The sequence below is a fragment of the Alosa alosa genome, chromosome 7 (assembly GCF_017589495.1).
Source record: "Alosa alosa isolate M-15738 ecotype Scorff River chromosome 7, AALO_Geno_1.1, whole genome shotgun sequence".
In the NCBI taxonomy this organism is placed as follows: domain Eukaryota; kingdom Metazoa; phylum Chordata; class Actinopteri; order Clupeiformes; family Clupeidae; genus Alosa; species Alosa alosa.
Window position 1 is genome coordinate 35,512,330 of NC_063195.1, and position 67,064 is coordinate 35,579,393.

General features: G+C 43.6%; 8 protein-coding genes across 13 annotated transcripts in view; 1 reads left to right on the forward strand and 7 right to left on the reverse strand.

Moving 5' to 3' along the window:
• The window catches only part of LOC125298370 (transportin-2-like), an 11,702-nt gene extending 7,624 nt beyond the window's left edge, over nucleotides 1-4,078 (reverse strand). The window contains exons 1-10 of the mRNA XM_048249071.1: nucleotides 3,878-4,078; nucleotides 2,705-2,804; nucleotides 2,507-2,582; nucleotides 2,235-2,384; nucleotides 1,969-2,075; nucleotides 1,691-1,824; nucleotides 1,475-1,556; nucleotides 1,243-1,365; nucleotides 787-905; nucleotides 431-491 (exon numbers count right to left, since the gene is read on the reverse strand). Coding sequence (XP_048105028.1) covers nucleotides 431-491; nucleotides 787-905; nucleotides 1,243-1,365; nucleotides 1,475-1,556; nucleotides 1,691-1,824; nucleotides 1,969-2,075; nucleotides 2,235-2,384; nucleotides 2,507-2,582; nucleotides 2,705-2,803 — 951 coding nt within the window. The 5' untranslated portion in view covers nucleotide 2,804; nucleotides 3,878-4,078. The remainder of the gene's footprint in view (nucleotides 1-430; nucleotides 492-786; nucleotides 906-1,242; nucleotides 1,366-1,474; nucleotides 1,557-1,690; nucleotides 1,825-1,968; nucleotides 2,076-2,234; nucleotides 2,385-2,506; nucleotides 2,583-2,704; nucleotides 2,805-3,877) is intronic.
• Nucleotides 4,079-4,346: 268 nt separating this feature from the next.
• On the reverse strand, nucleotides 4,347-5,538 carry rln3b (relaxin 3b). The gene is made up of 3 exons (XM_048248601.1): nucleotides 5,441-5,538; nucleotides 5,121-5,320; nucleotides 4,347-4,865 (listed from the first exon to the last, which is right to left on the reverse strand). The coding sequence occupies exons 2-3, from the start codon at nucleotides 5,290-5,292 to the stop codon at nucleotides 4,573-4,575; spliced, it is 465 nt and encodes a 154-aa protein (XP_048104558.1). The 5' UTR covers nucleotides 5,293-5,320; nucleotides 5,441-5,538; the 3' UTR covers nucleotides 4,347-4,572.
• A 3,185-nt stretch (nucleotides 5,539-8,723) lies between these two features.
• On the forward strand, nucleotides 8,724-21,498 carry rfx1b (regulatory factor X, 1b (influences HLA class II expression)). 2 transcript variants are annotated; one of them, XM_048247392.1, is made up of 19 exons: nucleotides 8,724-8,845; nucleotides 10,722-11,085; nucleotides 13,237-13,343; nucleotides 14,703-15,059; nucleotides 15,163-15,257; nucleotides 15,470-15,566; nucleotides 15,652-15,852; nucleotides 15,986-16,167; nucleotides 17,138-17,257; nucleotides 17,392-17,510; nucleotides 17,599-17,717; nucleotides 18,094-18,206; nucleotides 18,342-18,493; nucleotides 18,625-18,722; nucleotides 19,098-19,247; nucleotides 19,726-19,934; nucleotides 20,566-20,719; nucleotides 20,916-20,961; nucleotides 21,081-21,498. In XM_048247392.1, the coding sequence occupies exons 2-19, from the start codon at nucleotides 10,746-10,748 to the stop codon at nucleotides 21,206-21,208; spliced, it is 2,787 nt and encodes a 928-aa protein (XP_048103349.1). In that variant the 5' UTR covers nucleotides 8,724-8,845; nucleotides 10,722-10,745; the 3' UTR covers nucleotides 21,209-21,498. The 2 variants fall into 2 exon arrangements, with proteins under 2 accessions (XP_048103349.1, XP_048103350.1); XM_048247393.1 differs by lacking the exon at nucleotides 14,703-15,059.
• A 1,767-nt stretch (nucleotides 21,499-23,265) lies between these two features.
• dcaf15 (DDB1 and CUL4 associated factor 15) lies at nucleotides 23,266-29,004 on the reverse strand. Its single transcript, XM_048247394.1, has 13 exons — nucleotides 28,858-29,004; nucleotides 28,179-28,276; nucleotides 27,958-28,090; nucleotides 27,611-27,717; nucleotides 27,340-27,479; nucleotides 26,947-27,105; nucleotides 26,262-26,822; nucleotides 25,914-26,017; nucleotides 25,439-25,561; nucleotides 25,250-25,332; nucleotides 24,925-25,029; nucleotides 24,713-24,828; nucleotides 23,266-23,948 (listed from the first exon to the last, which is right to left on the reverse strand). The coding sequence occupies exons 1-13, from the start codon at nucleotides 28,948-28,950 to the stop codon at nucleotides 23,893-23,895; spliced, it is 1,878 nt and encodes a 625-aa protein (XP_048103351.1). The 5' UTR covers nucleotides 28,951-29,004; the 3' UTR covers nucleotides 23,266-23,892.
• A 572-nt stretch (nucleotides 29,005-29,576) lies between these two features.
• On the reverse strand, nucleotides 29,577-33,534 carry sumf2 (sulfatase modifying factor 2). The gene is made up of 9 exons (XM_048247395.1): nucleotides 33,366-33,534; nucleotides 33,030-33,177; nucleotides 32,841-32,955; nucleotides 32,705-32,749; nucleotides 31,095-31,245; nucleotides 30,958-31,013; nucleotides 30,747-30,831; nucleotides 30,504-30,645; nucleotides 29,577-29,866 (listed from the first exon to the last, which is right to left on the reverse strand). Exons 1-9 carry the CDS (start codon nucleotides 33,418-33,420, stop codon nucleotides 29,767-29,769), a joined length of 897 nt encoding a protein of 298 aa, XP_048103352.1. The 5' UTR covers nucleotides 33,421-33,534; the 3' UTR covers nucleotides 29,577-29,766.
• Nucleotides 33,535-34,333: 799 nt separating this feature from the next.
• Nucleotides 34,334-40,053, reverse strand: cct6a (chaperonin containing TCP1, subunit 6A (zeta 1)). The gene is made up of 14 exons (XM_048248286.1): nucleotides 39,843-40,053; nucleotides 39,290-39,353; nucleotides 38,951-39,085; nucleotides 38,680-38,853; nucleotides 38,379-38,482; nucleotides 38,155-38,265; nucleotides 37,110-37,269; nucleotides 35,966-36,048; nucleotides 35,764-35,860; nucleotides 35,451-35,598; nucleotides 35,224-35,357; nucleotides 34,976-35,078; nucleotides 34,789-34,861; nucleotides 34,334-34,662 (listed from the first exon to the last, which is right to left on the reverse strand). The coding sequence occupies exons 1-14, from the start codon at nucleotides 39,977-39,979 to the stop codon at nucleotides 34,590-34,592; spliced, it is 1,596 nt and encodes a 531-aa protein (XP_048104243.1). The 5' UTR covers nucleotides 39,980-40,053; the 3' UTR covers nucleotides 34,334-34,589.
• Nucleotides 40,054-41,496: 1,443 nt separating this feature from the next.
• On the reverse strand, nucleotides 41,497-59,753 carry vps54 (VPS54 subunit of GARP complex). Of its 5 annotated transcripts, none has more exons than XM_048248658.1 (24): nucleotides 59,667-59,753; nucleotides 58,100-58,274; nucleotides 57,042-57,283; nucleotides 56,765-56,849; nucleotides 56,436-56,470; nucleotides 56,194-56,322; nucleotides 55,451-55,836; nucleotides 54,928-55,054; nucleotides 54,633-54,701; nucleotides 53,639-53,746; nucleotides 53,457-53,512; nucleotides 52,813-52,909; nucleotides 52,259-52,665; nucleotides 51,814-51,943; nucleotides 51,519-51,700; nucleotides 51,307-51,419; nucleotides 51,134-51,197; nucleotides 50,904-51,009; nucleotides 50,562-50,649; nucleotides 47,046-47,167; nucleotides 46,706-46,786; nucleotides 46,500-46,607; nucleotides 46,172-46,266; nucleotides 41,497-43,429 (listed from the first exon to the last, which is right to left on the reverse strand). In XM_048248658.1, exons 2-24 carry the CDS (start codon nucleotides 58,242-58,244, stop codon nucleotides 43,324-43,326), a joined length of 3,081 nt encoding a protein of 1,026 aa, XP_048104615.1. In that variant the 5' UTR covers nucleotides 58,245-58,274; nucleotides 59,667-59,753; the 3' UTR covers nucleotides 41,497-43,323. The 5 variants fall into 5 exon arrangements, with proteins under 5 accessions (XP_048104615.1, XP_048104614.1, XP_048104613.1 ...); XM_048248657.1 differs by having other exon boundaries at nucleotides 51,814-51,940; nucleotides 54,627-54,701; XM_048248656.1 differs by having other exon boundaries at nucleotides 54,627-54,701.
• Nucleotides 59,754-61,554: 1,801 nt separating this feature from the next.
• peli1a (pellino E3 ubiquitin protein ligase 1a) overlaps nucleotides 61,555-67,064 on the reverse strand; it is a 12,329-nt gene continuing 6,819 nt past the window's right edge. Inside the window, exons 3-7 of the mRNA XM_048249078.1 lie at nucleotides 67,043-67,064; nucleotides 66,451-66,552; nucleotides 65,922-66,131; nucleotides 65,383-65,571; nucleotides 61,555-62,234 (exon numbers count right to left, since the gene is read on the reverse strand). The exon at nucleotides 67,043-67,064 is cut by the window's right edge and continues 108 nt beyond it. Of these exons, the coding sequence (XP_048105035.1) occupies nucleotides 61,605-62,234; nucleotides 65,383-65,571; nucleotides 65,922-66,131; nucleotides 66,451-66,552; nucleotides 67,043-67,064 (1,153 nt within the window). The 3' untranslated portion in view covers nucleotides 61,555-61,604. The remainder of the gene's footprint in view (nucleotides 62,235-65,382; nucleotides 65,572-65,921; nucleotides 66,132-66,450; nucleotides 66,553-67,042) is intronic.

The window sequence follows — 67,064 nt, forward strand, 5'->3', positions numbered from 1 at the left end:
GTGTCTCTGTTAAAGAATTGCCAGTGCGGAATGAAGAAATACATTTTCAGCTCCCAACCAGTTAGTTACTGGCCGGTAAGATCCTCACTGATGACAGGCCTGTCTCAGGAGGACTTACGCAGGTTCCAGTCAGACAGCTGGTCGTCGCATCAAGCCCCTCATCTGGCCGATGTCCTCGCCCTCCCTTCCCCCCTCCCCCTGGGTTGCAGGGTGATGGGGCGCCCAGAATTTTGTGAAATGTTTTTATGTCCTGCTCTGTCCTGCATACCGGGCCTCCTCTCCCTCCACACGCCTCCTTTCCAAAGCACACATCACACACATGGTCAGCAGGACGGAAAACACAGCAGGCAGAGAAGCCATGTTGCAAGGGAGTGTTAGGACCCAGAGAGAGGAGCTAAGGGAGAGCGGGCACCTCTGGTCTTCAGCTCACCTTCAGAAGGATGATGTCGATCTCAGAATACTTCATTCCATTCACCAGGATAGGAATGAGTCTGTCAAGACAGACACATCGCATTAACAAGTTATTTAAACTGACACTTTGGGATCCTCCAGAGAAAAAAAAAAGCTGTGTCGGACTTTAGACAATTGAATAGGTTCATTTGAAATTGTTAATATTGAGAACAAGTATATTTCATCTCAGACAATAACGTATTCAGCTCATAAAAATAATTGATCTTCTCTTTAGAGCACGACAGTCATCTGATCTGATTGGCTGTTAAAGCTGAATTCACAGAGGTAAATGTGAAACAAGAGATAGACAAGGTGGTTGAGGTGTGGTCTACTCACTGGACAAGATGGCCTGACAACGCCTCCTTACAGATGGGCTGTTCAGCGAGAGTGAGCCAGAACTCACACGCTTCCAGAGCCACGTTCTCATCAGGGTCCTGCGTGCGCTGCAGCATGTACTGAGAGGAAGAGGATAGCCACACAGGTCAGATGACCACAGGGGAACATTTACGACTGGCCAGCTCACACTGGCCAGCGGCAAGCAGCAGTGGCAAGCGTAACGCAACGCTCAGACCATAATAAGTTCTATCTCCTTCCTAAGTAACACAAACGGTTTGCCTAAACTGACAATTAAGTACGCTGGCGTTGCACTTTGAACCAAGTTCAACGCTCAGCTTGTTCAACGCTAGCGCTGTTACCGTTCCGCTGCCGAACCATAGAGAACAATAGGAAACCTGCCGCTTGCCGCTGGCCAATGTAATCCCCGCCTAAGGCAGGTAGATGTGGGACTCTCACCTGGATGATGCTGTGCATGTGGGGGATGAGCCTGTCGATGCGGACCTCAAGCAGCATCACCAGCGCCCGGCACACGTTCTTCCTCACCTCAGAGTCTTCATCACCAGCCAGCGCAAAAAGACTCTACAGACACAGAGAACGATTAGCCGCCGAGACGGGCACTCAATCAGAAGCCAGGATGCTGCCGAGGGAGGGCGACAGCCCGAGAGCAGCCGTGAGACGGTGTTCTCACCTCGATGAAGGTGTCGATGTTGTCCATGAGAGCCTGGGCTCGGCTGATAATGAACTGATTAACACATGCGACGGCGTGAGATCTGAGGGGGGGAGAAGCACACAACTCATCATATCCATGTCCTGTGATGTACACAGTGTTCCTTACATTGGTTGTACAATGCAGAACAGTTGGCTTCTGCTCGTCATCAGCTCCATGCAGTGTTCTTGCACAAACCTGATCTTGGGGCTGTAGTGTTTAAAGAACTGCAAGAACTTTGGAATCATGATGTTGAGGGGCCGGTTGAGTGCATCACTGTCCAGCAGCTCAGAGGAGTCCTCACAGATCTTCTGCAGTGCACCGAAAGAGCCCTGCACCACATAGAGATAGTCAAAAACCAAACCACCGCGCCAGGTAGACAGCGATCACCTCACACACACACACACACACAGGAAAGAGAAGAAGCAGACTAGCAGAGCAGAAGTTATGAAGAGAGTTGAGGGCTGAGGGCTGACCTCACAGGTATTGTAGTCCTCAGAGTTGAGCAGGTTGCACAGCTGAGGCAGCAGCTCAGGCCATGTCTGCAGCTCCCCCTTGGAGGCGATGGTAGTGATCAGGATACCTACGAGATTCAAAACACTTATCAACACACAATTTCTCTCCTGTAACCAACTTAACAACAACAACTCAACAGAATGACTACAACTCAACAGAATGACTAAAATGTAATGAATTATGTGCAAGCATTAAAACATAACACAGCCGTTTCATCCACATTTACCAATAGTAGCTCGGATGAGTGGGGACGGATCACCAATGTTGTTCAGACACTCCCGCTTGATGAAATCTGCCACGGTAGGTGGAAAGTTCTGGTAGTGAGCCTTCACATTGTTCTTCAGGATAAGACCGCTGAGGGAACGAGTGGGCTCATCTGAACAGCAGGGAGAGTGGGAGTGAGTGAGTGAAGAAGCAACACTAATTTAACTGTCAAAGAGTACATATTTCTGCTGAGGTGACTTGTAAACAGAACACATTGAGACTTAAAGGGGTTACCTTCAGACTTCAGACTGGTAAGGACAAAGATCAGGTAATTGTTGAAGTCAGGATACTGGTTCAGCTGCTCAAGTTTCTGAGGACATGGTCAAGGAAGTCTGCTACAAACACTACAAACTGAACACTACACAGTGACACTCGCTTGGGACGCATTCAGATCACATCAGCGTGTACACTTGTTGCACTGTTAAAGGATACCTCTTGCACAGCCCTCTGTGTGGCTGTGTCTGGAGACTGAGAATCCTTCAGGAGCTGCAGCACCTGCTGCAATCCCTGTTCGTCTGGCTGCCACTCCATCCTGTGCACCAGCATGCACATGCACAAGAGGGGACATAGGAGCACACACACAGACCCACACACACAAAGCAAAGCACAAAAACGAAAGGGACGGATGAGTGAACTACACAAGGCCTCTACAAGAAATGAAAACTAATGAGATGCAACAGGCAAAACTATCAGGATGAATAAAACGACACACTAACTAATAACTACATTTGATAACGCTATCTGTGTATGGATGGGGGGGGGTATGATACTTTTGATGGATCTCAATCGTAACAGATTATAAGGCGTTGAGGTGACGTTGATTGCAAACTAACTTATGATTGAGAGGTCCTGGCACTCGTAAACCGCCGCGAAATGTCGTCAACTGAAATATTTGGGAAGGCTAACGTTATATTGCATCTCTGACTCCACATGTCGTCTCTGATCTCGCTAATCTGCAGTTCTGCAAATCCTGAGAGAGGATCGAAATTACCTAGTTAATTCGCAAGCATACTTGATATGTTGTGCACATAAGTAGGTTATTGGTAACACTGGCTAGTTAGCTAGCTTATTGTAGCTACCCGGCTATGTCTAAACCACTATCTAACGTTACACACTGCTTGCATGCAGGACTTGTATTCTATTCTACCTTACACAGAATGACAAACAGCGAATCAATGTGTACAACTGTATATGCAACTAATGTCACAGTGACTAGTTCGACGGAAATAAGACACGCACTAGGACGTAGATCAACCATCTAAGGTTAGGTAGTTTTCCAGCAGCTTTCTCATAAGCATGGACATCACGACACTCCCTGGCCTGACAAGGCCGACACGGCCCAGTTTTCGTTAGCTAACAACAATACACCCTGTCTGGTTATTATTGCCAAAAAGGATAAAAAGCAACGTCGAGTTAGTGACATAACTGTAAACATAAACGACAAGGACAAGAAGAAACATGAATGCATTTTGAATCATAGTCGTTTGCATGGCTGTCTATGTTTCAATCGTGACATCTTTCTCGCTTGGCTATTGCTAGCTGACTAGCGAGCTAGATAGCTAGCGCTAGTTGAGATGTTGAAAGTGCCGCCAAAGAGGCACTTACCTGATATCGCCGATTTGTCAAATCACTAAGATCTTTATCTTCGTACTAATGCGTTCCTCGTAAAATGTCTCCTGATTGTATAGATAATGTACTGATTTTCAGTGTTTCTGATCGCTTTGTCTTTGCTTGAAACCAGTGTTTATTTGTGACTTATTTAGTCACCGGTGGTTGTAGCTTCTATTCCGTAGGTATGACTGTGAGACAAGCAAGTGATCATCTATGGCCCTACCCGGCTTCCGTAAATCGCACCAATTCGAGATTGTCCAATAAATGATGGCTGTACTCTCACATGGGTAGCTTTGTGACAGGAGCTGTCAATAATGACCAGGAGATGGAGACAAAGTCCCCAAAATGGAACTTGTTGCTGGAGGGTAGGGTGTGACGAATTCTTTTGGCAGTAATATAAGAGACCGTTTTGGTTTTTTGGTTTTGTTTGTTTTTTTGTTTTCAATTAAACGCTTACAAATGATTATGTCAACATAAATTAAGTCTTTATTAATAAGTTAGAGACAAGTGTAATACAATACAGATTATTAGCATATTCATTGTAGAATTTCACAGAAGGTTCAGAGAAGTTGGTGACATTTCTGAGATAACACAGGCTTCTGATCTTGTAACAGTCTACAATACTTCATTGGGCTATTTTTGTGAGACAAAAGAAAAGGAAATGGTGAGAAAGGGCTGGAAGAATGTCATCAACAGAGTGAGCTGATCTCACTCTTGCTGCATCCCCATTTGCAACAAGCATTGGACAGCCCTACTACAACGTCCCGCCCTTTCCTATCTGAAGTGCGCAGAGCTTCCAGCACCTCTTCTGAGATGAGGGAGCGTGCCTGGCGATTGAACACCCCTCCATCCTCACTCTGGCCAGGCCAAGCCGGAGCCTCGGCCTCTAAGTGCTGTTTGTAAGCTCCAGTGGCTGGGTCAGAGATCCATCTGTCTGTGCTTTCAGTGTCATGAGAGGAGAGAGGCTCGTTTTCCAGCTCACCTGTTATTAAACAATTAGGGGGGGTGTAGAGTACAAGACAATAAGAGAGATATGAGAAAACGAGACAAAAAGCGAGATCCATCTCATTAATCTCATATATTAAATTAATCATATTAAGTTAAAAACTCATATTAAAACTCAAAACTCATATTAAAACTTATATTAAATAAGATCGTGTAGACATCAAGTTAAAAATGGGCTTTTTAGACAAAAAGGATACACACAATGTAATAGGTTACGCTGTGGATATCTTACCTGGCATGCCCAAAGATCGCTTCCAACGTGAGCCTCCACAGGTGAAGATGACTGCCCTGATGAACTCCCGACCACACAGTTTCACTCCGTAGATTGGGTGCCCCTCTGTGGCTTGGGAAGGGCCAACCAGTGCAATTAACAGACCAACAGCCAGAGCGGCAGCTTTCCACATGATGCTAGTAGAAGTGGACTTGAAAAACCTAAGAGAAAAAAGGGCAAAAGAAACTTAGTCTACATGTATCATGCAAAATCTGCTCCTCTTGAGATCTATGAGAGCAAGCTGAGGGCAGGCAGGAGGGATGCTGGGTCTTTCTTGGTACCTTGTTGATGTTCTGTTCTCTCAGGTAGGCAAAGATGTTATGATTTTCTTTGCAGCTCCTCAGTCCTTTTTATATAGAATTAGTATCATCAAGAGATGACCTATGCTAGCATCCACATCGGGATATAGTTTGTGGAGATAGAAAAGACCTTTACCATGGACAATGGCCAGGCTGAGGGATTTTGTAATTGGACATCATATCTGTGTGGAAGTGATGTCACAACCAGTGGTAACCTAATCAAATCATGAATGACCTTTCTTTCACCAAACCCACAACCCCTGTATGGTTCTACCTTGGCCTTGGTTTTCACACACTGTTGTCTAAATGTCAGTGAAACGCCACTGAGATTCAATGCATTGATACATCTATTAATTTCTTTGTCTTTGAGAGCCAAAAACAGTTCAGATGTCAAAATGTTAATTGTAGACGTCATTTCAAATGCTGTGAGAGGCTGCGTTCTGTTTAGTAACAATACCTGTCCACGTGGCTGACAAATATGGTGAGAGATGTCTAAATGTCAATGACCTTTGGGACATTTGATCTCTTTTATGTCTGTGGAAAACACTAATTCAAATTGGAGTCAGCACCTTAAATATGTAGTCCCTGATTTGGTTGCTGTACAAAATGTTGCTGCTCAACAGCCTATCAAATTACATCCTTCACTTCTGTGCTCCTGAAGTATTGACTGGGGGATTGTTTATGGCTCGGCTAGAGCTAGTGCTAATGTCTGTTACGGGACTGTGGACTGTGTTGTTTATATCTAAAGCACAGCTACAAGACCATGGGGCCAATTAGCTGATGTGACAAAATGTGTATGAGAGTAGAAATGTAGATTATACCTTTAAAGTCACAGTGTAGGGGAAAGAAGCTGTGTCACAGGGAGCAATACGACAAGATAAGAAACTTTTGTGGTGTGGATGGACCTGTCACCTTATTGAAAACAGCAACAGAATCTTGATTAGAGGGATGGGACATATAGCTATCGGAATATCATATTACCAGGTTGTAACATGTCATAGCCTATTTGATTTACCAGTCACTTTGACTTCCTATGCTGGTGCTTATCCAATGTACTGGGAAAAGCTGTGAAATAATAAACCCACAGGGAGAAAATGGCAGACAGTGCAGTTGGTTGTGAGCTACTTACTTACTTATACGGAAAGAATTCACAGCGCTTCACTTTTTCCACATTTCGTTACCTTATTCCAAAATGGATTCAATTCATTTTTTCCTCAAAATTCTACACACAATACCCCATAATGACAACATGAAAAAAAGTTTATTTTTTAAAATGTTTATTTATTTGCAAATGTATTAAAAACTAGATATACAAAATATGACCGCTGCCCAGTCCTGCACATTCTCTCCGCAAAAATAAAACACGCTTGTCAATTTGTCTCCATCTCCATCCCCTACTTTTGTGTATGCAAATGAGTGTGTGCATAGTGTGTGTGTGCTTCTGTGTGTGTGTGTGTGTGTGTGTGTGTGTGTGTCTGTGTGTGTGTGTGTGTGTGTGTTGCTTGTGAGTGTGTCTGTGTGTGTGTGTGTGTGTGGGGGGGGTAATGGGATGTGTGTGTCTGTGTGTGTGTGTGTGTGTGTGTCTGTGTTTATCTGTGTGTGTGTGTGTGTGTGTGCGTGTGGCTGCTTGCTGCATGTGTGTATGTTTTTATATGTGTGTGTGTGTGTGTGTGTGTGTGTGTGTGTGTGTGCATGCATGTGTGCGTGCGTGTGTGTGTGCGTGCGTGTGAGTGTGCACATGCCTGTGTGTGGGTGCATGAGGGTATATGTGTGCTTTGTGTGTGTAGCTGATATGGCCCCTCATGAACTGAATTCCACAAAACTTGGCATGCATTCAGAGGGTGTCATACTGATCCTACACTTCAAATTCTATGCAGTTTTGAACCTGTTAGCCAAAGATATCTGTGATTACAATGCCTTGTTTTTGCCTTTTCATTTTTAACTAGGTGGCGCTATACCTCAAATGAGTGGATATGTGTTGCCATGGCCCCTGGAGACCAACATACAAAAATAATTTGGTCATCCTAGGCCCTATGGCTCTCGAGATATTCACAGAAAACTGTGTCCGGCCATCTACAGGCCAGTTAGTGTACAGTCACTAAATTTACACATAAATTAATTTATTGTATGGATCACTGTGCCTTTTACTAAGGAGTGGCTCCCGTCTGGCCACTCTACCATACAGGCCTGATTGGTGGAGTTCTGCAGCAATGGTCATCCTTCTGGAAGGTTCTCTCTCCACAGAGGAACTGTCAGAGTGACCATCAAATTATTGGTTACCTCCCCAACTAAAGCCCTTCTCCCCCGATCACTCAGTTTAGAGAGACGGCCAGCTCTGAGTCCTGGTGGTTCCAAACTTCTTCAATTTACAGATGATGGAGGCCACTGTGCTCATTGGGACCTTTAAAGCAGCAGAATTTTTTTCTGTACCCTTCCCCAGATCTGTGCCTCGAGAAAATCCTGTCTTGGCGGTCAAACAATTCCTTCGACTTCATGTTTGTTTTGCAGTCTGACATGCATTGTTAACTGTGGGACCTTATACAGGTGTATGCCTTTCCAAATAGATAGATAGATAGATAGAGATAGATAGATACTTTATCGATCCCCAAGGGGAAAATCATGTCTGATCAACTGAATTTACCACAGGTGGACTCCAATTAAGCTGTAGAAACATATCAAGGATGATCAGTGGAAACAGAATGAACCCGAGCTCAATTTTGAGCTGAAGTGATTTTGTTGTTGTTGTTTTTTTTAAATAAATTTGCAAAAAATGTCAAACAAACTTTTTTTAAGTTGTCATTATGGGGTATTATGTGTATAATTTTGAGGGGGCTAGGCTACTCATGAGAGTATTTTTTCCATGAATGTCTCACAGCTCAAAGTAGCCTAGGCCTACACACAAAAGTAAAATGGTGGGCCTACCTATTTAAAGCACTGGTAACCTGTTAAAATGAATCAGGCTGGACTATGTCGTGTTGAATTGTGTAATGTTGATGCTTAATGATATTCAGGCGTTAACAATGTGACTGACAGGAGGGATGTCCAGTTGTTATATAGATGGGGAGGTGTTTCTATTGCGTATACCTGAAGGTGGTGATAGACAGAAGTGGAGAACGACTAGGACTAAAGGATACTTACCGACAAACAAATAGTCCAATAGACATAGGAGGCATTTTAGTAATGTCATAAGTCTGGCCAATAAGATTGGACAAGAGGGAGGGCCTAAGACAGGGTGGGTAGCAACAGTTGCCCGGGTGAGGACGAGGCGCCATAGTCACGGTAGTCCTGGCGACAAGAACCCAGCAACGAGAATCAACAACAACAACCTGAACCATTAAGAGGGAAAAACTCAACGACAAACTAAGAAAATTCCTTTGGAAACAAGAGGTGAACCTAACAACTTTGACGATCCTTAATTATACGTGTTCTAAGGGAAATGATAAAGATAGTTGATAATTTGTCCGCCTGAATCTGTTTATTGCAAAACCGAGGCGGAGCACTGCAAGAGCCCTAGTGCTATGCCTCACTAGGAGACTGGTTAGCCGCTAGCCGCTTTCCAAACGCAGGCGGTTGTTATGACGATGTCAAATCCGCGATCGTGGTACAAAATGGCGGGTGTTGTAATATGAGAGTGTTGTACTTTTACCTCGTAATTTGTTTTTCCTTCGTTCTGAGTGTTGCAATATAACAAGCCTAAAGTCGTTAATGTTAGCCAAGTTGAGTCTTTCAGAAATGTAAACTGGGAGTTTCGGTAACATGTACTGTGGTGAATACAGACAAGTGACTCATTTCAGTCCTGGCAGTTTTTTTTTATGTAGCTAGCAAACGTTAGTGCGTTTTTAATAAGATAGTTCGATGGTTAATTAGTAGCATGTGTTCTTATCCTAGTACACTGAAGTGTCGTTGCTGTCGATTCGATACTTTAGAACATTTCAAAAACTTTTCTCACAGACAAGTGAAAATCGTTGTGGGGCCATATGTTTGCCACATCGTCCGTCAGGGCTGTCACACTAGGGAGTGATATGGGTGGATTTTCTGAAGGGGTGGGGCGCCTGGATCTATTGGGCGTGATTGGCACCCCTTGTGTCCAATTGAAATGTAAGATTAGAAGTAAATGCCCAATACGGATAGAATAATTTGCTCTCAATGTCTTTTCCGCGTGAAAAGCTCATGTTCGCGAGGTCAGAGAAGTGGGAGGATATCGTGTTAGTTACGTTAGTGAGGTTTATTCTTTTTTTCTGGCAGGTACAAAGGGTCACGTTACTGTGCAGATTAACCTAACTCGAGATATCTCATACGATAGTGTAAATTTGGTCCTTAGTATTCGACTGCGATACATTATATCAAAATGATAACTGTTTTAAGTGTTATAATGTTTTTGTAACTAAGTTACACGATTCCAAATAAACTGACACACTACTGTCTAACCCACATTTATTCTGTGTCGCGTCTTATACGCAACTGTGTGTAAATAAACGACATGTTTCTAGCATGCTGTTCACAGTTGGCAGTTAAAAGGCGTGCCCTCTTCCTGGTATTCTTTATGTTCTACTTGTAGCACCCCGTGTCTTCCTTCCTCGTGTGAAACTGATTGTCACACGCGGAACCTGCCTCGTATGTCATTTCTGAATACAGCTACCAGTGGCTCTGTTGAGTGGCTAACTGTTGCTACCAGTTGCTGTAGAACATTGTTATTGTCGTGAGTTTAACTGACATTTGTAACCGATAGAAAAAGGGTAGGTATTAGATAGATAGATAGATAGATAGATACTTTATTTGAACCAGTCAGCCAATGTAGGCTACCTTATCTAACTTCTAGGTACACTAGACTAGAGGTACACCCACACCACATACACACATATTACCAAATGACATTTATTTTGTTGTGTTTGTAATGACATTTATTATGTTGTGCATTTATTAAGAAGTGTTGTGTAGCAAGTATCCTACGATGTCATATCAAATGCAAAATATGAGTCTTTATAATCAGAGAGAAATAAAATGAGTAAGTCTGCTTTGGGACTCGTAAGTACAAAATGTTGGACATAAGATGTTCACACTGTAGCACTGCACATACTGTATAACGAAAATCATGTCATAAAGGGAGTATATTACATTGTAATATATTACATGGGACACCAGGTCAACTACCAGTGATTCAGCCAATACCAAATATTCTCCCTACAAGACCCTTTTACAGTGTCCCAAGACTTCAGCACAATCATTGACATAACATAGTTTTGTTTTGTGTCATTTGCACTAGTGTGGGGCTTCGACTACTGTCACCATGGCGACTCCAGCCTATGTGGAGGACCTCCAGCAGCAGCCCTCTCAAACGCAGGGCGGCAGCGTCAACGTGGCCACAGCCTCACCTGCCACACCACAGTTCCTGTCAGAGGTTCAGGCGTCTCCGGGCTCTACCGCACAAGTGTCTGTGCCCACTCCTCAGACGGTTCAGGCCACACCCATAATCTCTTCAAATGCTACCCAGAAGTCAGCCATTTTGGCCACCACCACACAAGTTAGCACCTCACAGACACAGTACGTGACGGCAGAGCTTCAGAGCCCGGGCATTCAGACCAGTAATGGCCAGAGCACGCCACAGTACATTGTGGTGACTGTAACTGGTGAGCCCCTCTACCCACATGCACAACACTTCAGGGTGAGGTTGAGATGCCAGCACTGAAGCACAATCTGTTTATTGTCAAACAAGAACTATACACTTTTAACAATATGTTTTAATTATAAACAATACATATAGGTGATTTCATCAGGCACTTCAGTGTCTCATCACATATTTATTATTAGGTCATCCTATTTTATACTGTTGCATACCCATGTTAAAGTTTGTATCAGCGATTTCAGGCTCAAAAAAGGCCCAAACAGAAAACATAAATGATCACATTCATCTAATCTTTCCTAACGATCCGATAGCTGTCTGCCCCATAAGCAGGCCGTTAAAAAAAAATGTCTCTCTGTAGGCAGCCTAGGCTCCGAGATCTGTACACAAAAACAATTGCTACCAACAAGGGTTGGCCACCCACTCAAAGGCAAAATAAAGTGTTTCAACCAATAACCGACGAGATGCGCGATTACAAGAGGTTTTAATTGCACGGAAGGGAGGGGGAGGGAGTAGCGAGCTAGCTCTCTGTTTTGTTTGAACATCAACAGAAGTGACGTATCCCCGCTATCGCTGATACAACCTTTAATTATACAAGTATTAAGTAACTTGACTGGTATCCAACACAATTCCAACCCACACTCATCACAGGACTTAAAGAAGTTTATCATTCACTCTGGTCATGCACTTTAGTTTACTGAGTACTGATCATTCACATGTGTGTGTGATAGATGTTTGCAGTACAGTATTAGATGTTTGCAGTACAGTATTAGAGTACAGTATTGTGCTTTGTTCTGTCAGATTGTGCATATGACATACCCTTTTACTGTGTCATTTCATTGACATACCCTTTCACTGTGTCATTTTATTGATGTCTTTTAGATGTTTTTTTTTCATAACAAAATGTATTCTTATTAATGAGAACATTGGTAAATTAACAAATGATCTTAAGTGTGTGTGTGTGTGTGTGTGTGTGTGTGTGTGTGTGTGTGTAAATATGTGTGTTAGATTGTTACTGCATGTATATTTTGGGGTGTTCTATTAGTAGCCAAGACCCTGTCAGGTGTTGTTCATATCATGTTGCCTGGTAAGGGTGTAGGCACATGCACAGTCACACACAGTGGTCAAACACACACACACACACACACACACACAGACCCACTCCCACACACATTAGTTTGTTGGAACCTGTTCAAGTCCTTGGCCTCTAGCTCTGTATTGCATGACTACGGATATCCTGCCTAATCAGTGACTACAAGGCCTGATATTCTGTCCCTGTAACAGAGTTAAGCCACAGCTAACTGAGTTACTCTGACGTGGCTTTGTCTGGATAATAGAAACAAAATAGCTGCTCTACAGTGCTTGAGTCTTTGAAATCGTGTAGAGTGGACAAAGAGCATGCACAGTATGCTGAGATCCAAAGTAGGTGGCTGAGGAAGAGAGGAGAGAACTGAAGGAATTGTTTTGCAGAAAGACTTTTGACTTTGAAGTTTCCTTTATTATCAGTCTAAAAGAAATCAACTAGCAGAGGGACAAACTTAGGACGAGGGAAAAGTGCACAGGATGTCACAATCAAGAGAAGGTTGTGAAAATCGTGTCTTGTTCTCTTATGCTTAATACATACAATTCATCTCTCTCTCTCTTTTTCTTTCTCTCTCTCTCTCTCTCTCTCTCTCTCATTCTGTCTCTCTCTGCTTGCTTGGCCCTTTCTCCATCTGATACCCATGTTTACCAAAAGAGGGGATCTTTTCCCCATCTGCTGAGATTAGTTGTCCAAGGCTACCCTCCTGCCTGCATAATATAAGAGTTGACCAAGGAGAGTGAAAGAGACGAGCATCCTTTTGGTTTGCCTTCATCTCTCCATGTCTCTAGCCCTTAGCCCTTGTACTGGCTCTGTTAACTGAGCCATGTTCTACAGTAACTGCTTTTACCGTCTGGAAGGGGTGTATCGTAAGTACTCAAACTGAAAAGCAGTGAGAACGTCACTGATTTTTTTTTGTTTCAATGTCTACCGACTCAGGTTCACCTGTGTGTTTAGCAGTAGCAGATGTTGTTGTAAACCTGTTGACAGTAGAAGAGAAATGTAAACGCATTTGAAGTGTTGCTGGTGCTCATCTTCTTTTTCTTTTCTTTTTTGTCTCTATCTGTAAATCTCTAGAGGGCTCCCTTCACTCAAACGACTCGGTGTCAGACTCCAGTCCCCCTCCCTCTGTGGTGCAGACCAGTGTGCCCACCCAGGTAGTGCAGCAGGTGCAGACGGCCCAGGTAAGAGCAGACACACACACACACACACATCTGCTTCACAGTACAGTCCAGATTCAAGCAATGTTCTAAGCAATTGAGCTGTTCAGTTGTAGGCATTGCTACACAAAAATGCACTAGATTGTCATACATTTTGTCATCAATGTGTTTATGTTGCCTAAAGAGGTCAATATTGTAGTAGCATTATATATGCTAGCATATGTTGATTGTGATGCTAGCCACACACCTAAACACACAGCCACACAGATGTACACACACACAAACAGGATTAATACTCAAGTCAGCTCTATTGAAGGCTCATGATTAAGGCGATTATGTATTTTAGACCAGTAGTTCTAGTATTTAGACCAGTATTGAGGTAGTAAGGTTAAGTTCAGAAAAACATGTGGCTTGTAAGTTCACTTTAGATTGATAGATAGATAGACAGATTACTTTATTCATTCCCAAAGGGAAAATATGGTGTTACAGCAACAATTAATAATAATAATAATATATAGCACACATATACACAATTCAAAAATAGATAAATAGAATGCAGGATATGAAGTCTCTGTGCAATTGTATGTAAACTGTGCATTGTCTCCCAGAGTATGATTCTCCTCTCCCGGCACATAGGCAGGGGAGTCATTGTGAGCTGTTATAGCAATGGGCAGGAATGGCTTGCTATAACGCTCCTCATTACAGCCAAATTGAGGCATTCTCCAGCTGAAAACACTCTGTTGTCTGATCAGTATTTCATGCAGCAGATGTGAGGTGATGTCCATAATGCTAAGCAGTTTTTGCAACATCCTTCTCTCAACAACCAACTTTAGGGGCTCCAGTGAACTTCCAAGCACAGAGCCAGCTCTTTTAATCAGCTTGTTCAGTTGAGGCATCATTTGTTTCATCAGTGTTTTAATGCACCTTAGTCACTCTAAATGTGTGCTTAACCATCTACTCTGTAATAATACATGACCTGACATGTATTTACTAAATAGATTTCTGAAATGTGCAAGAGCATGTCCACTACTTCCAGTAGGCTAGACTTCAAAACACGCAAACCAAAATCATCACCACAGTGGGTTTCTGTGCCATCAACAGCACCACTACAGTCCTCTCATTTGGTCTTCTCCCAAATATCCACTCAATTAGTCACCAAACACAATGTCACCAAAAGAAGTGACAAGCAAGTTGGACAGGACTAAAACCATCACCAGGAAACATCATACAGAAGGATGATTTGCATGACCTCTCATTGTGTGTCCTTGTTTTCTTGTCATTCTAATTTTGTGCAAACAAGTTGGCATGCTCTGTACATAACCTGTGCCAAATGGGTAAAACCAGTCATGGAAGTTGTGAGTGTGACGTGTGGTATGTGTGTAGTTGCAGGTGCAGGCTAGCGCTCTGCAGCAGAGTGGTGAGCTAGTGACAGGCAGAGAGAGGCACTCAGGCAGATGGAGCAGAGAGGAAGCAGGGACAGCAAAGAGAGCATGGACGCCGAGCGGGCAGGCGCAGCAGTGGCTGGCCGCAGCGGCAGGCGACTGGGCTTTCCATTCGGCCGCTGACCCCTCTCGTTTCCCGCCCTTCGTGCCCGTCCCCGTGTCGCTCTCGTACCCCGTGTCCTTCCCCGTGTCCGGCTCGGTGCTGGCCATGGAGGGCTGGGAAGCAGAGCGGCCGGTCGCCGTGCAGACTCAGACTCTGCCCCCGGTGCTGCTGTGCGAGAGCGCCACGGCCCTCAGAGTAGGTCCCAGCACAGGAGCAGAGGGAGGGGGACCGCACACAATGAGCATGGTGTTAATACGTGTGTGTGTGTGCGTGTGCGTGCGGCGTGCGTGTGTGACAGGTGCAGCAGCAGATCCAGCAGGGCTCAGTGCCGCATGTGTACTCCAGTCAGGTGCAGTATGTGGAGGGCAGAGAGGCCAACTACAGCGGCACCATGTGAGTCTCTTCTCTCTTCTTCTCTCCCTCCCTCATCCTGCTTCTGCCCGTGTCTCTCCATGCACAATACAGCAACACATGCAACTGAATGAACGGGTGGTGCTTTGACAAAACTGTCAAATAGTCTTTAAAAAGACTCTCTCTCTCTCTCTCTCTCTCTCTCTCTCTCTCTCTCTCTCTCTCTCTCTCTCTCTCTCTCTTTCTCTGCTCAGACGTTCAGGGAGTTACCCATACTCAGAGAGCTCTCTGTACTCCCAGAGCACACCCACTGGCTCCTACTATGAGACGACGCCCTCCACGGGCTCTCAGGTGAGGCCTGTTCCTTCTCACACCTCTTTATTTCCACACAGCTACAAGGCAGTGGGTGGCTTCATCCTATTTCCTTTTTGGGCAGATCGTGACCAATAGCAGCAGTGGGGCGGGCTCTGGCGTCACCGTAGTAACCGCTGGGAGCGCGGGCAGCTCAGGTGGGGCAGGAGCCGAAGGCACCGGAGGAGGATCAGGAAGTTACGTCATCCAGGGCGGCTACATGCTGGGGGGAGGGAGCAACAGCAACCAGGGCTACACGCACACCACCCGCGCCTCCCCAGCCACCGTGAGTGCACACACACACTCCACACTCCTGCAGCACAAGAGACCTGCATAGAGGATACTGCCATTACATGGGCTTCTCTCTCTGGTATGTGGGATGCCTCTCCATGTGTGTGTGCGTGTGTGTTGTTGCTCAGGTGGAGTGGCTGCTGGATAACTACGAGACGGCTGAGGGGGTGAGTCTGCCGCGCTGCACGCTCTACTGCCACTACCTGCTGCACTGCCAGGAGGCCAAGCTAGAGCCCGTCAACGCCGCCTCCTTTGGCAAACTCATCAGATCTGTGTTCATGGGCCTGAGGACACGGCGCCTAGGCACACGGTACACACACACACACACACATTTGCATATATATATACGTACACACATACTTATACATGCACGCACACACACACATACATTTACATTTACACATGCCTTAACAAGCACATGACTTAGTATTACCTAGTGAATGTCAGGCCTTTTGTTTGGTGTGAATACCTAGTCAAAGCATTTTTTATTTTTGGAAGTTAATTTTTGTAACTAATTATCTCTGTAATCCTTCTGAAATGCCAGTGGGTGTGTTTAGAGGCCATGATGAAGCAGCCATATCCCCATATGCCCCACATGGAGTGATGGCCTGACTTTCACTTTCACCTCAGTAGAGATCGAGACATAGACAACAGCTGCAATTATATCATGACAGCATTGCTAATGCATCTTGCATAATGTGATGATTCTTATCACGTAATCCTCATCTATGAATCCTATCTGAATCCCTTTGGATTTCTCAGTGTTGTTCTCATATGCCCCCAGGAAGTGATGCAGAGGTACCATGAGTAGATTTCAGCCTTACTGCTTTTAACCAGCTTTCTACCTTACTGCTTATAATACAAGTCTCTAGCTTTTTGATTCTATCTGAATCGATTGATCAGTGGTTATTTGAATATAATGGATTATGTTATTGGATCGCCTATATGTCTGTGGGGCTCCATTTGCTCAGATTGTCATTTAGCGCATATGCAATATTACTTTAGTCTTTTTTGGGTTTGATAATATGGATTGGACAACAGCAACTGAAATGTCAAATTCTCTATGAATATGCAATAATAGTTCTTTTGTTCAGTCAACACATGCACACCCTTTCAACAAATACGGTTATTTGACACAAATCAGAGTCACATCCATTAACCCTTAAAGGAGTACCGGGAATGTTGGGAAATTAACGTTCTAAAGAATATCTGGGTTCAGTGTTAAACTTAAGAGTGGTGTCCACATGCATCATATATATATATATTGTGTGTTATTTCAGAGGGAACTCAAAGTACCACTATTATGGGCTGCGGATCAAGGCTGGCTCCCCTCTGCTCCGCCTGATAGAAGATCAGCAGCACCTGGCCATGCGGCAGCAGCCCTTTACCCACAAACAAAGGTGAGCGGAGGAGAGGGCTCAGAATGTATCAGTGTGTGTTTGTGTCTTTGCAACGCATTTAAGCATGGTGTTGACCTCTACCGAGCTATGACTGGCTGGTCCACTAACGCTGACATGAGGCGTTTCTTGTGCAGGATAAAGCCGGTGCAGAAGGTGGAGGGGATGACCAATGGGATGTCTCTGGGTGGCCAGCAGCAGGGTGGTGGTCTGTCCGACATCAGTGCCCAGGTGCAGCAGTACCAGCAGTTTCTGGGTGAGAAACACACACTCAACACCGGCAGAAGAAAACACACGCTCACATTCAGGGACGTCAGGCTTTAACCCGTCATCTCCTTTAACAGATGCCACCCGGACGCTCCCAGAGTTCCCCGTCGTTGAGCTGCAGGCCAAAGTGCTGGCCAATGGGATCTCTGTGGAGAACATCGCAGCCTATCAGCAGCTGTACCGTGAGCACTGCGAGGTGAGTTGTGCAGGAAGCCCCTCTTCCTCCTCAGAAAGCCTCTGAGGTTAGAGGTTAGAGGTTAGAGGTGCACTGACACAACGGCTGGAAAACAAGAGCCCATCTGCTGTGCAGTAAACCCAACGTATCAGAGCAAAGCTCATGATGTTAAGGACAATGAGAGTGCTCCAAGCAAGCCCTCTAGTGTTGAGAGGGAGCGTCTGGACTATTTCCAATTGTTCATGGGCAGCGCTGAGGAGGCATAGTTTCAGATGGATGTAGATAGTGTGGACAGACTTGTTTATGAATGCTAATGTGAGCTGATGATGTGGACACAAGCTGGTCATGGCTCTGGGCTGAAGTAGTGTGTGCTGATGTTTGCTGTGTTCCTGTGCAGGCCATCCTGGATGTGATGGTGAACCTGCAGTTCCCCCTGGTGGAGACTCTGTGGAAGAGCTTCTGGAGGTTCAACGAGAGCCAGACCAGTGAGCCCAGCGATGCAGCCAGTGTGTGAGTACCGCCACTCATGACAATCCTCCAGATCAGCTGAGGAGGGATCTTGCAGTACGGTTTCTGAATGTAACTGTGTGTGTGTGTGTGTGTGTGTGTGTGTTTGTGCATGTGTATGTGTGTGTGTGTGTGTAGTAATGAGGAGTCTGAGAAGCGTCTGCCTAAGTCAGCCCTGGTGCTGCTGTGTAAATATGAGCCGGTGCTGAACTGGAGCCGAGACTGTGACAACATCCTGTACCAGAGTCTGGTGGAGGTGCTAATCCCCGATGTGCTGCGGCCCATCCCCAGTGAGTCTGACCACGCCGGGCTCCTCACACACAAATGAGATTTTACACCTAGAATGACCCTTATGTCCACCCAGGCTGTGTCCAGTAAGTGTGTTGATGTGGTTAGGCTAACTCCTCATCTCTCCTCTCAGGTGCCTTAACTCAAGCCATCCGTAACTTTGGCAAAAGTGTGGAGAGCTGGCTGACCAGTGCCATGATGAACATCCCAGAGGAAATGGTCCGCATCAAGGTCCGACACTCATGAACTCTCTCAACTTTCTGTAACACATTTGAGGGCTTTGTTTGCAGGGTTCCCATGGAATTTCTGGAATATCATGGGATTTTGGAAAGTCTATTCCAGACATGGAAAGTCAGGGAATTTTATAATTTTTGGGACAAAGTCATGGAATATCAGGGAAATTTGTTTGTTTAAAATTTACTTACCAAAATACATTAATACAAATATTTCCACCCAGAATTGGAGCATATCTGGTTATTAGCTTTACTGCTTGCTTGAGTAGCACAACTTTGTTTATTCAATGCCCATTCATTCATCTCCCGCTCTAAAACAGTAAAAGATTCTTGAACACTATGCATATGAAGTGACCGCTCATTGTGCCTCCAGGTGACTTGTGTAGGCGCGTTCGCCCAGACGCTGCGCAGGTACACCTCCCTCAACCACCTGGCCCAGGCGGCTCGCGCCGTCCTGCAGAACACCACGCAGATCAGCCAGATGCTCTCCGACCTCAACCGGGTGGACTTCGCTAACGTGCAGGTAGTTTCCGCAACCTACACACACTTGCTTTTCCTCTTTTTGTCTGATCTTTCATTTCACATCTTTTTTTTTTTGGAGGGGTGGGGGTTGGCTTAAGATTCAGATAGGACAGTGAAGAGTGACAGAAAGCGAGTGAGAGAGAGAGAGAGAGATGGGGTGGGATGGGGAGATGACCATGGGTCAGATTTGTACTCGAGTCCCCATGGGTGCTTGGACCTGAAAGTGGTATGGATGCTGCAACCGCTTGCACCACAGCTGACCAACAGTGTGTGTGTGCGTGTGTCTGTGTGTGTGTGTGTGTGTGTGTGTGTGTGTGGGCGTGTGTATGTGTGTGTGTGTGTGTGTGTGCGTGTGTGTGTGTGTGTGTGTGTGTGTGTGTGTGTGTGTGTATGTATGTGTGTGTCTGTGTGTGTGTGTGTGTGTGTGTATGTGTGTATGTGCGTGTGTGTGTGCGTGTGTGTGTGTGTGTGTCTCTCAGGAGCAGGCCTCGTGGGTGTGCCGCTGTGAGGACGGCGTGGTGCAGCGGCTGGAGCAGGACTTCAAGCTCACGCTGCAGCAGCAGAACTCACTGGAACAGTGGGCTGCCTGGCTGGACGGCGTGGTCTCCCAGGTCCTAAAGCCCTACCAGTCCAGCCCCGCCTTTCCTAAAGCTGCCAAGCAGTTCCTGCTGAAGTGGTCTTTCTACAGGTGAGTTGTTTTGTGAGTGCATGTGTCATCCTCATTGTTCATGGTGCAGTGCTCGTTAACAGTTAACATTTTACAACAGTGTAGCAGTTAACGTTTTACAACAATTACAAGCACAATTACAAGTTTTTTTATGATCTTAAAATATCTGGTGTTTGTATAAAACATGTCTGAGATAAAGAGTCACACACAGCTTGAAATCTGTGGCCTGTTCTGTCGACTGCTTGGTTGTAGCTGTGGTTATCTTCTCATCAGCTGTAGACTGTCGGTGTTTTTCCCAGTACAGCGTTTGGGCAGCCGCGGCCTACTGGTTAGCACTTCGGACTTGTAACTGGAGGGTTGCCGGTTCGATCCCCGACCAGTAGGCACGGCTGAAGTGCCCTTGAGCAAGGCACCTAACCCCTCACTGCTCCCCGAGCGCCGCTGTTGATGCAGGCAGCTCACTGTGCCGGGATTAGTGTGTGCTTCACCTCACTGTGTGTACACTGTGTGCTGTGTGTGTTTCACTAATTCACGGATTGGGATAAATGCAGAGACCAAATTTCCCTCACGGGATCAAAAGAGTATATATACTTATACTTATACTTCAAACCGTCTAAGTCTGTTTCCTTCTCATGTCTTCCTCTTCTCTCAGCTCCATGGTGATCCGAGACCTCACCCTGCGCAGCGCAGCGAGCTTTGGCTCATTCCACCTGATCCGCCTGCTGTACGATGAGTACATGTACTATCTGATCGAGCACAGGGTGGCCCAGGCCAAGGGAGAGACCCCTATCGCTGTCATGGGAGAGGTACCTCTCACACCTACCACACTCACGTCAGCTCCACCTCCACATACTCTCCAAAGTCCTGAAGCCTATAGCTCCAAAGTATCAGATTATAGGATTATAGGAGCAGCAAATGAGCAGCTGGTAAAAGTGTGTGTTGAGGGTGTTGATGGCCAGGCGCACAGACTGCATACTGATGACTTCTCTCTCCCGTCCACAGTTTTCAACTCTGAGCCGCAGTCTTAGCACACTGGACCCAGATAAAGGTAGACGGGACATCTGTCCATTTCTCAGTTCTGTCTCGTCCTTATGTGCCCTGCAGGTGATGTGTTGTGTTGCATTGTGCACTGCCCTCATGGTGTGTGTGTGTGTGTTTGGACTACAGAGGAAGAGGAGGAGGAGGAAGATGAGAGTGATGAAGAGTGTCAGGAGCTCACTTCTCACCATGCTGACACGAGTCTGGCTCTTGAGCCGCCTGCCAAACTGGCCCGCACCGATTCCAGTGTGCTCTGATAAACACACACACACACTGAGACAAACCGTTGGACACATTCACCCAGTCATCCACAACTACCAGGGATGCCTGGTGAACTCCCAGCCCTGGCAGGTTTGTGTCTCCATAAGCAGTCAACCTCACTGTGCATACAAGTGTGCGTGTAATGGAACGCTTGTTCATTTGCCTCTATCATCTTCGTTCTATCTGCTCATCTGCAATGACCTCTTACTATGCCTAATTTTCTCACCCCAAAACATCCATACCCTGCCTGCACCTATGCCTTTTAAATGTTGTGTGCCATACTGCCCCCATCCTATGCGTTCTTTGCACATTTGTTATTTATTTTTCAGAACAGTTAGATAGAGGATATGGATGTTTGGAAGGTGTGTGTGTGTATAATGAGCTGGTGGGGCAGAGCACCACTGTAAGGATGAGAATGTGCTTATGTGTAGCACATAGAAAAGAGAGAACGAGGAGAGTGAGTGAGTGAGTGAGTGAGTGAGTGAGTGAGTGACCAGTAGATGGACAGAACCTTCCCTCCCCTGTAATCTCTGCACTCTAATGTACCCTGTTCCTCACCTTCACTCACTGTGACCGAGCCTCACACCATCGTTTGCCTTGTTATACCACTGCATTCCCAACCGTCATTGACTAATCCCTCACCTATGCCTTATCAAACCCTTCTCTGCCTGAAACCAGTTAGAGGTCATCAGATTACAGGATGATGAGTAACTTCACAAGTGAGAACTTGTAGGTTCTTTTATAATCTACCATGTCAGCATCTAGAGTGCCAAGCATGTGACTGAAACTGGGCATATACCAGCCTGGTTCCCTTTTTTGTTTGATGTGTTTGTGGAATTTGGACTTAAGAGTCTCTTCTGTATTGATGTGACATATCATTCAGTAATGATCCAGTGCCACCGCCATCAGTAGGCCTACAGTTAGCAGTTTTTCTTTGCGATTTGTTTTTATTTCTATTTTCAGTGAACATTTCTTTGTGTTCTCTACCTGGCCAGCAGAGATTGTATGTTTCGTTTGAAAATATTGCTACACAAATAAACACAATTTATAAACCAAGCATTTTGCCAAAATATTTTACAACTGAATGAGAGTTCAGAGCCAAACAGAATAGTTTGATGCCTTTCAGGAGATTTGAGTTCAGACTCTGGGGGGTGGGGGCTCTGAGCAGAGAAAGAGAAAAGGCCACATCCACATCCATCAATATCATTGGCTCATTTTCATGTTTCATGTCCTTGTTTCTGGCAGCATCCAAAAAGACTACAGATAGCACATGTATGTCTGACATGACTGCACATACTGTATGTCCTAGTTCATGACAATCTAGACCAGCAAAGAGAGCATCTACCTTTATTACTGATGGAGCTTAGGAAGTGCAGTGGAACCAAGGGTTTCAGAAACCTACTGTACATCTGGCAGGGAAGATCCCTTGCAAAGAAGAAAAAGAGAAACTTTTTGTAAAGATGTATGTATTTATATAGGGTATAACTTGGAGATGAATTGTTTAAATGTTATTTCCTGTTTACAAATGGCATCACTTATGTCAATTGTGACTTTGTTATGAGATATATTGCAGTAACCATATATATTGTACTGTTCATACCGTCAAGGCCTTACTTGAATTATACCTGTAGCAAACTTGGATGTTTTATGACAGATGTAGCATTAACTGTAAAATGGACTAAAAGATTGCTTTGAAGAACTGGAAAAAAAATAATTTATAACTAAATCCTTGTGGTTTGTTTGTTTTGTATTTGTCTCTTGAATGTTTATTGCATTGAAAAGCTCAAAAATTACATCTTTTAGCGCTTTCCCTTAAAAGATGTTTCAGGGGCTCAAAAACTGGACTGTGTGGACTAAACACAAAAGTGTTCCAGAGTAAAACTAAAACAGAATAAAGCAGGTGCCCTCTACTTAGACTTGAGGGACATCTCACCTTACAGCTAACAGCTCTAGCAGGCCAGAGGATCATTTGTGTTGTGCTTCATTACTGTCACAGTGTCCCTATTTACAGATTTAGTCATTCCAAACAGAAAATGAAAAATCAACCCCAGAGTATTTTCCCTTATTTTATTTAGCTGTTAATATAAAATCAGAGTACATTAGACAACAATAAAATGTCCAAATACTTCCTTTTGAGTATTGTAATGGGGCAACCTAACTCATATACTACAATTATTATATTTAAAGAGGAAATCTACAAAATGATTAGGTTCTCTGCTGACAGCAAAGCCACAGACCTATCCTGTACAAACGCATCAGACGGAGAGTGCAGAGGCCAGAGGGCTGAAACCGGGTTTCATAAAAGACACACTTGACACATGTTTACAGACAAGAAAGACAATGACCATGAAAACAAATGTGTAAAATCAAAGGGAATGACATTTGTCCTTCAGACATGAGAACATACATGTCCTTCCTGTAAACTTAAAGAATATATGTTCTAACGCTGGTGCAAAGAAATCTGGAGCGATGCCCCAGTACAAGTAAGAAGATGAGCAGGACCCATCAGAAGACGCCTGGCAGGTTACTATCATCTGCATATTCACGTGTGTAACGTCAGTGTGTGTGTGTGTGTGTGTGATTTTTTGTCCCTGGGCATCCACACACACGCCGCGGGAAACACTCCACAGCTGTGTCAGTGTTGAGTAGTGTTCCATGTATTACACTTCCTGGCGCCGTATCAGCGGGTGATCCATGTGCCTCCATCACTGTCAGCCAACACCTGTAACGGCATACCTGCACAAGAGAGGGAGGAGAGGTTAGCAGAGATCAGATCATGGGGAACAGCTGTGCATCTTTAGATAGAACCGCCGACAGAGCCGATGCTAGCCTTGGAGCACCCAGACCTTCACAATTACACAACTGGAAATGGGTCTGGAAGAGGTTCGCTGACTTACGATTTTCAGCAGGGGCGTAACTAGCAGTGAAATTAAACTTAAATTTGTACATTAAACTGTTACCAAATTGTTTCAAAAGTGTAGCAATCTTGTAAACAAAGGTTTTAAATGCATTTGTTTACTCAATTCCAAAGAAATTCACGTCCATGCTGGATTAGCTAGCAATTGTATACGCGTGCCCGTGTTTTAGGAACATTGGAAATGGGCTTCAATGGCCTCTTGGCCAAACGGACCTGTAGAGCAAATCCCAAATTTGCCAAAAAGTCGTGTAGGTATTCCCCGGCTAAGGCGATGCCTTTGTAGTCCAAGAATCATCAGGGATTATTCCCAGATTAAATACAAACACAAACTGAACAAGGTTGAAAGATGTGAAATATGTAGAAACTCTGAATAATGCTATGGAGCTGGAGGAGCTAGAGTTCTCCTTATCCTTCACGTATATTGGATCAGGCAGAAACTGGCCCCTGGACAACAAGCTCTGGTCATGATGTTTACTTTGTCTTACTTGTCAAAATAACATACAAGATAACCAAAGTGTGTGGGTTCCAGTGTGTGGGCACATGTGTGTGGGCTCCTGTGTGTGTGCGCGTGTGTGCATGAGACCTTTGTGCAGCGCCTCGTTAGTCATGCGGTTGATGTGGCGCGAGCTGCTCTCCGGGACCAGCCACCTCATCACCGTGTCCACGCACGACTTGCGGTAGCCGCTCCACACACTGCCACTAGAGAGAGAAGAAGGAGCGTGAGGAGGACGCCACCTGGACCGAGAGCACGGCTGCACACACGTGAAGGCACACAGACACGAGCGAGCCCCTCACCTGGTCTGGCCCTTCATCTCCTTGAGCTCTCCCACCCCCACGGTGCAGCACACCCCAGTGTTGAGGTCCCAGCTCACCTGCAGGCTGGTGTGGAACGATTCAGGCCTGTGGAGAACCACGCACGAGGCAGATGAAGCCACTGAATGCATCCCTGTGGTTTCCTATGCAATACTTATGCTGCTGTAAATGACTATTCATCTATTATTTTAAAGCTATAAAAAAAAAACATTTATTTAATTCTCTTAATCAAGTACATTTAAAAAGGAAAACCTAAATGTGTGCTGTGAAATAAGGCAGCGGATAAATTGCATAGGTAGCAAGCAACCTTAAGAGCTTCTCCTCTGATGGGGGAAAAGCGAGCAGCACCAGTCCGATGTTGATGACCACGATGTTTGTTTCTGGGCACATCTGTTTCCATGGAAGCAGAGTGATAATGATCACATCACTATGACAGCGCATCTCCATTTGTTTTTTATGTGTTTGTGAGAGTGGCTAAGTGAGAAAATCCAGTCACCTCAAGGATGACCACATCGTAATCACTGAAGGAGCAGAACCTGGAGGCCCACTCGGCATCGTTCCGGATAACTTCATTAATCACATACTCAAAGTCCAGTGTGAGCTGCTCCACGCACACACACTGGAAGGAGCACATAAACATGTAAGCCCACACCGCCATGGAGGTCTTACAGGGAAGCTACATCGGGCGGGGAACTGAAGTGGTCCATTCACGTTCCGTCTGCTGCAACAATTAGCCTCCACTATAATCAATGGAAGTAGCTACACCAGACGTGATGGCTGCGTGTACATAAAAAAAAAATATATATACACCTTCTAAAATTGCTTTTACACATCGCGAACGGAACGCTTCAGTTACGCACCCAGTGGAGCTTCCCTGTTAAGCTCAAGCATTCATGAAACATACACTAGTAGAGCAGTTCAACATCTAAGATGTTCCCACAGGTGTCCTAGGGAGTGCAATCTAGTCCTACCTGTCCGTTACATGGTCCTATCACCGGCTGCAGTGTGTTGCCGTTCAGGTCTGACACAGTGAAGGGAAGCTGGACTTTATCATCCTGATCTTCTCCCTCACCTTCTACCTCAAGAGAAGAGAGAGAGAGGGAGAGAGAGAGAGAGAGAGATGGATGCCTTTTTAAAGGGTGGCAGTGGCAATGAAGTTAATGTTGTCCAGAAACCAGATGACTGCTAATGTGTGCCTGGCTCCCTTGTCAAATGGTCTCTGAGCAACAATAAACTTGAGTATGACGGTAACTTTTTAGCTCAGGTGGGAAAACCATTTTAGCAATAACTTCCCTAGAACACTGGGACTCAGCTCTCACCTCCGTCTTGTTGCATGGTGCCCGGCTGCTGCAGCCAGTACTTGAGGCGTGTGTAGTTGACGTAGCCTGGCTCGGCCGGCGCTGCCTGTGGCGAGGGCGGCTCCAGCGCCTCCTCTCTCGGCTCCGTCTTAACGCAGGAGGTCTGCTTCCCACTGGAGGGGGCCTGCTGAGGCGCGGCGCCGGCCTGCCGCTCGTCCTCGGCGCTCTGCTCCGTCTCTCCGTCAGTCCTGGCCCTCTGACTCCGATCCTCCCTCCTCTCCTCCTTGGGCTCCTCTCGGCTTTTCTCTCTGTCGTCGCTCTCTCTCCTCGGCGGCCTTGCCCTCTCGGCGCTGCTTGCCTGGGCCCTCCGGAAAATGTCCGCCGCAAACTCCCGTGCCCTGATCGCAGCCTGGGACTGGCTGGGTGAGAGAGGGGTGGAGGAAGGCCGGCTGGGCTCCTGGACCCTCTCAGGTGACCCCTGAGGAGTCGGGGTGGGCGGCGGCCGGGCAGCGCAAGGACCAAGCACTGAGACGTGAGGTCTCCTCCTGTACAAAACCTGCTCCTTTTCACCAGGTTGCTCTCCTGGAGAGAGAAGGGCAGACAGAGCTTACAAAACTGCACACATGCCAACCCTGACATGATGGATGTGCAGGAGTTCAGTGAGTAACCGACTAAAAAGGCTTGCGGTGTCCACCCAGTACAGTACCTTGGCACAGAGAGATGGCACAAGCCACCAGGAAGTAGCTGGTGTTGAGCAGGATCACCTGCTCTTTCTTGAGCTGCAGGGCAGGCTGGAAGGTGGGGAACGGATGCACCACCTGATAGCGAGCGTTCAGCACAAAGCCAGGCTCCAGGGGCTCAGCTCCTACACAAAGGGGAACACATACGAGTCAAATGAGTTCCTGAGGAAGGACAGCACTGCACATCCCTTGTACATCTCTGTCAGTGTGTATATATGAAGCTGAGAACTGAGTGATGCAAAAGTGACTTACAGCCATTAGATGTGCATTATATTACTGTACATTAAGTATATAGTGTTTCTGTACAGTGTAATGCTGTATCCATATGTGTGGGTGTGGGTGTGTGAGGGGACCTTTACCCATGGCAGCTGTAGATGGGGAAGACTTGCACTCTATGCATGGCCTAGCAGCTGGCATGGAGATGATGGTGATGTAGATGTCTCTGTTGTTCTCATCACTCATCACCATGTTCAACAGGGCTGAGCTGGAACTGCACATACTACACACATAACAGGGCCAGACAAACTGTAAGGACCAGACAAGTATGCAGGACTACAAACACAAACACAAAGATGTTTACAAATATTCACTCACACGCAAGCACCCCACACCTATATCACTAGTGCTTACTTGAAGCCAAAGATGACTATCTTTGATTTGGCGTTATGCCATTCACAGACTGCAAGGTATAAGTCACTGTAGATGGTTTCATCTGCAAACAGGCGGATGCGATGCACCTAGGAGGAGTAAGAGCAACATGGTGAGCTAGGAGCCCATGAGTCTCTATAGTATACAGCAGAGTCCTGTCTTGCTATGCTATGGGAATATTTATGTTATTTAATGACTGGTGTCATCACTGGCCATGACATCCTGATCCTGTCCTTCGTATGACTGCTGGATGACAGGATGAGTGATAGAGTGACCATAACATGACTGGTGGATGTGGGTGGAGCAGTCAGGGGGGAGTTTTACTGTACCTGCTTTAGACTCTTGTGCAGATTGAACTCCCACCAGTACAGGTGGTATGTGTATGTGTCATCTGCTTCCCCATAGTCACGGGTATAAGACAACACATAGCGTCCACATTTTGTAAAGCCCAAAAAGATGTGCCTGTAGGTAGACAGGGTATGAGGTGACTGAGTGGTCATTGAGCTTTCTCAAGGGCATAGTCAAAACCTTCACACACTGACAGACTTACCCTGCTCGTAAGGTTGCCTCACTGACTATAGTCTTCAAGGGAACACGTACACGCGGACGACGTTTCAGGAACCATCGCTGCGACAGCTGACCTGACAGCTGGATTAAAGAAGACAAGAGGTTAAACTGTCAGACAACAAATTATCGTTAGCATGAAATTAGCTTCACCATCACCGGTTAACTGAACGAACGTAACCTTTACTGTAGCTTACCTCACGTAATCAAACGTTAATAACAGAAATGAACATAAAACTGGTTTGAATCGGTTTGAATGCATGTGTGTTGTTTATAACAGATGGCTAAATTGCCATCTGTCAAATCAAATTAATGTGTAGCAGCTACCTGCCTACTTAACGTTACTACTTGCTGCAGATGGCTTCCACAAGTTAAGCTCTCGCGATTTCCAAACTAGCAACATTGTATACGTTACAATTACCAACTAAATACAGAAATTAAGATAATGAGTGACTCGGTTCTTTTCGGTTCGGTTGACTCAGGCATACAACTAGCAATGGAAACATACAGCGTTAGCTGCTACTAAAGTTAAATTATGTGTCTTGTTTGTGGATGTTAGCTAGCTAATGTTAGTGTCATTTCATTGATAACATACTGCTTTTCTCATTACTGGTCCACATAGGCCGGTTAACAGTACAGAAACATTCGGTTCAGATGTTTATTACCTTTCCACGGTTGAGCAGTTTAACGACGTGAGAGTCTTGTTTTCTGTGTTTTTGTTTGTTATCATGTTTTCCTGATTTCGAGCTGGGCGCCATTTTCGCCCCTCAGAAAACCTGCAGCCTCACTGAAGCAGACACCCACCTCCTGACTCAAGTCCAACCCACTTGCCACACTGATTGGATCATCGCCCTCCTCGAGAATGTTGATTGGGTAAAGTAAATATCGTAGCGTTTTAGTCCCGTCTGTCCATAGTGTTGCTGAAATGATCCTATGATCTGACGTTGAAGAATATGAACAAAGTATCCCTATAGCTTGCAGGATTTTAACTTTGATCGTCCGTCAACCTGGAAGAACAGGCTATTAAACCATGCCTATTTGCTTGTCTAGTTAGAGCAGCTTGTTGATCTTTATGTGAAGCCTTGCTGCCTCTACCTTGATGTACCATTGTAAATAAAAATCTATTCCTGACTATTGCTTGACTGGGTCTTCATCCATCTATGGTATCAAAATAACAATGAATGTTTTTGCAACTTTCTCTGAATGCATACAATTCTTTTTGAGTAACTAACACACATATTTTAAAAATCACACTTTATAGGTTTGTAAAATAATTGTCGTTTTGTCTCTTATGTAGCCTACAACTGGCAAGTAAGAATGAAACAAAGGCAGCACCTGTAGGCCTACAATCAGTGTTGCTGTACCATCAGTACCACCACAAATATACTGCATATAAAATACTTTAATCAATCATGGTTAGTAAATTTATATACACATAAAAACAATCTTACCAGAAAAAAACAATACATTTCAAAAATGAAAAATAATACTAACATTTTAGAAATTCAGAAAGAGAAGGTTAGGTCACAATGCAAATCTCCACAGGAGAGAATTGGCTCTGTCCATTTGTCTCCTTATAGCTCAGACTTTGACTTCTTTTTCTTTTGTGGTGAATCATCAGCAGCACATCGGAAACTCAAGTTATCAGAGGCAGAATCTGGAGTGTTACCCATTCTGTAAATGAAATTGTAATACTTTAACAGGTGCATAACTGAAAATGCATAGCTTACTGCATATCTATTTCTCTGACTGATACAATTGTATCCACTTTGTTTTGTTATTTTATTTCTATCTATTTTGTTTATCAATTTTACCTTTATTAAGTTATTTGAAAGGCCATTGTTTTATGATAAGACACCACAGAGGTTATTTCTGCATTGCCTTGTTCTTTTGATGAAGTTTATTGACACTTACTGCACAGATCTTTGTATTGCAATTTTGCACTAATGCCGCTATAAATAAAGACTGATTGATTGGTTGGTTTTTAGAATAAAGATGGCCAACATTGTTTTAAAAACTAGTAGGGCTGTCATTCAAAACCCTTGCAAAGAAATGGTCATCCAATGGTGACCTATAATGGTTCAATATATCAACTATCTTTCCCAGCATCAGGGAAGTTGCTCAAGCATTATGTTCATGTGTGCAGTCCAAACTGAATGAATTCTATGCTCATTCAGTATTTCTAGTAAACCTAAAAATGTGTACACTGACTTCAATGACATTTTGTAAGGTGAATTCAGTGTGTTTTAGAATAAACCCTTCCTAATCCTTCCCAAATTAACCCTTCAGAGAACAGAAAGTGAGCAATTACCTAGTGGTCACCCGAGCCTTGTGATTGGCTGAGCCATCAGCTGTGTCAATCCAAGAGGCCCCACGCAAAACATACATAACCTGAGCTCCAGGAAAGCGTGTGCCTGTCCATTCCCATGCATTCCCAAACATGTCATACAGTCCTTGACAAGAAACACAGAATTGCATAAACTTCCAAACTTATCAACAGAAAGCTAAATATCAGAACAAAGTAAATGTAATTATTATTCTCATCAGGGATTACCATAGCTATTCTGGGGGATAAATGCATTGACGGGTGAAATGCCATGGTAACCATCTTCAGCTGAATCTCCATCTGGAAATGCCCCCTGAGCAAAACGTCATACATTCTTTCACTCATTCAATACACTGTGCAGTACACAATTACCACATGTGCCAGTTCATGCTTGACTAGCTCGGAAAATCTAGATCCCAGCTTTTACTGAAATACTGACCTGCCATAGGTTGGTTCGATTGATCATGAATTTGTTGCCCCATGGGTAGGCCCTCCCTGAAAAAAAGAGACAACCACATCACTGGAATACTTAAACAAGGGGTCTGCAAACCACTTGCCAAATAAAGCTTTACTCACCATCTAGACCCCCACGAGCAGCAAACTCCCACTCCTCCTCAGTAGGCAGTCGCTTCTTCCTCCATTGGCAATAGGCTTGGGCATCATTCCAGCTTACCTGCACCACGGGGTGGTCCAATCGGTCTTTAATGCCAGAGCCTGGCCCAGCTGGCTGAAACATGGCAACATCAAACAATGGAATGTGCAGACTCAAAAACATTTTCACAGCAAAACAGATAAATAAACGGGGCTCCTTCACTTAAAACAGTGGAAATGTACTGTCACTATTGTTTGGCTATTTTCAGGAAGAAAAAAGAAGAAAAAGAAGACAACATACAATAGGGATCCAGCAGCTTTACTGCTTGGACCCCTAGACATTTATCTATAAATTACAGTCTGTCTGTTTGTGGGATTGATTTAAAACATGGCAGGTGTCTTGCTACGGGAACGAGTAAGTGCAGCGAACCCTATAGAACACCTTTGGATGAATTAGAGCGGAGACTGAGAGCCAGGCCTTCTCGTCCAACATTAGTGCACCTCACAAATACGCTTCTGGAACAATGGTCAAAAATTCTCATAAACACACTCTTAAACCTTTTGGAAAGCCTTCCCAGAAGAGTTGAAGCTGTTATAGCTGTAAAGTGTGACTGACGTCATATTAAACCCTATGGATTAAGAATGAGATGTCACTTAAGTTCATATGCGAGTCAAGGCAGGTGACCCAATACTTCTGGCAATATAGTGTGTATATCATAAAATATATAGTAAAAGAAGCACACATTGGCTTTTGCTGCTCTACTGTAGCCCCTCTCTCACACAGCACTATAGGCTCCAGTACCAGAGAGGATAGAAGCGGGGCTTTGGCAAAACTGAGTATAGGCTGCACGAGTAAAAAGTTAGTGAGAGTGCAAGGATGATTATCATGTCTGACCTCAACAATAAAGACCCCCTGTATGTGGTTTGATTGCATAAAATGATTCTGTGGAATCAACATGCCAACAAACACAGGTATGCAGTGGCTATTCAAAGCGACATAAAAAAAAAATGGTGTGGAATAAACTGACACTTTGAATAGCCCAGGCTACTTTGGACTGTCTTTAGACTTTGAATAAACAAACGACAATTCCGACTGCAATGTCACAAATTGAAATGAGACAACGACAACGAGTGGCAGACAGAGCCTGATGTCACTTAAAGGCTACCAGAGACTGTTTTTGAATTACATCGTTGATGTAATGATAATGCATCATTCCACAAAATGGTTTGCTTCTCTATAATGAAGTTATTCAATAGGTTAAACATATAGCCTTGACTCAAAACAGCTGTTAGGCTTATGCCAATTTGATGTGTAAAAATTGTCACATGCAGCCATGCATAAATTCTGCTCACTGCACATTTATTGTATTAGAATATAATATTCAATATTCATTATTGAATGCTTAGCTGGAATTATGTTTTCCCTATCATCCTATTTTTAAAGCAGGCATACCTGCGGTCATGTAATTGGGCTACAGGTTTTCTACAGGGATAGCATGTGTGAACAGGCACTGCACTAGTAATAAAATATGTTGGAGTTAACTGCAAAAAAAAAAGATTAGCAACACAAACTAAAGTGTTAAGGATAGACATACCTGTCTCCAAAACACCTTCTCTAGAGGTATCCACCAAGGTGCTGACTGTTCAAAAGACATGAGATTGGAGATTTGATCAAAATATTCAAACAGCCAATGCATTTTTACTGGCACTGCATTGTTGTCTTCTACTAACCTCTATTTTCTGCGTGACTTTGTTCTTCATCTCCACTGACACAAAATCCTGAAACACAAAACTCCATCCAAAAGTCTCTGCCTCTGTTTTGTACTTTTGTTCCTTGATGAATTTCCTGTAGACAGAAAATGAATTACCTTTATGGTATTAACACATGCTTGCAGAATTGACAAATGATACTTTGCCTACCTAAAATCAGAGTTGGTGACTGGATATGTATCCAGTTTAAAAGGTTTCACTGTCACACTTCGGACAGGCGACTCTCCATCTCGTCCATCAGCCGCATTGGTTCCCATTTTGAAACTAGCGCCATGTATGTGTACCATGCCATCATCGTCTGTTGAGGTGTTTCAAAGAATGATCATATCAGTGTTAGTATATAGAATTTTTCTTTGTCTGTTGCATGCATGCCTTCTCCATGTAGCTTTAATGTTACGCTGTAGACTTTTCATTCTGTCAGACCCAGAGGTCTTCAGGACAAATCAAAAAAGCTTTTAAAATAGTTTGATGGCTCTTGAACCCTACCTTGAGAACAGGACACAGCACACAGTGACAGAAAGAAAATATTTCCTAATCGCATGGCTTTGACTTGTCCAATGATGCGTGCAAATCAGGTGCAAGAGTGCAAATGAGAAGTCATTTAAAAACTTGGCTTCCTCAAAACACTCTCTGCTGTGCTCTTCCTGCAGTCACTCTGCCTCCCGGTGAACTACCGCCACCAAATGGGCTGGAGGCTGCTGCTAGTGGTGGTTGCTGCATGTTAAACGGTTCAAGATTGGGGTGATACTGAGCAATATAATTATTGAAATATTACAATGACAGAAACTTCAGCAAACATGTTTTTACAACACAGTTGTAAATTATATAATCTGAAATAGTTTTTAAAAGGGGCTGATGTCATATAAGGTTAAGAGGATGGGATCACACTTCAGACCAGGGTTCCCACTTTGTCAAATGTACAATTCCATGACTTTCCTAACAAAAAAACTGAATTTCCATGACTTACTATATAATAGGAATAGTACAATATACCGACCAATGATTTCAGAGCACCCACATGGCAGTCAAGAATCTTAACTTTTTTAGAGCGGGAGATGAATAAATAGGCATTGAATAAACACAGTTGGGCTACTCAAGCAAGCCGTAAAGCTAACAACCAGATATACACCAACTCTGCATGGAAGTATATTTGTATTAATGTATTTTGGCAAGTACATAAACTGCTACAGCAAAATTCCCTGATATTTCATGACTTTGCCCCCAAAAAGATAAATTCCTTGACTTTCCAAGTCTTGAATAGACTTCTCTTCAGAATGCCAGACAAGTGTCTGGCTCGTTTGCACCTTGACCACTACGCCTTAGTGCAAAAGACGTTTCAATAATGCCAAGTGTGAGCTTGTCTTGTCACACAAAGTTCATATTCCATCATTGCACCCCTGAGGTTCTGAACCAATCGTTTCTTTTAGATAGGAAATTAAACAAAGACACACAGATCAGCCAAAACATTTTAATGAGTACAAATAAAGACTGACGATGAAGACCATCAACAATCTGAACAATCGGACTTGAGGAGCATACTATTTAGGGAGCGAGGACTCATATGGGGCAAAACATCTTCTACGAATCAACAAAAGCCTTAGTGGTGTGCCTGAGAGTTGGAGGTCTCGTGCAAGCCTTCCAGGATGGTGACACTGCTCATCAACCCTGTAGATGTCATGGTGAAATCAGCAATCTTCTTGAAGAACTTGATCAACCCTTCAGTGAGGACATGCCAGCCCTCATGATTTCATCCACCAACAGAATGTTGCTGGCAATGACCGTACTGTGTGGGAGATAAAAAAAACATATTTGAAAACATGTTTCTTTACTGTACTTTCACTAGCCAGCCTCATTTCTGGAGAAAGATAAACAGGTGAACACGGGTGTCCTTCGAAAAACGGTGTCTTACCATGAATGAAGGAGCTGTTTCTTGACACTGTAGTTGTCCCAAATACCTGCTTCAGCAGGAACCATAGGCTCACCTAAACATGGAAAAGCACATGGTTCAAAACACATTTTTCAACCCAAAGGTAATAAAGTAGACATCATTTAATTTCATTATAGAGGAAGCACAATTTTAAGGAGCGTAGTCATACCTGTGTTCAAGTCTACCCCGACAATCTCCCCAGATTCTTTATTTTCAGTCTGTAACTTGACCAGAGTCTCCTGTGGGTCATAGCCGGAGTTCTGAGCCAACACCTGAGTACAAAACAGTGTTTGGAGTGCAGTTGGATTAGACAAACAATGACTTTCATTTATTCATAGGAAAAACTGAAACAGAAAAAAAGACTCCAACAAGATGGTCATCATAACAGAATTACCATGGACTAGAGTTGGGTCATACCTTTGGAATGATTAACAAAGCATCGGCGAAGGCCTGCACCCCAAGCTGAGCTCTGCCCTTCACTCCCCGCTTGTGCTGGACCAGAGCGTCGGCCACCACCACCTCAAACGCCCCAGCCCCTGGCACCACACAGCCTGTAACACACATGGGAGAGACAGCAGGCTCAGAAACGTGGACACATCACTGCAGACGCCTAAGTGCCAACTAAGGGGTCTCGCACATCGTACCGTCTTCAATGGCGTTTTTGACCGCCCGCAGGCCATCGCGCACAGCGTCTTTGATCTGAGTGAGGGTGTGCTTGTTGGGGCCTTTGATCAGGAGTGTCACTGAGCGGGGGTTGCTACAGTCCTCAATGAAGGTGTATTTCTCCTCCCCCTGTCAGTCATGGAAAACAAAAGAAAGAAAAAAACAAGCCACATCAGATGCATGTATGGGCAATAAGACTGTTATTGTAGTCATATGAAGGGAAATTAGAGGATAAAGACAATCAACAATTTTGCAGAAATGTCTGTATGATAAGGAAAAGTTTGCATCACTAACCAAGGTGTGTTCATAGACGAGACCAGCATTACCCAAACATTCAGGTGTGAGGTCATCCACAGAGTTCATGGCAATTCCACCACAGGCTAAGGTGAGCCTAGGTAAACAAGCAGGTGTGAAGGATGTTTACCTTAGTAAAGTTCACAATTGCAACATTTGATGAAAACATTTGATTCAACTCAACTGAAGTTGAGGCAATTACCTTTCCATATTCCTCCTCTTTGCCCTGCGCAGAGCCACAATTCCTTCTTTTGCCAGAGCATCCAAAGAATATGGATCAATACCCTACAAACCAGAGGAGAGTTAAAGGCACTACAACGGCAGCATAACATGAATGTAAATAGCAAAGTATGATGCACATGTTATCTTTCAGACTGAGGAGGCCCATGAGAACTACATAAGAACCTATTAAGAATGAGGAGATACGTCATGGTAGCTTGCCGTCATGTGACAATTTGGGAGGCATCAGAGCCGTCCACCAAAAAAATAATAAAGTTTGGGTACACAGATTATGTATCTGACAACGAAAAAAGAAATGAACAGCAGTCTGCACTGTCTGCAACGCGCAAATTAGCAACATAACCACCACCACGTCGAATTTCATCCGTCGGAAGTTAGCCATGATAGAGACCTAAACGTCAAGTTTGAGGCATGTTAAGAGTTTCTTTGAATCGTTTATGCTTTTTGAAACATTTTTCTTGTCTAAGCATAATCCTGATTTGTATCCTAGCAAAAACATTGGCAATTAAAGCTAAAGTAAGCCATCTCTTTCTCCCTCACTCAAACATGTCCCTGTTCCATAAGTTACAGTAGTAGTAAGTCAGTACATAAACTGCCACCAATCGGCATAGAACTGTTTTACATGTTAGGCTTGTGCATAATATTATATATTATATATGCAAGCGTTGAGGGTCCTAAAATCTCTTCCCCTTTGCTTATGCAGCTCTAGGATTATGCCGTCACACTTGTCAAAGTTTGGCAGACATCGACCTCAGCCTCATCTTTTTCCATGTGGGGAAACAAACAAAAAAAGCAACCCATGGCTTCTAAAGGTTTCCACGACAATCGTGTGACACACTGGAGCAGTTTTTGCACAGAGCAGTGTCTTTCAGGCATCAACAACCTCCTCTGCTAACACAAACAATGTGAACACGTTCTGGTGGGTATCCTCTTAAAATGACGGATGTTGTCCTCGGGGGCGGGGCGCTGTGTTGTGACGACATCTCCTCATTCTCAATATGTGTTCAATATACAAAAGCATCAGCAAAGCTATACTGAATGGCCTCAACTGTTGACTGCATATCATTTCAACAGATGCAAGCTGACTGAACAATGATTTTCAGTACCTTCTGATTGATGACCACAAAGCCTTTGGAAGCATCTGCGCACACTTTGTCCTTGAGGGCAATGATCTTCTTAACACGTTCCTCAATGAACTTCCTTTCAGCTTTGACCAGTTTGTCCCTCTCCTCCGCACTCTTATAGAAGAACCCAGAGTTCACCTCTCTGTGGACACAGGAACACATTAGAACACACATACACACAGACTGCTCCAATCACGCCAAATGTAGTGATTGGCTACAACCAGAATTAACATTCTACAAACCTCTGTGCATCTTAACAAATGTAGTAAGGTCATCACATTCGTATGTGGAAGACTTCAAATTACAGCATATACACCTACTGTAACTAAGAAAAGTGTAGCTATACGCTTGGTTTACGCCACCTATTGCATGTGAGTTTGAGCATTTCAACAAGATCTTTTTAGGTAATTTGCATAAAATCTTGCAAGTTAAATGGAGAATTTTGCTATTTGCTTTAAATACACGGAATAGCACCCAATCCACAATGTGACAAAGGTTGATGGCTTATTCACATAATCACTGCACCATTCGCACAATTTCTTTGCCTTTCATTAGAGTTCCCACAGCTGTTCACAACTCCTCACAGGGGTGTCCATTTTAAGTTTGCACAACACAGCTGACGGAAACTAGCCTAGTATAACCAAACCAGAAGATTGGTTCTTGGGTTTTTGGTGATTCAGATATCGCCTTGAATGGGAATGGGAGACTGACCTATAGAGCAACTTGTAATCACTTGTGAATCATTCACACCAGGAAGACTTGACATTCAACAGTTGAATCTTTTTAAGTCAGTCTTTGGAAAGTGAAAAACAAATGTTTCAAGACTTGTAGTGCTTGCTGAGTGCAAAAGTATTTTTCTTACAAAATGTAGCTGTTTAGCTCTAGAATACATTGCAAGTCTACATATTGACCCCAATATCTATACACACATCTAGCATCCTGAATATTTACTGCTGGTCTATACATCATGCACATCATCACATTCCAGTCACACTAATTAGAACAGAAACAGAAGCGCTCCACCTACGTTTTCTCATATTCCAAGGACACATTACAAGTGAGGATGTAGGCATCTTCCACTCTCTTCTTCATGTCGGGGTGCCTGGCTCCATGATCCAGCACCAACCCCCTGATCAATCTGAACAGAGAGGGGCCACAGAAACATGAATGGCAGATCACTTACCCAAAACACTGTAAAAAAAGGAACAATTAGGCCACCATTTCTGAGACCAATCTGAAAGGTGTACTCACACTGTGTCGCTTTCTGTCTTATGCTTCATCTCCATGATCTCGACCATGTAGAGGTCAATCGGCTCATTGGGCTTACGGATAGCCAGCACTGCATCCACCACGGCCTGTTAACAAAACATGAAACCCATTAATATATAATGTGGGCAAACTGAGGAAGTACCAAAGAAGCACCGGGACACAACCATCATGATTTCCAAATGAAACAACATTTTCCCTTGTTTCTTGCTGGTAAGTTGCTAATACCAAGAAATGCTATTGCTGTTACACGCATGTACAAAAGTAGTCTTAAGTTCTGCGTTACCTCAGTAAGAAGATCCGCGAGTTCAGCATGAACCTTTGTCCGAAGGGATGTTCTAGCAACATTGATTAGAGTCTCTCTGTCCATCTCTTTAGTCACCTTCAGCTTATCAAGAACTTCAAGAGCCTTATCTTTAGCAGTTTCAAAGCCTTCTGCAATGATTCTAGGATGGACCCCCTGTTTAGGAACAAACACAAACGTGTGAAATATTGGACAGGGCTTAAATACAACTTGAAGTGATTTAACGACGCTTTACCTTAAGGGGAGTACTAACCTCAGAGACATAAAGATCTGCCTGTTTCAGGAGTTCACCAATGATAAGCACATTGGAGGTGGTTCCATCACCTGTGATGTCATCTTGAGCTGTTGCGACCTTTGCAATCAGGGATGCTGTGGGATGTTGAATTTGCTATGGAAAAAAGTCCTTTGTTACATTTCACACAGCCTCCACTCAAAACAGGCCAAACAATTATATTTCTGACAGAATAAGCCTTCAATGGCTAAAGTAAAGAACACCCCTAAGAAGAAATGTAAACACTACGCAAACAAAAATATAGAAAAGATCATTCTAAATTAATATTCATTGCATAATAATATAATAAAATATTTTTACCATCTCATGCAGTAGAACATTGCCATCCTTGGTGAGCTTAATGTCTCCTGAACCAGATACAAGCCTAAAAAAATTAGAAGGTAAATTTATGGTGAGGTGCATTGGCAACACAACGAAACAATTCCAACACTTATTAAGATCGCATTCAGCACACTATTAAAAAAATGTTTTCTGTACATTTCAATCTGTACCTTTCAGACGCCCAAGCCTCAATACTATCAATCACTTACGCCCCTTACAGGATTGCTTAGGGACCATCAACTCGCCTGGTAGCTTGATAGCCTGGTAGCCAAAAGAATTAGCAGGCTAGCAAGCTAACTATCTGACAACACAAATGTGACGACTTAAGTTATCCATTAACATTACAAAATAGCAGGTTGCTAAAAGACTAGTCGATCAGTTAATTAAGCCAGTGTCCGAATCATTTCTGTTTAGGAAAGGAAATATATTTTATCTTCGCAAGTTAGAGATTAGCGTTAAGCTAGTTGGGCATGCGCTTAAACACAATGGTTCCGGTAGACATGACGGTAGGCATGATGCTCACAAAACTCACATTTTCATGGTCCCCTTTGGTCCCAAATTGCTTTTAAGCACATCTTGAAGTCCCCGAGCGGCACTGATGTTGACAGCAAGAGCTGCTTGTGCTCTGGCTACTTCGGCTTTCGGATTAAGTGCTTTCACAGCAGACATGATGCAGCCGAACACGAGAAACAACGGCGTGCCGGGTGATGCTGGCTGGGGAGAGGGTAGGGAAGAGCTTCGCTTCTAGAAACCTCCCTGCCTCGACGTGGTCCTGCCCTTTCTCCACACTGACAAGCCAAAAAGGCAAGCCTCTGATTGGCTGGTGGACTTGTCTGTTACTTTTCCTTCAAACCGAGCAAGCGTTTTGAGCACGTGTTTTCGGTTATGAACGGAACATCCTTTTTTACTGTCTATGGTGGTGATATGGTTCAGACCAGACTGCTAAACTAGCGCCACCACTTCATGCCAGACAGGGGAGTAGGCTACCACTGCTACCCGTGCTGCTACCACACGCCTACCATAAATGGTAGCCAGGGTCTTTTAGATCTGGGCGTTTTTAAAATATATAAAATAATAATTTGGCAAGTAACCGACGTGATAGGCTACCAATATGTTTTTCTTTGTATAATTGTTTACATTTTGTTGTTCATTTAGAGTGGAAATAAAAATATTCATAAACATTTTTTTTCATAGGCCTATCTTTCAGGCCTTCATAACAACTGCGGAGATCCACATGGGTTTCATGGTCATTGAACCTCGAATGCCAATCAATCAATTTATTGTTTATATATCATTGTTTATTGACAAAGAGAGTTGAATCGGCCTGGCAACTGCCCCATCACTGTGGTCCAGAACAGACCTGCTGGTCCTCACGGTGCCACCACCAGGAGAAAAAGGGAATAAGAGGGATGCGGAGCTGCAACTGCTGCTAAGCTTTAATCTTTAGCCTCTGCCCATCAACTTATTATCTCATATTAGACTTGAAATAACATTCAACTTGATTATTTTTCTGTAAACTGTTTCAAACGGTATTTTTTCAATGGAATTATGAAGAAAGTGGTGTTCAATTTTATAATATTTTACATTTTCTTATCAGGGATTACCTATAAACATGAATAGCTTTCAACCCATACAAATGAAGTCCATATAACAGAAAAGAGTTCTTAGATTCCAGTGTTTACATAGCATACTATAGGGCCGTAGCAACATGGGGGATGCAAAGGCACACAGCGGTGAAATCAGTTCCTGCCATTCTATAAAATTTGGTATGGGGTGGTGTTTTCTTTTTTCAATAATGTGTAAAAGGACTGTTACCCGTTTTCATGTCATTCTATCTATAGGCTAAACCATATATCTATAAACAAAAATCATATCAACACAAATCTGTGCATTGGTACAGAAAATGTACAGATATTGTGGCCAATACTCAAAAACATGGAATTTCATTTAAAAATCATTATTTCTTAATGAAAGATTACTTTTATTCAAAATAAATAACCCTTTGAACCTCTTAAGGTTGGATTTGTCATATTTTTCAATATTTAGGTAATGCATCAAAAAATGCTTTTACTCATATTGGGGTGCCAATATGGAGGGCACTACTTTGCCTTGCCACACAATACACATAAAAAGACAATGGCAGAAAACAAAAACAGTAGAATAAGAAGAATAAAAGCACACAAATAAAACATCCCATATGGCTTTATTGAAAAAAAAAGAAAAGAAAAATAAATCGCTTGATTCACCACATTTAAAAAAAAAAAAATGCTCAAGCATGCTCGAAGATTTTGTTTGTCTTGCACTTCCTCACTGGCCCCCATGAAGGGGCCAAGATACACATACAGCAAATTCACATGCACTCCCTTGTTCGCACACACACACACACACACGCAAGCACGCACTCTCTCTCACACACACACACACACATTCACACACACACACACATACACACACACACACACACAGAAGAGTGGTACAGTTAGGCACTCTTTAGAGTCTGATAAAGTCTATGGTATAAATCAAAAGTATAGGCACTTTTGAATTCGACAGCACTGTTGCTTCTGACTGGTGCAGTGCTTTCCAACACACTGTGAATACTTTGCCCATAATTTAACACCCCCCTCACCCTCTCTTTGCCAACACCAAGATTTGATCAGTCGTCAAACACTACAACAGGACATCATACTTGGACCAAGGTTAATAAATATTCAATCATGAATGAAAAGATAATCAAGCATGTAAGCAATTGAAACAAATATTTGTATAGGGACATTTGGCAGCAAATTTCTCTGGTATTCTGATGGTCTGAGGTTTAGATTTCAGTGTCATTCTTCTTTCCAATTCAATTATCATCCTCCTCCTCTCATATTTCTGGATTCCCTTACACAGCAGCTGTTTATGCATTTGTTTGGGGAGAATGCTTGGAAATACATTTTGCCATCATGCATAGCAGTCAGTAGTCTGTGTGCATAGATATGGACTGACCAGGGAAAAGGACAATACTTCACTAACAAGCTATACACATAATCCCATCTATCAAATATGAAGACATACTCAAACAAACAGAGTGTCCTCTATACATTTTTTTAAATATTAAGATATACTTTTAGAGTTTTTTTATTTTACTGATAATCTTGGACCGGTCTGTCCAAGTGCTTGTTTAAATCAAGCATATCAAGAGCCAAGAGGTCAGTTAGTAACTTAAACAATGGCTTCCATGAACGCCTCTGTACTGTTTACAGAAATATTAGAATTCTGTTAAAGCTGTGGCATGTGACATGTATACATTATATTCCCATTTTAAACAGAATCTTGATTTCCATTTCATTGAGATCTAGGCTACATGTGTCTGCATCCATCTGGACAATTAGCTGACCTGATCATTATTTCTTCCCCCTCTTCACATCCAATCTGCTAAAAACCACAGTTTAAAACCTTAGAAAAATGTACAAGAAATAAAATGATACTTAATGTTTTTACCATTGTTGAGATTAACTCCTCCTTAATCTCAAACATCTTTCTACATGAGTCGATCCTCATTTATTTATCCTCATTGCATTGCACACAATGGCGAGATATACTGTATCTTGTGCATGTAGTGACAGAAGGAGGCACTAGTATGCACTCAGAAAAATGACCCCTGTCCAAAACAAGAAGGAACAAAATAGAAAAAAAGGCTGAGAGAAACGCTGCCTTTCAGCAATGTCCAGTTTGGTCCCCACATATTAATGCAAGTTTTTCCTCAATTTTGTTTTCTCCCAACGTAAAGACGTAACAACCTTACCACTCCAGGCTCTCCCCAACCACTTATGCACCCTTCTGGGTAGGACCAGAGAAAGGCAAGCGGGAAAGTGACTGGGCATTGGGATCCCGGACATGCTGGGTGGTAAGACAGAAACATACAGCCGTCCTCTCGCCAGAAGTCTTGATATCCCTTTCTTGTGGCGCTAAATGGCGTGTCTGTCAGAGAAAGCGTTGGGATAGCATCGCACTACTATGCCATTCAGCTGCCATCACCTCTTCTGCTCCCAGATTGCAGCCATGTTCAAGTCCAGCCTCTCTAGAGACCGCAGAACCTGGACATTCTCTGTGTAGAACGCTACATCAACAACCACCAGCCTGTAGATGAGAGGGGAGAGAGACACACGTCAGATGAGGAGATAAAGGTGGAAGAAGAGGCTTCATCCTCTTCCGAAAAGGCCACTTCATCACTACAAAAACAATTGCAATCTCACAACCGATTTGACTGAAGGTTTGTTGTTAACTTAACAGCTAATCAAACTAGATGTACCGCAGAGCGGTACAAAATATGACCGCCGCCCAGTCCAGCACATTTTTTCCACAAAAATAAATCACGCTGAAAGGCCTATATGATTCTAACTGTCTCAATTGCATTATCCACACTCAATTCTCACTGGTATCTGCTAGACAACAAGTACCAAAACATGATTAGTTCATAGATTTCACATGTAAAATTCATTTTATACAACCCCTTGCCTGTTCATAATTCTGAGAAATTCTTGAATTGTGTGCATGTGTGCATGTACATGTTTATGTTATATGTGTGTGCGCTTGTGTGTGTGCCTGCGTATGTGCCTGTGCATGCAAGCGTCCATATGTCTACTGTGTGAGTATGTGTCATACGTATGATTACTGTGAATGTGTGTGTGTGTGTGTGTATCTGTTTGTGCACATGTGTGCACATGAAATAGGTTAACATGACCCCTGGAGGCAAACATCCGGAAAAAAATGTTCACCCTAGTCCCTACAGTTCTCAAGATATTCACAGAGAACTGTGTCTGCCCTACCCTCCTTTCGGGGGGTCCAGTCCAGCGGGGGGGCTACAGATCAAAACGAAAAACGACGGTTCCATGCTATCCATGTGGGGTTACATGCCCACCAAGTTTTGTGTACCCCGGTCTTTCAGTGTCCCGGGAATCCATGTTGATGTACATCACTAAATGTACACATACATTATATTATTTTAAAGCACCCCATGAACGAAAGTACACAAAACTTGGCATGCATTCGGAGGGTGTCATAATGATCCTACACTTTTAATTTCGTGCAGTTTTGACCTTGTCAGCCAGAGATATTGTGATGAAAACACCTAATTTTTTGCTTTTCAATTTTTAAGCCACCTTGCTTATGGTCTTTGCACCTATACATGAAATAAGTGGTAATGGGATGGGTTGACATGCCCCCTTAAGACCAACATACATAAAAAAGGTGGACCTCCTAGGCCCTACGGTTCTCGAGATATTAACAGAAAACTGTCTCCGGCCACCTACAGGCCAGTTGGTGTATAGTAACATAAATTAATTTATTGTGTGGCCCCCCATGAACGGAATTCCACAAAACTTGGTGTGCATACAGAGGGTGTCATAATGATCCTACACTTCCAATTTTGTGCAGTTTTGACTATGTTAGGTCACAGATACCTGCGATTACAACACCTCATTTTTACTTTTTTGTATTTAACTAGGTGGCGCTATACATGAAATGAGTGGTTATGGAATGGGTTGACATGGCCCCTTGAGAAATGGTCCTCCTAAACCCTACGGTTCTCGAGATATTCACAGAAAACTGTGTCTGCCCTACCCTCCTTTCGGGGTCCAGTCCAGCGGGGGCTACAGATCAAAACTAAAACGATGGTTCCATGCTATCCATGTGGGGTTACATGGCCACCAAGTTTCGTGTACCCCGGTCTTTCAGTGTCCCGGGAATCCTTGACGTAAATTTGGGCATGCGAAAAATAAAAAATAAAATAAAAAAATCTGACTAAACCCATATGACCGCCGCTTCGCTGCGCGGCGGTCATAATGACATCCCATTCTACGCTCCTGAGAGTTGTTTCTATAGACCAGTGTTTCTCAAACATTTTCAGACCAAGGACCACTTAACCAATAATAAAAAAAAAAAAAAAACACCTACTTGAACCACCTTGCTTATGGTCTTTGCACCTCATTTTTACTTTTTGTATTTAACTAGGGTGGCTTATACATGAAATGAGTGGTTATGGAATGGGTTGACATGGCCCCTTGAGAAATGGTCCTCCTAAACCCTACGGTTCTCGAGATATTCACAGAAAACTGTGTCTGCCCTACCCTCCTTTCGGGGTCCAGTCCAGCGGGGGGGGCTACAGATCAAAACGAAAAACGATGGTTCCATGCTATCCATGTGGGGTTACATGGCCACCAAGTTTCGTGTACCCCGGTCTTTCAGTGTCCCGGGAATCCTTGGCGTAAATTTGGGCATCGCGAAAAAATAAAAAATAAAATAAAAAATCTGACTAAACCCATATGACCGCCCGGCTTAATGCTTGGGCGGTCATAATGACATCCCATTCTCGCTCCTGAGAGTTGTTTCTATAGACCAGTGTTTCTCAAACATTTTCAGACCAAGGACCACTTAACCAATAATAAAAAAAATAAAAAAAAACACCTACTTGAACCACCTTGCTTATGGTCTTTGCACCTTGCTTACTGTGTCAGGCATAGCTTACATGGGCAGTGTTGCAGAACTGTTTGGATTTACATACAAGTTGGTTCAATACTACAAAGAACTCATTTATATTATATTTTACCACGTCTGCTCACGGACCACTTGGGGTAGTTTGCGGACCACACTTTGAGAAACACAGCTCTAGACTAACTGGGATGGTGTCTGGCTCATCTGACCAACTCTGTTTCCAGTGCCAGAGCCACAGAGCCAGGACTTGGCACATATAGTTCGGAGTGTTAACACTAGATGGGCAGCTAGAGCGAAGTGAGGAGAACTGTTCTGAACACAGTGAAAAGTAGAACATGTTCTAATCATGGGCTGCATCTATTGAGGGATGAAGATAAAAAATAAACTGACCCATGTTGAGGACCACCGTCGTTGATCACACCTAGTTTGGCCAATTGCCTTTTTAGGTGCATTCTAAAGCTGGCATTTATCTTCAGAAACAGCATCTACAAACAGAGAAGTGGGTTACGGTCAATGCTACCTTTTTTCAAAGAAAATTATTTAATAAGCAAGTTTTTTACAAGAGTAAGGTTAAGTGTTCTGCAACAAGGAATCAGTACATACCATACTATAGTGGATGTTTGAGCATGAATGTATGTGCTCATTTACCTCAACACTTGATAAACTAATTTAACACTTGATAATTACACCAAGTCTGTTATTGTATATCTGGGGTTACCGGAGTCTGCTCTTCTGGCAGTAGATCAGAGATGGCCTCATGCATTTTAGCCATCTGCTTACAGATGTTTCGGAAACAAGCTGAAGGCATAGGAGCCTTTACTTCATACTGTAGCAGGGTAAACATTGCATTAAAATCACATTTAATTAAGTAATATACCAGAATTACAAATGTTCTGATTAGAATTCCTACCTAGGGAGACTTACCTTTGACAGGACTTTCTCAAACAGACTGTCCATGATTGCCACCAGTTTGGCTGAAATTTCAGCTATATGATCATTGTAATCCTGCAACGAGACAGAAACTATAATATCTGGAAACTCTATTTCTGAGAATGCTCCAAAAGGTGCCAGACTGGCAAGACACATAACCGCGCAGATGTCACAAGACGGACTCATAACTATACTGAAACAAAACTATTCTCAATTAAATGTAGTGCATCATTTTGTGTAGGTATTTACTATTCAGAATCGAACTGCAATGATTTTTCTCTTGTCTGTGCATGTAGATTTAGCCAACTCCTTGAGTGTATGTACATAAGCTTACCTTTGTGATGTGGTCAAAGTGCCTGAGGACACTGTACTGTTTTGGCTGCAGCTTGGTCTCAAAATGGGCCCTGATTATGGGAATGTAATGAACCACAAGCTGCAGACAGCGTGACACCAGGGCTGTGTACAGAAGAGAGAAGAGAAGAGATAAAGATGATCTTGTCACACTGCTGCTGCTAGTATGCCGAGCTTCCATGTACATTTGATTGAATTTGCATTGTTTATTATTCCTATTCTCCTAAATATAGTCTGACCAACATCTTAAATTGTTCTCTGTTAAATAAGTATTATAGTATTACGGTATATTGTTTTGTATTTGTAAGTTGCTTTGGACAAAAGTGTCTGCAAAATCCCATAACCATAACCATAAACAGTTAAGACCTAGGTAGGTTCAAACAAGTAGGATTGGTTCAATTATATAAGAAAATTCACACTAAGGCCATTTACAGTTTTTTTCAGTCGCTAACAAGCTTTTGCCTAACCAGTTGTCACATTTTCAAAACTCTTTACACAATTAGCACAGCATCAGATTTTTGTGGCCATACCATTTTCACACAATATGCAGTCAGTGAACACATTTCCACAATGCTTACATTTTCAGACAACAGACAAGCTATACCTCCCAACAAAACTATGGATTGTTTTTGTAGTATTTACGAATGTTAACACACAACATCCCACAATAGCAAACACAATATTCCAAACCTTAGATACACTATAAAAACCTCTGCTTCTGCTCCTGCTCCTTGGATAATATCAGATGCGATGTTGATGAAAACATGTGGCCTAACCCTGAAGATCGCAGAGATTAGAAACAGTAATTTTGTGGTTTTTTTAGTTAAAAAAAACTGGGCTTTTTGCTGTTGTTTTTTGTTCAGAATGCTCTTGTGTGTTTCATGGATATTTTGTTCACTCTAAGCAACTTTTTCTGTTCTATCATACTGTAAACAGTATTTATATTTACGCCGTAGGAACGGCTGAAGTGCCCTTGAGCAAGGCACCTAACCCCTCACTGCTCCCCAAGCGCCGCTGTTGTTGCAGGCAGCTCACTGCGCGCGGGATTAGTGTGTGCTTCACCTCACTGTGTGCTGTGTTTCACGAATTCACGGATTGGGTTAAATGCAGAGACCAAATTTCCCTCACGGGATCAAAAGAGTATATATACACTTATACTTATATACTTATATTGTACCTCCTGTAGTAAACAGTAAAGGGAAAAACTGATTTGCTTTTTACTAGAATGCTTTTGAATCAGATTTTTGATCAACATTACATGTGGACATACAGTTCCCAACCGAGAAATTTTGTGTAAAAACTGTGGATAGAGCATGTTTTGCATGCAAATACCTGTAAAACTGAAACATAAAAGTCTATGCAGTTTTTGTAATGTCAACAATAGCCAGTATTTTGAAACCTGTGGGGTATACTACGAATCTCGATTAGTGGGTTAGCGAGGTATGTTGCGCTCAAAGCCAGGGTATGCTGTGATTAGGGTTGCGAAGGGGCGGAAAATTTCCGGAAACTTTCCATGGGAAGTTAAGCTGGGGAATTTTGGAAATATTCCAAATTGGAAACTTTCATGGAATTAAAGGAAATTATGGGAATTAATGGGAATTCACAGGAATTAACTGGGAATTTTTGGTAATTCCTACTGTTTCATATACAGACATTAAAATTTTGTTTCGTAATAAGCAATATGATTTGTTTGTTTGTATTTTCGCTTAGCTTAGCATACAAAGCTAGCTACCATGCTAGCGGAAAATCCCATTCTCTGCCTATGGTTTACTAGCGTGCTAAGATAGCAACACTGAAACCACTGAACTGCCCAAGATACACCACGCCACTCAACAACAAAATCCAATTGGTTGGAACATTGACTGACTATCAGTTTGTTAAGTTAGAATCCCAGAAAATGGTACAACAAATAATAATGACACAAATATAATGACACAACATACCACCCTAACTAAACCTTATAGATTATGTAAGTGATATATAAATTGTCAAGCTTAATCAGACAGATTAATCGTCCCATTACAGTTTATGCAAAATGACGTACACCCATTTGAATGAGGACAAAAGTGACGACAAGCCCATAACTGGGCAAATCTGTTTGCAAACTTCCCCCAGTTTCACAGTTATTCCCACACAAGATGAACGCACCATAGGTTTCCTTTATGTCTAGTAGCCTATGCTGATTGCTGTGTGCATGGGATTGACGTATGTGCAGGGTAGAAATTTGACTGAAATTGCATTAAATCAGGTTGTTTTAACTAATATTATGCTGCAAGATGGGGTTTTGTCCACTGCATTTAAGTTCCGTGTTATAGACTAACTTGCCAGATTAAAAATTCCCAGTTTATTCCTGTTAATTCCTGTTTATTCCCGTTAATTTCCGTATATTTCCGTTAATTCCTATGGAAAGTTTCCAACTTTGAAAATTCCCGGAATTTTGCAACCCTAGTTGTGATACGAAAGTGGATCTGTTTTAGTGTCGCTATATCACCATGGTATCTTATGCTGTCAACCAAATCTGGTCGGGAGGAGGTTATGTGCTAAGTTATAGCTCAAATCGTGTAATCTACCGCTCACTGACCAATCAATTGTTTTGAAAAAACGAAGTTATCCCACGTGTAGGATTCTGTCATATATCATACAGGTGGAGCTCCGCCTCTACTAACATTTTGGATCTCGAATGCGCTTTAATAGTGCTGTGCGTGCAAATATCCCACTATGGACGTGCATACCATACAACAACTGATGACGATTTATTTGATGTTATAGGTTAGACACAAAAAATGACCGCTGTGTAGATTACACTATCACTCATAAATGCGGAAGTAATTATTTTTAAATAGAGGCAGTCTTGTGCGTCTGCATGTTTCACGATTGGCCAACGTCATCACAACACCGAGAATGTGCACAGATCTGAGCTGAAAGCCTAGTTTGACAAATAGATCACATAACTGCTATCGTAGTATCAACGTATACCCCCGAGTCAAGGCTTTGTCAAGTCTCAATATGTCTACATAGCCTAGATATGTCTAACGTGCTTCGTAGTATACCCCACTAGTGTACTTTGATTGACTGCATGTACCTTGTGAAGTGAAAACAAGTGTTATTCTTTGACAGAATAATTTCATTTTGAGTCAGATTTCCAGTGTTTTGGTAAAGTTAGTGTGTGCAGAAAAAGATCTGTTCTGTTTTGAAATGAAGATTTAGTATATATTTAACAAAATGTGTTTTTGTGAAGAAAATGATCCATTTGGCCAATTATGTTTTGTAGGTGTGAGTCTGTGTTAAGAGTTTAGAAAAAGTAGCTGAAGTATGGGTACGCGCTTGTTAGCGATTGAAAAAAAACTGTAATGTTGGATCATTAAGTTGTAGTAGTTCCATTGACTTCTACTGTTCGTATCAATTTGTATGTCACATTTCAGATGAGATTTTCAGAAATCCCTAAGGGGTTGAAAAACATTCTAGCATCATGTGTGGCTCCATGAGACTATAGGCGTACCCAGGTTCTTTGTAGTGATTGTCTTCAGTCCAACAACCTGCAGCGCTCCGGCTCCTAGCACAAGCTGACAGCTCCGTGAGTTGAAGTGCTGTTACCACATGCAGAGAAACAAAGAAGGAACTCAGTTTCTCATGTTTGAAAAGCATTACCAACTTAAACATGCCATCACAAAATGAACTATAGATATCATTTTTACGGATACACTGCCACTACCCTTCACCGATTTATTGACTGTTTAATTGAATTAATTGATAGTTCTTTGAAAACATCAATATAATAAATCATTCAAATGACAAGTCGGGGAGAGTGAGGAACAAGCATGGCTTAGAATCCCGGTCTTACCTTAAGTAAATCTGAGAGGCGAGTCAGCATATCTGTGGCAATGGAGGGGATGTCGTTCACACACTGGCAATACTCCAGAAAGATCCGGATTAGCAGCAGTACAGTGCTAAACAGCAAAAACATTAGTTTAGTTGACTTGGGCTTTTCCCCTGTATAATATGGAGTGGATCCACACACACTCTCTTTTAGATGGGTTTTGAGAAAGATGGTGCTCAGTATATACAGCATACCCAACAACAGCATATCTTTGTCCATCTACGGTTAAGTAATCACTTGGTTTTCGCTCTTCGGTGCCTGGAGTGGAGACAGGAACTGAGGGTTAAATGGGCCTGCTGGAGGAAGCTATTTTAGGGGGCTTGTGTATAACATATGAAGGGACACATGTGAAGTGTGAGAGCTGTACCTGAGGGTTTACGGTCAGGTAACGTGATCCTTCCATCAGCAATGGAGTTGACCAGGTCCTGAAACTCTGCAGGTACCTCTGCCTGCTTCCAGCGCTCATTGTCCAGCAGCAAACTAAGAGAGCAACAGGTCAGAGAAAGAGACCAGTCAGGACACCAGAACATGGACAACTATTTCTTCGCCTGCTTTTGGGAGTGTGTTTTGTGCTCGAACCTGAGCTTGGTCTTGCGCTCCTCGTGGAAGCGGTGGACGAAGCGGTTGGCCTGGCTCTGCAGGGCCCCTCGGAGGGAGACGCTGCGGCGGCCGCACAGCTCCTCCGTGTCCTTCACGAAGGCCTCCACCGCCTGGGACAGGCGCACAAACTCCGCCGAGCTCAGCCGCTCCAGGGAACCATCCTGAGAGGCAGAGACAGACACGGCGCACGAAGACACAAATAAGTCTTGCAAAACAGGCCATTCCACCCAACCACTGTGTTCTGAGCTAACTGAGCCTGCCCTGCGGGATGTACCTTGGCTCTGGTGATAAGAACCTTGACACAGCGGTCATGGCTGACGTCCGAGGCAGTATACAGCAGCTCCTGGACGTTGTTGGCCACGCGACCCAGCTCAAGATCTGAGGGCATCACGTCTTCACTGCTGCTGAGTAGAGATGAGAGGTGCATGACAAACGACACCCAAAAAGACAAACCCGCTGCAGCTACATTCACGTGAATCTTATGCATCATATGAAGCTCTAAATCATAGCAGCATCCACCCTCCAATGACACCATTGAGACACCTGCACGGGGCAACAGCCCAGACCAATGAGTAGTGAATCAACATTAGCTCAACTGAGCAGAGTTTTAAACAATAATATTTGTGCCAAAACATGACCTGTAAGTCAAATAAGTCTATCCAATGAATTAACAGTGTAACAGCATAACAGCATTCAAAGTGCAGGTAGATGTGACTCACAGGCCAGTGGCAAGCACTCCTGGCAGGGTGGACGTAGTGTTGGACGTGTGCTCTCTGCTTGAGGAGGATTCAGTGGTGGCCGAGGCGGAGTCGCTCCCACACACGTCCCTGCGCGTCTGCGTCAGGGCCTGCGTGGTGGTGCTGCGCACCTCTGGCTGCTGCTGCTGCTGCTGCTGCTGCTGCTCTGCCTCATTCATGGCGTCGCTGATGAAGAGGCCCTCGTGGGTGAGGTAGGCCAGCTCCGACCCCACCCGCAGATTGCCATCCAGAGGCTCCTCCTCCTCACCTTGGTCTCCTCCTCCTCCTCCACCCGCCCCAGCCCGCTCTCGCCCTTCGGCCATCTGCCGGCTCCGCTGGCTGCTGTCCAGCACCTCCAGGACCACCGCCCTGACCACGCTTAGAGTGGCCTACAGCATCGCCGGCACAGAGGAGGACACCAGAGGAGACAAATAAGCTACAGGTGAAGACCCGCTCCCTGTTTCACACACTGCCATGCTGTTGCATGCAGAAGTGCAAAAAGACAGTTGTGGAAACATGCTCATCTAGGCCATTACCTTGATCCTCTTGAGGAAGAGAATGAAGTGCTCAAATATATCCTGCAGCAGCTCAAACCACTGGCAGAACGCCATCAGCCGCATCTGGTCTGGCAGCCTGTGGGCCACACAGGACATTCAACATCATCTAAACATCTTCCAAAACGAAGGTGGTCATCAACTAACACATGACTACATGTACAGACATCCTAGATCCTGAATTAAATGAATCCAAACATCAGTGTACATACAAATAATACGCAAATGTGGAAATACCAGTTCCTTGCTATACCATTCTTACCATTCTATGATGACACTTGAAATACTGAGGTTGGCAAGTATCTTCTATTCATACAACAGTTACACCATGTGCATCAAACAGTACAAAGAAGCACACAACGTTTATAATGAGGTGCAAAGTACAAAGTGTATAGTAAAGTATAAGGAAGTACACTAAGTCTTTATGGCCAGTGTTACATCCATCTGTAGCACACACACAACACACACAACACACACACACACAACATACACACACAGACACTTAGATTACATCTACATAACTGCATTTCATTGTCTTTGTGTTTGTACTCTACACAATGACAATCAAGTTGAATCTAATCTAATATAAAGAAGAACCCTTTTCTGGACCAGGAGTCCATACTCACTTCATGACCACGTCTGTGTCGATCTCATCAATCTGAGACACGGTGCGGAGGACACACTACAATTGGAGGGCAACAGAGGTGATCAGAGAGCATTTCATTCACAATACTTTTTTTTGTATTCATTCTGCGAAACTGCTCTTCCTCATTCTGAGCATTCCACACTGCCACACGACTGAACATACCTGTCGGACTATTCCCTTGGCCGCCTGAATGATCTCATCACTGTAGATGTCCAGGAAGTCCAGCTTCCTTTGCCTGAGCAGCCCAAAGACCAGAGACTGCAGGCGGTCCTGTAGGGAAGCACACGTCAGACTGACCTGGAATCTGTATGCAACTGCACTGACCACACTAAGTACATTCAACTAGACATCACAACTGTACAGAGAACTGTAAATACAGGAACTTAAATTGATTAATTGATGATAGGAATCGTGCAAAATTGATTTTGTGTTGTTGGAAAATCAATATAAATCTGTAAAAAGTCCTTGGATTCATTTCCAAGTGTACCAAGTTACTCACTCCTCCCCAATCATGGTGCTTATTATTTGTCAGACTTCCACACACTACAGTAGGCATGTTTACATGGACAGTCTGACCCATTCCGATTAGAATTCTGAAGCAGGCATTTTTATTCCGATTATATATAGTATAAGTATATATACTCTTTTGATCCCGTGAGGGAAATTTGGTCTCTGCATTTAACCCAATCCGTGAATTAGTGAAACACACTCAGCACACAGTGAACACAGTGAGGTGAAGCACACACTAATCCCGGCGCAGTGAGCTGCCTGCAACAACAGCGGCGCTCGGGGAGCAGTGAGGGGTTAGGTGCCTTGCTCAAGGGCACTTCAGCCGTGCCTACTGGTCAGGGTTTGAACCGGCAACCCTTCGGTTACAAGTCCGAAGCGCTAACCAGTAGGCCACGGCTGCCCTCAATTCAAGTGTTTAAGAGAATTTGTTTTCCCATTGAGCGGTTATTCCTTTTCTAATGGGATTAAAAGTGTCCATGTTATTGTGGCTAGTGAGGAACAGAATTACAGGCCACGATTATGATGATTTAGAATTACCAACAGACCATTTTCCTCATTACCAATGATGCCCTCTGAGCTATTGTTTCCAATGAGGGGTTAATTAGTTCTTCATTGGTCTACCTCAGCATGAAACACTCACACAAACCTTTCCCCTTGCATTGTTGTGGTTTTTCAGAGATGCCAAAAACCAACCTTGCGCACTGGTCTGACCAACCTAACCAAACCACATACGAGAATCAACCCACAGAGGACACACAATTTCCTCAATAGAGTACTAGCTCCACACATGCAAACCTAATTCACACTTTTGACATGACCTTTGCATGAGCATTGGTAGAATAGACTGTGTCAGAGTAACTATGAGCATTGGTAGAATAGACTGGGTCAGAGTAACTATGAGCATTGGTAGAATAGACTGTGCATCTTGTGGGGCCTCGTACCTTCTCCAGAACCTGACTGTCCTCCTCAAAAGGGCGGTTCAGATCACTCTTGGCGTAGGTGGTGAAGTCTGCCACCATCATCTTATCAATGAGACGCTCCATCTCACACAGCTGAGAGCCCAGGTGCCTGAAGAGGAAGTGGAGAACAGGAAGTATGGAGTTATTCTACCTTGTAGAACTAGACCCTTCTATTCAGTTCACAATCACATACAGTGCAGCGGCTGGATTGAGCAGTACTTAATTAAGGTGACAACAACAGATCTATAACAACACAAAGAGCTATCTGAGGCTTCATATGAATGAAAAAAGACACAACATCTAATTGGTGTGTGTTTGTGTGGATGAATCCTAGGCAGGTATAGGTGTAGGCATCCATGAACTGTATACTAATAATATTACTCTGAGCTATACATTAGACAGGTGTGCTGTACACTATTACTCTGAGCTATACATTAGACACGTGTGCTGTACACTATTACTCTGAGCTATACATTAGACAGGTGTGCGTGGGCGTTTTATCCACCTGAAGCTGTGTATGCCCTGTAGCTCCTGCTGCAGCACCTCCTTGGTGGTGGCGATGAGCTCCAGCGCTCCCACAAACTCGGAGGTGGAGAGCAGCAGCTGCACGGTGGGCTGGGTCTGGTGCACGGCCGCCATCAGCTTCAGCTTGTCATGCAGGCGCACGCAGTTGCTGCGCGTGAGCGTCTGCTGCAGGGCCTTCAGCGGGCCCTCGCACATCACCCGCTCCATGGAGGCCATGCGGCCGCGCAGAGTGGACACCGCGTGCGCCGTCTCCTGCAGCCGGTCCTGCAGCTCGTGTTGGGAGGACATGGCGTGGAAGAATGCCTCCGAGCGCAGGGAGATTTGCCGAGCGATGCAAACCTCCACCACATCCAGGTAGTGACTCAGCTGGAATAAGGGAGAGGAATGTAAAGAGGCGTGAGGTGATGAGGTGCGCGGGGAAAGGAGAGCGATGAGTCACTTCTATCCAAAGAGTTTCTTCAGTGAAACCCAACAAACCATGACATATTACAAATGCAACTGTTTATAGTCTAGGACTGTCATTGTTAACATATTATTTTGGAGCATATAAATATAGTTATAGAACTTATGACTTCTATGACTCATTCATAACCATTTGTTAAAAACACAAATGACACTTAGAAAGCCGTGTTGTGTTTGGCCTTGTGTGTTAATCCTCAGATCTCTTCCATGAAATGAACACCACTACAAACGGCACAGCTGCATGTGTGCATGAGCGCTCACCTTTTCTTGCAGTAACCGGGACGATGCCCCATCCCGATTCTTCCCACTGGCAACGCTGAAGTGTGACCACGGTAAAACGGCATTGAAAGTCACAGGGTCATTCAACGCAAAATCTGGCTTCATGAAGATCTGTTAAACAAGAAGTGGTTAAAAGCTGAAGAAGTAAAGGACATGAGACAGAGAGAGAGATTAAAGGACGGCCTCTCAAAAAGTAGAGAGTAGAGAAGACATGCGACCCTCACCTTAGGCACCTGCTCCAGTTCTTCTCTGGCCTTTTCTGTGGAGAGAAACACAGATGCGTGATTAGAGGAGGATCAGTCATTACTGCACAGAAAATGCTAAAACGTCATTCGTGTGGCATAAAGCATGTAAAAGCATGGCTATGTAGTACAAGCTGGTCTGTCAGGTAAGTCAAGGTGGGATCACAGTAAGATTGCAGAGAGTACATGGGTTTGTGTATGGGAGGGTGTAAGTCAAGTATTCTTACCATGGTTATGTGTTATACTGGAGACAGAGTCAGGGTTATTACCATGGTTATGTGTTATACTGGAGACAGAGTCAGGGTTCTCACCATGGTTATGTGTTATACTGGAGACAGAGTCAGGGTCGTCCTTGTTGGGACAGATGGCTTTACAACGCTCATGGATTTTCTCTTTCTGATATGGAACAATTAATTATTTTTAAACACACAAATACACATTTCCATTTCTCTCAATATGAAATAATCTCACAATTCTTTTTATTAACAATGCAACATTTTGCCAATGTCGTCTATAGTGAACTACGGCTAACAGTGACTGTCAGAGACGCTGAATAATTGAAGTTGGAGGGACGGGCTTGGACGTTACCTGAGCCGTCTCCTGCAGGTATGGAGTGAAGTGCTCCTTTGTGATGTTGGGGAGGTAGAAAGAGGGCATGACTTCAGTTTCCACAAAATCAAGACCCCAGGTTTTGGTGAAGAAGTCCGACTCTCTCTTGGCCAGACGAGGGTCATTTAACGCAGCAGGTAGATTAACCTTTGAACTGTAGATGGTCCAGCGGTGCTGATCGGCCACCACAGACGGGCCGTCACAGAGCCCACGGGCCTCCCCTGGAAGACAGAGCGGCATTCACATTTCTCAATGAAAACACGCTGCATGCTGCATGCTCACTCAAGCAGAAGGCCTACTACTGCATTCTGCTTGCTTGATGAGCAAGCAAGACCTACTTCAGCAAAACAAGCAGGAGATCCACCACATTTGCTTAAGTGGCAAAGAAATGAGCACCAACTTCCTCTTTCTGCTGGAATATGTACAACACCGTAACATTTTGGGGGAAACACGTGAGGTCATACCAGAGCAGCTTATTATAATGAAATATACACAAGTAGGCTGATATTCAAAGCTAAATAATTACAGATAACCATCTTCCCCACACTATACAAGCACCATCACCTCTAGTATCATCATGAACATCACCAGGACTATCAAGCATCACTATCGCACCTATACCCACCAACAGCAGCAACAATACCAAAAGCAGCCCTTTAATTAATCTTTCAAAGGGAAAATACCATCCTGTCAAGACAGAAGAACTTTGCCCTTGCTGAACACACTGGACCAAAGGAGGCCAAAGAGTTACAAATCCCCATCTATGGGCAACATTTATTCATGGTTGTGAATATTACTATTATTAGAAGCCTAACTTTCCATTCTAGGGCTGAACTATTTCTCAACTCAACACAATACATGAGAGGGCAATTTAAGCCTGAGAAATAAAGAATGCATTTGCATTTGCAACCTTTTTACCTTTACAGGATTGCACTGGGCAGTGCACCAGTCAGCCTTAACCAGTACATTTCTCAAGTTAAGAGGAGCCAACCCGTAGGCTTTCTGAGGTTGCCTACGAGCTGCTGCTGCACTCTTACCTGTGGGCTCTTTGGGGCAGACATCAGGCAAGGAGCAGACAGATCGGTAGTGTCTAGATGAGGGTTCTGGACCCTTCCGGTAAAACCCATCACTGCTGCCTTTGCTTGAGTGAGGCACTGGAGAGGAGCCGTGGCTGGACGCCATGGCATTGGGGCTCCTCTTTCAGGAGGCTAGCTGAAGAGGCACACAAAAGGCAAACAACACTGCTCAAAGACAAGTTTCACCCAGGGGGGTATTCCAAGTACGTAGTTTAGTGACAAACCTAAGTAAGTTAACTCAGTATAAGGGGTAAAGGGATAAACCTCCTAATAGAAGAGCTGCATGGCTTCATTCTCCTTACAAAACAATCCCATAGGGCTCTTGTTGTAGGAGGTTTACCACTTACTCTGAGTTAACTTATGCAGGTTTGTCACTAAACCACGTACTTGGAATACCCCTCTGAACTATGAAATGGTCTTATTGTGTTGGTGAGTTGGCAAAAATTGATACACACCACAAACTTAAAAGAGACTGTCGATTCAATGCAAAACATATTGTTGAACCTGAATATCCAGGAAATTATTCAAATCGAAACAACTGAGGTTTACAAGCAAATGATAAGCAGCAGGATGTGATGCAGTAACAATAACAGACTGTATTGTCTGATCATTGAAAAAAGGCTAAAAAGGTCAGCTGCAACAATTCGAAGGTCCCCTAAATGGAGTCGAAAAGTCATGAAGTCAGAAGTACTAATAATGTATGTAATACCGGCATTTCAGAGGTGTTTTCAGTCATGTATGGACTGCTTTTGTCTTAACGTTAGTGTGATTTTACCCGTGATTAAACCAAACAAATTAGTTACGTTCCTTAGTTGGGCATAACATGAAAACAAACGCAGAGCGTGGCTTTTTAATGCATCTCTGATACATTAGTGAGACTGAGATAGCATGCTAACGTTAGCTGATCCTACTACCGTTCAAGCCCTTTCCAAACCAGTTATCCTAGGTGCGTTCAGCGTTGACGTGTCGCTTGCCAAATCAAGAGGTAGCAATAACGTTATGCCCTTTGGAATGCAAAATACTCTGACATTTCAACAAACGGCAACCAACACTAGTTATATTCAAGCTAACGTTAATCAACAGGGCGACTGGCAAGCTGGCCATTGCTATTACTTCTAATATGAAGTTAAACCACCTCACCGAGCAGGCTAACTTTCCCATAGCTCCCTTGCTAAACTAGATAAACACAATTCGTTAGCATTGCTTTAGGTAGCATGTTGTCAAATACACACAACATATTAGGTTCTAAACTGATCAAGACAAATCGATCTGTCTGTCTTCAATTTAATCGTATTCCATTCGTACCGTGAGGCCTTCAGACAACCAAACCACTAACTGCACGACAGTCAATCCCTTGCTAGATGCTAACTGGTTGACGTTAGTGCTAACGTTAGATAGATAGATCTAGAGACCTTGCTACCCTGCTGCATTACTAGTATGATAGGCTACTTGCACAGAAACAAAACAAGCCAGTGGTGGTTTACACTTAGTATGGAAAGAGAAGATGCTGAAAACACACGAGAAATACCTGTTGTTTGTAACACAGCAGCTCCTTTTCCTCACATCCACCATCACAATCTCATACACAACAAGCCAACTACAACAAGCGAAACGACCCGGCACAGTACCCACAATGCAACGCCAAAATTGATTCCTCGAGTCATATGCCTCGAGTCCAATTCACAAGATTAGCCATGGAAAAGAATAGAAAAGATAGGACACTATCACAATTTACATTATGCAAATTGCAGATATGTGACAACTGACTACATAGACAGTGGACTGTGATGTGCTTATATTAGACATATATGTATTAGCCAATGTGCACCATGGCAAATTGTCTGATACTGAGCATCTTTGTTAAAGAGATAGAGAGGACTGATCTTATCTGAAATCTTGCATTGTAGGCTATGTCTCATTGGTTCATGCCATTCATATATATGGACCCTTTCAGGAGAGTCCCATTATCAGCATCATAGTTGGCCCTACAAGACTTCCTTTTTAACATTCCATATGTTATCTTAATGCAGAGGAAGTAGATTGGGGCCCAAATAGAATGTTCAAGCATTGTTTTTGTTTACCTTGTTGAAAGGGTCTCTATAAAAACTTTTTACGAACAGCTTGCTAATGGAAACAAATGCAACAGACAGGGTCATTCGATGCCAACAACTGAACAACAACTGATGCCTATGTTAGATTTTGTACACATTTTTATTTTGCCTACACAAATGTGCACTCACGATGCACATACGAATCAAAATATTTGTATTCATATTTTCATTATAGACCTATGGGGTGCTTACTTCACAGAGGTGAAAGATTCTCGCTTGCGTTTTGGCATGGATTTGACAGCAAGTGTTCAAGATTCAAGATTGACTCATTATACGTGTATAAGAGAAATAATATTAAAAATAAATAATAAATGAATAGTATGGTGTGTGTGTGTGTGTGTGTGGAGAAAAAGAAAAAAAAGAAAAGTGTTGTAGTGCAATGACTGACAGAACGCACAACTCTTTGTAGTGCTTTTCGTTTGGTTGCAGAGCAGCTTCCAGCCTATTTGTCTTCACATGGCTCTGTGCAGCATATACGCTATTCACGTATGCACGTACTAGGCTACCCACGTTCATGTAATTAAGGACATCTAATTTCTTTAACTTGAGAGAGGAGAGTACAGCAATGATTAATAATAATGATACTGAGCATCCTATGCAAACTGTGAAGGGCCCATTTTAGGATGTCAGGTCTCTAGCTCGAGCCAACAGCTAGAGCTACCAGGCAGCCATAGTGCCACACTCTGGAGGCATGTTCATGTTTATGCCCCCAGAGTGTAGCACTATAGCTCTGTCAAGAAATAGAGATCTACATGTAAGTGAAAAGTCTCCGGAATTCTCCTTTAATACATAGCCTCTGCATGACATGTGGATGTGGCGAACAATTTTCACGAGGATTAACCAATGACAAATATTACAATGTAAAATGTTGACCTATAGCCTGGCAGCACATGAGAGATGAAATCACACAGAGGCACGCATTCATGCAAACACACTCCATTTTGCATGTATACGGACGCATACAGGTATACACACACAAACAAAGACACACACCAGTGCACAAATACATTAAGAAGCCGGCACACAATTTAATCATCAAACAGGCCACACCTGCCTGATACTACTAATAATAATTTGCATCAGTACATCAATTGCCAAAACAACATCTTGCTAGGATTCTAGGATTCTCTAAAACCTCTGAAAACAGTCTTTTTGAGTTCACACATAACAAATTGCTTACAGTTTCAAAAGGTCATGTGAAACGACATGTTTAGAGACAGGAGAAGCTGTCCATCACTCTCACGTATAAAAGGCTGCATAATGTATATTACACGAATATTAGAAAAATGAGGGGATGACCCCCCCCCACACACACACACACACACACACACACACACACACACACACACACACACTTAGTCCAGCGGTCCCTGAAAGATGAGTCTGATGTATCGCCTCTCCCGACGCAGAGGCCGCACACAGAAGGGGCAGGCAGCATGGAAGGTGTGTGTTCCGTGCGGCAGTGGGATCTGACTCCAAAATGCTGCCGTCTTCTCTGAGCACACGTGGCCGCAGGGGACAAACGCGTGGGTCGGAGGCGCTGCGTCCAAGTAGAAGGCTGACTCGCACCCAAGCCAGAGTGGCACGTAGGGCCCACGGGTGCGACACATGGGACACTCCCGCTCCCTGGAGCCGAGGTCCTGTTCATTTTGCCCAGGCAACTCCTCCTCCTCCTCCTCCTCCTCCTCCTCCTGAGACTGCTGAGATCGGCCTGACCAACCGTGATAGCCATGAACGTGTCCACACTTCAGGTAAACCCAGGGCTGCTTGGCGTCCAGGACCTCCCTGCTGCGCAGGCTGGGAAAGGCCAGTGTGTTGAGGCCCACCGGACACTGGGGCCGCGCTGCGTTCAGCTCCTGCCTCAGCTCCTCCAGGTGTTTGACCGTGGGAGTCTGGGCCAGACCTTCAGCGGTGCGCCAGAGCAGGGTAGCACCACACAGGTCAATCAGGGAGCCATCTCGCAGCTCGTGACTTTCCTTCTCCACCTGTGTGGAAAAATGAAGGTTTGAGTTTTTTTTATGCAATGAACACACCTTCAGCCATTCCTATACATCTGTCTGTCCACATGCAGAGGACTGTATGGAGACTGAGACTTTTTTTACAAACTTATTGTATACATTATGTGACTCTTAAATGACTGTCCACAGAACCACAACTCATTAGTATGGTGGAAGCATCACATTTATAGTTCTCGTAAAGTTGGTCAGGGAAACGCATCTCCTCCAAGGGATTTGGTCATTTGGACCATCTGAATGCACCAACAAGTTCGCCATGATCCCATGCAGAGTAATTGTATTCAGATTTGCAAATAAATAATCTTGCGATATCTTCTTCTCTAACAGGCATTGTGAATGTGGTGGAAAACATACAAAGATATCAGACATGCAACTCACAGTCTATAATAATTAAATGTAAGTATCTGTTACAAATGCTACACAAGAGATGTTAGGAAATTTGCTTTGCATAACAATGTTTCTTCACTGCTCTAAAATCACTGCAAACCTCCTTTGTGTTATCGCACAACACTAACAGACATCTGATGTCATTGATTAAAGGAAAATTCCGTTTTTTAGCACTTTAAGGCCCTTTTCTGGTTTGTTTTGGATGAACTAGAGTGGTGGACACCGAAATTTTGACTATTGGTCCTGTCTCGACTTTTCTGACTCGTTTTGAATCGCCTTTTCACTTCTCAGGGTGGCTGGCAATGGGCATACTGTAGTAGGCTACTCAAACATGTCCTAAAACAACCCTTAACGTTCGTTTTCAAAACTGTGCAACTCACCGAGTGGTTAGTGGTGTTCGTTGATGTTCCAAAACAAGTAGCATAGCGAAATACAGTTTCTGTCATCTTTTATTTGGCATTTTGTAAAATCCCATTGATTTCTGTCATTGCACGTTGATATTACTGCGCCAACCGTCTATGCTTCAGGTTCAAATCACTAATCATACATTGCGCCCGATATATTTGCTTTTTTAATAGTCAACGAACTCCACTAACCACTCGGTGAGTTGCACAGTTTTGAAAACTAACGTTAAGGGTTGTTTTTAGGACATGTTTGAGTAGCCTACTACAGTATGCCCATTGCCAGCCACCCTGAGAAGTGAAAAGGCGATTCAAAACGAGTCAGAAAAGTCGAGACAGGACCAATCTTCAAAATTTCGGTGTCCACCACTCTAGTTCATCCAAAACAAACCAGAAAAGGGCCTTAAAGTGCTAAAAACCGGAATTTTCCTTTAACCTTAGTGTTACAACATGCAACTGCCGAAGGCGCATCTTCTACTAAACACTCTAGTTTTCCTTGCAATGTTGTTGTGCCTACTCTAGAGGGAGCTCCACTACTTGGTCATGCTTCAGAGAGTTTCACAGAGGAGTCATTGACTAATCATCTCTAAGCAAACAAGTTCATCAGCTACCCTATCATTAGAGTTTACTCTCATCTCATAGCTCATATTAACTTAATGAATGCAGTGCTAATATCAGGACCCAGGCTCACAAGACAAATCTAACAATGACCACACATATTTTTAACAACCAACTTCTAGGCAACCACCACTTTCCACATCTAATTGCAAAACACGGATCCGAGAGATGGGGATAGGAGTGGGCTAAAGAGCCCTCTGGGACAGAAAGAATAACACTCTGCAGTTTGGGCAACACTGAACAGGGAAATCAGCTTTTAGAAAATGACAAAAACAGCCCACAGCAGCATGTGGGTCGGGAACTTCAGATGGCAGATATGTTATCATGCATCGTCAGCCAAACATAGATAAGAGAAGCTATGACAACGGGCAAATATAAACTTCATCCATTATTACTGTAAATAAACACTTAATTAACAACATCAAGAGAACAAGAACAAGAGAAGCACATGCGGTGTGCTGATTAGGAGTGTGCTGAGGGGTCATGGGACTCAGTGGGAGTGACTAAGTGTGGGAATGTGTGTTATGGCTGTGTGTGTATGTCGCCGTGGAAACGGGCTAGTTTGTTTTACACGTTGCATCTGCCAGTCCAATTTTTTGGCTTTGGTTCAGGGAAAGGGTGTGTGAGTGAGTATGAATGTTTCTGTGTGTGTGTGTGTGTGTGTGTGTGTGTGTGTGTGTGTGTGTGTGTGTGTGTGTGTGTGTGAGAGAGAGAGGTAGGGAGGGAGTTTGCAAATATATGTGTGTATGTGTATGTGTGTGTGTGTGTGAGTTGGTGAGTATGTGAAATTCTGTGGTTAAATGTTCAATGACAAGACTGCATTAAACCCATTGACTTGTGCTGTAAATGAATGGAAATATTGCAGTTCATTTGTGCTGGTTTGTGCTGATTACATGGAGGACCAGCTTCACAGAGGAGCTTAATTCATCAGTAGCTGCATTACTTTTTCTCTGAAAATGTGCTCATAGTTATATATATATTAGAAATATTTGGGTTGTTTGAACTCGGAAAAAGAACATAACAAAGACTTAACAACCGGATAAGTATGTATTAGAACCATACTGTCTATGTTTAGATATGACTCCAAAACGATATAGATAGAAACCATAAATCATGCATTTATGTGGTCATTTTCATCCCCAAATGCTAATTCAAACATTTTCAAGCATTCAAACAAAAATGTTCACTGTGGGGGACATCCCTGAAACCTCTCAATGTTTTTTCTTGTTACAAAAAAAGAACTCATCATTCACCATTAAACTGTAAAACATTGCCTTTTGTTGTTGTCATGGTTGCAAGTTAACAACATTGTAAATGGACCAAATTTACAGCATTTCTACTGCTCCAAGTACTCAAAGCACTTACAGATAAATGCCCCCACATTCACTCATTCACACACCAGTGGTGAAGCTGCCATGCAAGGCACCAACCTGCACATAGGGAGCATTTAGGGTTCAGTGTCTTGCTCAAGGACATTTTAACAGGGTCAGGAGGAGCCAGGCGCAAACCAGCAACAGTCAATTGCTCTACTTCCTCATCCACTGCTGTCCGTGAACTATTGCCAAACAGTGTCTTTCCATGTCATCTACAGTACGACTGCACCACCATCACACCCCTGCCCACACCAACCTCACCCCACTGCCCAGGCTTGGCCCCTGCTATGTCCAACACCTCCCTATGCCACTGTGTGCATGTGAGTGCCCTGTGCTCACCATCTTGCCACGCTGCTGTGCCGAGCGGGTCTCGCGGAGGCTGAACACATTGCCACAGACAGAGATCTCTCTCCAGGCACTGGGCCGGGAGTCCTGAGTGAAGCCATGACGGGGGTGCATCACAAGAACACCATTGGTGGTCAGTCCGTCCATCAGGCCATCAGGGGTCTTCCACTTGGCAGCCTTCTCCTTTAGGATTGTGGAAAGCAATTCACACATTTGGTTATATGCCTCTAAGTGTATGTGTTGTAAACATAAATGATATATTCATGGAATCCCGTTCTTCTGACCACTCTCTCTTCTTACATCTCACCCCCACCCCCCATATTAAAATCTGTAGCAAGTGGATTAATAGTTGTAAAAAGGACATTTATATTCACAATGACATCACTGTAAACTATGGTTATGTACAGTTGCCCCCAGAATTATTGGCACCTCTGCTGAAGTTGACTAGTATAACATGTGATGGGCAAGCAGGCCTCTAGCAGTAACCTTTCTTCTCCTTACTCTAGAGTTGGCTTGGTCTGACTCATGCATACCCCCAGGAAGATGTTCTTGGACGAGTCGAAGCCAGCTGCGTAGATGCGGGCAGTGTACGGCGGGTGGCGTTGGCATATGATCCGGCAGGCAAAGCGCGAGATAGTGCTCTGTGACGACAACGTCGTGCTGTCGCTGTAGCCATGGCTGAGTCGACCCGGTACCGTGTCAGTCACCACAAAGTCAATGGGGCTCTCGGTGGAGCGGCCAATCTGTCACACGAGGAAGAGAGGAGTTAGGTCCTTTTCATGCTGCTGTTTTTTTTTGTCATTTTCATGCAGTCGTTTTTACATGTTCATGCAGTTAATTATCTGTGAGGTTGACTAAATCATACAATTACAGAGATGATTGTGAGTTCTCAAGAGATTTGTACACGCCAGAACTCTGCTCTGGCATACTGATTTTATACATTTTCATCAGGCCCAGCCAGGACCCAACCAGTCAAAATTAGCCATACAGAGCAGACAAACCACTTCATGAAATCCTACATGTCAGAGTTTGTATGGCTGAGAGGATATCAGTGTTGGATACCTGGAACATGTCAGTGGTGCTGTCATGAGTGTACTCCACCACCACGGTCTGAGCGCGCGACAGCGTGTACGAGATGCTGTGCTGGTCCTTATTACTGATGGCCTACAGAGAGGGAAGTTAGACAGCATGACTAACAGTGCTCAAAGACGCTCACACACGCAGCCTAGGGCTGTCTGTCTGTACAGCAAACAGCAGTCTCCCTGGATAGCTTAGAAGTGCCATACAATGAGGAAGTATAATTCTCCATATATAGAGAGAGAATCTTTAAAATTCAGACGGAAGCACATTTTGTCACATAAAGTGGACTGAAGAAAGGCTAAGAAATCTTATTCTAAATCTATTATTAGGCAACTTTGCAATGATATTGTTATGGTTTATAGTAATATGTATATATGTTATTGTATTTTATGTATTTTAATTATTGTATGTCATACACATTGAGACCAAAGCAAATTCCTTATATGTGAAAACTTACTTGGCAATAAACCTGATTCTGATTCTAATATAGTAGTTTGGGCTCATAGACTCACAGAACTATTGTAGCTCTATTGGTGTAAGAGAAAGTCTTTGCTCAACTGTTGGGTTCTTATACCTTGGCAGCCTGTGGCGAACAG

What these genes read in the sequence shown, in the direction of transcription:
- vps54 (XM_048248656.1), bottom strand. Translation starts at nt 58,244, where the DNA reads ATGGCGTCCAGCCACGGCTCCTCTCCAGTGCCTCACTCAAGCAAAGGC. An exon ending in CCAAGGGAATAGTCCGACAG is followed by an intron (nt 53,513 to 53,638) that starts GTATGTTCAGTC and finishes CTCCAATTGTAG; the next exon opens with TGTGTCCTCCGCACCGTGTC. An exon ending in AATCACTACAAAGAACCTGG is followed by an intron (nt 47,168 to 50,561) that starts GTACGCCTATAG and finishes TTCTGTACACAG; the next exon opens with CCCTGGTGTCACGCTGTCTG.
- dcaf15 (XM_048247394.1), bottom strand. Translation starts at nt 28,950, where the DNA reads ATGGCGCCCAGCTCGAAATCAGGAAAACATGATAACAAACAAAAACAC. An exon ending in GAGGCAACCTTACGAGCAGG is followed by an intron (nt 28,091 to 28,178) that starts GTAAGTCTGTCA and finishes GTCTACCTACAG; the next exon opens with GCACATCTTTTTGGGCTTTA. An exon ending in GAGATGAAGGGCCAGACCAG is followed by an intron (nt 24,829 to 24,924) that starts GTGAGGGGCTCG and finishes TTCTCTCTCTAG; the next exon opens with TGGCAGTGTGTGGAGCGGCT.
- sumf2 (XM_048247395.1), bottom strand. Translation starts at nt 33,420, where the DNA reads ATGCGATTAGGAAATATTTTCTTTCTGTCACTGTGTGCTGTGTCCTGT. An exon ending in TGCTGTGTCCTGTTCTCAAG is followed by an intron (nt 33,178 to 33,365) that starts GTAGGGTTCAAG and finishes ACACCTCAACAG; the next exon opens with ACGATGATGGCATGGTACAC. An exon ending in AAGTCACGCAGAAAATAGAG is followed by an intron (nt 32,750 to 32,840) that starts GTTAGTAGAAGA and finishes TCTTTTGAACAG; the next exon opens with TCAGCACCTTGGTGGATACC.
- rfx1b (XM_048247392.1), top strand. Translation starts at nt 10,746, where the DNA reads ATGGCGACTCCAGCCTATGTGGAGGACCTCCAGCAGCAGCCCTCTCAA. An exon ending in CCCGCGCCTCCCCAGCCACC is followed by an intron (nt 15,853 to 15,985) that starts GTGAGTGCACAC and finishes GTTGTTGCTCAG; the next exon opens with GTGGAGTGGCTGCTGGATAA. An exon ending in CCCTTTACCCACAAACAAAG is followed by an intron (nt 17,258 to 17,391) that starts GTGAGCGGAGGA and finishes TTTCTTGTGCAG; the next exon opens with GATAAAGCCGGTGCAGAAGG.
- cct6a (XM_048248286.1), bottom strand. Translation starts at nt 39,979, where the DNA reads ATGTCTGCTGTGAAAGCACTTAATCCGAAAGCCGAAGTAGCCAGAGCA. An exon ending in AAGAGGAGGAATATGGAAAG is followed by an intron (nt 35,861 to 35,965) that starts GTAATTGCCTCA and finishes TTGTTTACCTAG; the next exon opens with GCTCACCTTAGCCTGTGGTG. An exon ending in CAAAAACGCCATTGAAGACG is followed by an intron (nt 35,358 to 35,450) that starts GTACGATGTGCG and finishes TGTGTGTTACAG; the next exon opens with GCTGTGTGGTGCCAGGGGCT.
- rln3b (XM_048248601.1), bottom strand. Translation starts at nt 5,292, where the DNA reads ATGTGGAAAGCTGCCGCTCTGGCTGTTGGTCTGTTAATTGCACTGGTT. An exon ending in GCGATCTTTGGGCATGCCAG is followed by an intron (nt 4,866 to 5,120) that starts GTAAGATATCCA and finishes GTTTAATAACAG; the next exon opens with GTGAGCTGGAAAACGAGCCT.